This window comes from Arachis hypogaea, chromosome 1 (genome assembly GCF_003086295.3).
Source record: "Arachis hypogaea cultivar Tifrunner chromosome 1, arahy.Tifrunner.gnm2.J5K5, whole genome shotgun sequence".
Lineage (NCBI taxonomy): Eukaryota > Viridiplantae > Streptophyta > Magnoliopsida > Fabales > Fabaceae > Arachis > Arachis hypogaea.
Genome location: NC_092036.1, coordinates 9,279,082 through 9,346,192, shown reverse-complemented (window position 1 = coordinate 9,346,192; position 67,111 = coordinate 9,279,082). Strand labels below are relative to the sequence as shown.

Here is a 67,111-nt window from a genome sequence, read left to right as displayed (position 1 = left end):
TTTGCAATTTAACTGTCACGTGTAAAAGTTTGCAGCTCAGCATTCTTTGTTAGTGAGTCACGCTATGCTAAAAAATAAACGAAAGACTGTTATGTCTAATAAAAAAAATATTAGTGATTGATTTATATTTTGATTTTTTTTAAAACTAAAATGTTCGTATTTAAAATTTTTGGAAACTAATTTAAGTAATTACTCTGTCAGAAAATAAATTAGAGACTAATTTATTTAATGGAATAAAATTAAATCTTAAAAATATTTGTATGTATTATTTAAAAAAACTAATTAAAATGTATCTCCGATTTTAAAACTTTTAAAAATTAATTTAAATAATTACTCTAAATTTTATCATATATATAATAATATTTTTATCAAATTTTTAAATAAAACTCAAATATACAATAAATTCATCTATATATGGTCTATCGATTGAAGAATATCTTATAAAAAAAACTGTTGTTATGTGTTGAATTGGGCGTGTAGTGATGTATTATTTCTCTCACATACATAAATATTATGTAATATCATGACTAATTTTTAGACAAATTTTAACCTCAGATTATTGCAATAGATAACACAAATGTAAAATATTATTTTATCTTTTTTAAACTTCTAACTTAACATTAAACTAAGAAAAAATTAAATATAATTACCATGGTTTCTGAAAATTGAACCGGACCGACCGGTTTAACTAGAAAAAATTGGGAATCGGTCACTTAACCGATCCCAATAAAGTCAGAAATTGTTTAACAAAAAATCGATAAAAAAATCGGTCGAATCGGCGGTTAATCGGTGAATTGGGAGACCCGTTCGATTTTTTAGCGATTTTTGGTTTGGATATTGAACTACTAAACGGCATCGTTTTGAAGGTAAAAAAAAAGAGAAGCTAAACGCAACGAACCCTAATCCTAATCTCAGTCTCACACTCTCACAAGAGAAAGCACAGCATAGCCACCACCGGCAGAAGAGAAAGCACCCACGGGCCACGATCAAGCAGCCCCTCTTCGCCATCACATATCCACCACCATCGCCACCGCATCCCACCGCCATCGCCACCGCATCCCACATCCCACAGCCCCTCTTCGTCGTCGCTGAGCTCCCCTCCTCGTTGGTCGTCGCCAAGCTCGGCGATGACGATCTCCTCCTTCGTCGCCGTTACTCGTCGTCGGTAATACTCTGTTCTTATTCGTTTGCGCCTTTCACCTCGCCTCCTGTTTAATCGTCGCATCCTCCTTCCACCTCGCTGTCTTCTGATTTTCTGTGCTTGATTTTATGATTTATTAGCTTGCGATTTGTTCATGATTTGTTATCTGTGCTTGATTTTATAATTTTTCTGTTCATAATTTGTTATCTGTGTTCATATTTTGTTATCTGTGTTCATGATTTGATATCTGTTCATGATTTGTTATCTGGATTCATGATGAGATCATCAAAAAAATTCTGTTTGAGTTGCTGTTCATAATTTAGTATCTGTTCATGATTTGTTCATGATGAAATGAGTTGCTGCTTCATGATTTTGGTTGCTGAATTATTTATTTGTTCATGCTGGATTACATGATTTTGGTTGCTGCTTCATGTTTATCTGGATTACATGGTTTTCTGAAGTTATTTTCTGGTCTTTGATTTTCTGATTGTTACAGATGGAACAATCACAAAGTAACCCACAGCCACAAGATAATGTTGTTCAATATTCTCAAACTGGTTTCTTTTGAATGTAGAACATTATGTGTTTGTCATTATGCGCGTTTTTTTTTAGTTATAAACTTTGATATTTGAAGTTGTTTGTGAACCTCTAATATTAAGTTATGGATAATTTATTATGTGAAATTTTAAATTTTATTAAGTTCAAAATTATTGAATTTATATATTTAAAATTATTTTTAGATTTTTTAATAATTTTATTTAATATTTTATTAAACTGGTTGAACTCCGGTCAAACCAGTGAACTATTGAATCAATGACCTTATCGGTTTACTGATCGGTCCGGTTCTCACAACCTTGACAATTACATTCTTACATTATAAAAAATACTATTAAAATCCATGAAAAAATCGACAACTTTGTCGTCGATAATATTAAAAGTCGATGGTAAAATAGACAGCGTGACATGTCGCTTATAAACGTGTCGCATTTTCAAAAATCTAATAAAATTGACAACTTGTCAAACCGTCGATAAATTTTAAATAAAACCAACAACTTTTTTGTCGATAAAATGAGTTTAAAATTTTTACCTATTTATTAGTAAAAGCGACAAATTTATCATCGATAATATTATATAAAATTGACATAACGTCTGTCGATATTTGATTCATTAAAATTGATACTCGTTGGTTTAATTATTAAAATATGGACAAAAAAAATTCCTTTTTAACTAATAACATAAATAGAAATTCTTTTGGAAAAGAAAGAAAAAGATTAATTTGATAATATCATTTAAATTTGTTATACTTTTAGTAGCACCTAGAAGCTCAGCGAAAAATGGTAGACACTAGATAGAGTACCAATACCCTTTCACGCACTAAATATTAGGAATTCTGATGAATAATGATGAAAATAAATGAGACCATCACTCATTGTTGCAAACTTGCAAACATTACAATTACAATATTAATATTGTACCTAAATAATGAAACTCATTGCATTTGGTAGGGTAACCAACAAAGAATTAATAATGAGGAATTGAGAATAGAAGAGATAATTGGTCCACATATATAAATGACAATCTTTTATGCTCAATTGTACTACTATACTTTAGAAATTTTGATGAATCACTTGATGCAGTACTTACTCGAAATAATAATGTTTGGGAGATAATAAAAAATTAATTTAAATTATTTAAATTATTTTATTTAATATTTATCAATTATTATTATATTAATTATATAATTTAAATATAATAAATATATAATTATAAATATTATGTGTATAAAATTATAAATATTATATTATATAAAATAATTTTAGATATTATTTTTTTAGTATTATCGATATATATATATTATTATTAATTAATTATGTATTTAAATTATTTTTAATTAATAAAATAAAAAAGACACGTATTTAATTGTCAAGAAAATACAGTAGGGTTAAAGAAATTGGTTTTAAAAACTTTTTCAAAGAGTCAAATACCCTTTAACTCATGATGAAGAAAATTCAATGATAATATATTATATTAGGGAGCAATTCAAATAAAGACGTATAAAATGTCTTTTTTAAATATGTTTTTCAATAATTAAAATTTAACATATATAATCGATTAAATCATGTTATTTTTGTCAAAATTAAACTAAATAAATTGATTTAACCGAAAAAATAATGAATCAAATCTTAAACTGGTCTAAATTAATATTATTTTTTTTATAAAAAATAACTACAATATCCTTATTATAGAGAATAATTATAATACTCTTATATATATATGTATATATATATTAATTTTAAAAATTCTAAATTCCTACCCTACGATAGAAAAATAAAAGACTAAAATTTAACAATCAAAATTAATATGTATAATAGAAGTATTTGTCATTTTTATAGTAGGGTATTGTAATTATTTTTTATAAAAAATAATATTAATTTATATCAGTTTAAGATTTGATTCATTATTTTTTTAGTCAAATTAATGTGTTTAGTCTAATTTTGACAAAAATAATATAATTTAATCAATTATATGTATTAAATTTTAATTATTAAAAAATATCTTAAAAAAATATTTTAAACGTCTTTATTGAAGTGGTTCTATTATATTATTTGTGAAGCGTAATTAGATTTTGTTTAGCATCCGTAGTAGGAAACTTTGAAAGCTTTTGAGTTTTGCGTGCAAACTTTTATGTTCATGTCGTCTTCATGTTAAATGAATCAAACCCCACAAAAAGAATGTCGCTATCAAAAGGACACACTTTTGTTTTCTCCCTCTCCTTTTCCCCATACTTGAACCAAATGAACGGTTCTTAGGCTTCAGAAGTGAATCTTAATTAAATTCTCTCTCTCTCTCTCATTATAATTATAAAACTACACATTTTGTATTTAGTAAAAAAATTTATTACTCTATTATGATATGCATGGTTTTAAGAATTTCGAATTAATCGAAAATTAGTCCCCATATAAATTCAGTTTAAAGTAAAAGTTAGTTGTCGACGAATCGGTTAAAAAAAACACAAAAATGATTAAAAAAAATCGAACCGGTTTCTTTTTAAAAATTAACTGATTTAAAATAATAAAATATAAAATTAATCTTTCTTAAAAGTATATATTTTATATATAAATATATTAATTATTATATTCGATTCAACACAGTTAAACCTTAAAATTTTTGAACTTTTCGTTCTATTAATTCAATGATGAATTTAATTTTTAAAACCTTAATACGTTCCGGTTATGTTAATGGCTAATTATTTTTTTAAAATAAATATAACATAATCATATGTATAAATATATACAAATATATTATTGTAACTAATTTGATATTTTTAGTGTTCATAAGGATATTTGCATGACTATAAATTTTTAATTCTTATGTAATTGTTACAATTTAGTGGAATATTTATTAAATATTATTATGCAGATATTTGACAATCAAAATTTAAAGGACAAATTTGACAAATGCAAAACATCAATGATGGTTTAAGATTTAGATTATTCAGCAAAATCAAACTCCTCTTGCGAGTTATGATTTTACGTGTATCAAAATCTTTTATTTTGTCAATAAAATATAAATTTATAGAATCATACCGTATGTGTTAGGGGCTGATAATGAGTAGGGTAGGATAGAGTTTGGATTATACCCTAATCTTACTTGTATGTTAAAAATTTTATTAAAACTCTACCCTATTTTTTTCGCGGGTTGAGAATCTCTCAATTCTAACCCTACTCACACTCTAAAATTCTAAATCCTACTCTACCCTACTTTACCCACAAAAATATCAAATTTTTTTAAAATAAATATAAATTCAACTATTTCAAATTTTATACATATTAATAAAATAAAAAATAAAAAACTAATACCCTAAATTACCAAAATTAACTAATTAGTTTAGTAGTTGCTCATTTATTGTAAGTTAATTATATGAGGGAGGTTATGAGTTCAACTCTCACCTCTTTCACTATATACCTAATTTTTATAAAATATTTGTTATATATGAGATGCGAGTAGGATAGGGTAGGGTACACCCTAAACCCGTACTTTACCCTAGACATACATGGACCGATCTCTACCCTTCCAATAATAGTATCGATAGTAATCAGAAGATGTTGATAATCTTCATTCAACCCTTTCAATAAAGCTTCCACATGTTTTTGCGTTAGAGAGAGGTTTACTTAAAGCTGCAAGACAATCCGTAACATTCTTGATCTTGTACCTAGTTGATTGTGCAAAATAGTCTTCAATTGTCTACCACATTTCATAACTGAGTTTGTGACTTGATCTTGTACCTAGTTGATGGTGTAAAATAATCTTCAATTTTTTTGCCACATTTCATAACTGAGTTTATGACCCACCATTTTGTTCTTGAAAGTTTTATCCATTGATGCAAGCAGCCAAGAAATCAAATGACAATCATCTTGCTTTCATTGCTTGTAAAGAGATGACTCAATTTCTGTAACCTTGCCTTTAAATCGCATTGAAGGCTTGTTGCTGCCAGGTTTTGAAATTAATTTCACACAGCTTATCAGAAATGGGATTGAATAATCTTTATTGATAGATGATTATTGTAGCATTGTTATTAGTAACTTGATTGGTGACAGAAGAATGGATATTGGAAGATGTGGGAGGAGAATCGTTCGCAGGAGCCATGGATCTTTCGAACCTTCAAGTTCTTGATACTATAAAGGGCTTTTTACAAAAAAAGTTTTTCCCAGCAAGTAAAACAAAGGAAGAAAAAATGTAAATCTGTAAAATTGATTATTAGTTTAATGTTGATTGTAATTAATTATAGTAAAAATATATAAAGAGTACATAATGTTAACCACAAAATATTTTTTTTAGTAAACATGAAAAAATTTATGTAATAAAATATCTAAATTTTCAAATAATCAAACATTCAACATCCCAAACAATCGAACTTCAACTCACTGTAAAATCTCAAATTATATTTGGGCTTACTCACCCGGTTTCTATATCATATTGGCATCTCATCCAATAACAAAGGCAGCTATTCTCCGTGACCTCGCGTTTCTCTTCCTGACTGTTGTAGCAAAAATCAGGATTGCAGGGCACAACCGTTGGCATTATCCGTTGCCGCACTTCCGACCGGCTTTTAGGTAGGGACAATATTTTGTACACTGACAGCTTGACTTACACAGACACCATCCTTCTTTCCACCTTCACGCTTGCGTTTCGATGGTAGTTTCTTTATTGCGCCTTCGTTTGTTCCATCAAAAAAATTTTGGATAATAAATTTAAAATAAAAGATTTTGGTCATTTTAATCATTGTTGAAAATGGAAGTAGCACACTCTAACTCTGGAATTCACACTTATCAACAAAAGTACTCTATAGACCTTCAAGCTTCTCGGCCGACTTCTTTACTTTACAAACACTGACCCGATATCTCTTATACTATGGGATGTTTGATCTAGTTTTTAGAATGTGCAACCACTTTTCATCTTCAGGTTTTTTTTGCGTACTCCAATATTTAAAAAGACAAACTTGCAACTGGTCTATTCTTCTCCTTTACTCATTATCTGCATATGCTGATACTCGTCATTCTGTTTTCGGTTATTACTTCATGCCCACTTGTGAAGCAAGTTGGTTATCTTTCTTAATCAATTTCATTGGTTCATACAAAAAAATCAAACACATTGAAGTGCACTGTCACATTGTTCATGAAAAATATTTGTCTGGTTTCATTCATCTTATGCCAGTTTGTTCCAAAGACCAACTTGCTAATTTTCTTACTAAAGCTATGCCACTAGATCATTTTCTTACTAATGTTTTCAAACTAGGATGGTTAGATTTATACAAGTCTAGCTTGCGAGAGGGTGTTTACCTAAATTGTTTTTTAGTTTAATATTGGTTCTAATTAATTATAGTAAGAGTACATAAGGTTAACCACAAAATATTTTTTTTCTCAGTTTTCTGTTTTCATTTATTTGAAATTTTTAAAATGAAAAGAATCAATTTTTCTTTCTCTCTCCTTGTTCATCAACCTATTAACATCACAACTTGAATAATTTAGGACATACTATTTTTTTCACTTCTTTCTATTGATACTAATTTCGCCGACTAACAAGTATTTTTCACTTTAATCCTTTTCTCTCTTATTTAAAGAAATAAACATAATAAGCAATAAAATATAGCACTATAAGCTAATGAATTTTAAATAAAAGAATTTAATAAATAATTTATTTGATTTTAGATTTCCAGTGCAAATTATCAAAATAATTGTTATCATTAAATAAAAAATTATGATCAGTAAGATTTAGCTAAAGAGGACTCTAAGAGAAATATTATTAAATATTAATTAATAGTGACAATAAAAGTTATAGTGTTTCTAATTATAATGTATTTAATGTAATAAATTTTTAAAAAAATTACTTTTAATTTACAACTTTCAATAAAAATTTCATAATGTTTTTAATAAGTATTATTACTTATTAAGAAGTCTTTAATTATTATAACAAAGAATTAAAAAAAATGGTCATACTTTTTAAAACACATGTCAAATATTAATATGCTCCAAAAATATTTAGAACTTATAGATTACGCATTAAATTCCTTACATAAAAAAGAAATAATATCTGTATTATTTTTTTATATTTTTTGCACACTTTTTTTAATGGTATAAAAAAACAAATTGTTCATATTATTGGTTTTTATAAATTTTTTAATAAAAATAAAAATATATAAAAAAGAATAATACTAAAAAAATAATAATTCAAAAATATTTTATTTTATTTAATATTTATAATTTTATGTGTGTAACATCTATAATTACACACTTATTACATTTAATATTATATATTTATTTCAAAGAAAGCAACATCATTTAAAGATATATTTTTTTTACTGAAAATAAAGAGACTCGAACCCGCAACCTCTTATATGAATATGAAGAGACTATATCATTTAAACTATAACTTATTAACATTTAAAGATGTATTTATTTCGACAAACAAACAATGAATTTAATATTATGTATTTTTTTTTCAAATTATTACAATGTTAAATTTTTCTTTCATACATTATATATTGCCTTCATTATCACACTAAATTCTTCCTAAACCTTCAAAACAATATCATAGCAACTATTGACATTACAAATATAGTTAAAAGTAATAATTGAATGTATAATTTTTGAGTTTTCAATTCATTTCAGTTTGTCAATTCTCTAGATAAAATTAAGCTAGCTTAACTTGATCCACTTTTTTATAAATTTCATACTTTTACGTTCAATCATTTCTTTTTATCAATTGTCAACTAATAATGCAAATAATTTACACCACATCTTTTTAATAATAACAAAGCTGAAATAATTAAGCATGTTTTTTTACATTATAATTCAGACATCTAAAAAATAATTTGTTAGAATTAGAATTTATTATTGACCAACAGAGAACAGAATGGCACCCGCAGCTATATTACTCTAGTACTCTCAAAGCCCTGTTTTAAATTGGGATCCTGTCGTTGAGCACATAAAATTCTGGCTATCACTTGAAATCATGATCCTAAACCTGCAATGATACATAAAGAAAAGAACAATGAGAAAAAGTAGGAAAAAATGAGAAAGAAGAAGAAGAAAAAGAAGATTGGAAACATTTTGTGGTTTAGGTCATAAAAGAAAAAAAAGGCCAAATCAATATAATTATACTTTTAATCCAACTCAGCTAGCTGTTAATATGTCCAGCATGGCAGGGTGAAACCACATCACTAATGAGGTAGAATTTCGGTGATAAAAAATATATGAGAGACTATTATGGTACACTTTTTTAAATTTGAAAGACAAAATTATAGTAATTAAAATTTTTAAGACTAAATCAGTATAGTGTAATTCGTCAATATTAGAGATAAATTGACTAAAGCTTAACTCTTACAAACTACCTATGATTTTCAATTTATCGCTCCAAATATTTTTATAAAAAATTGTATAAACAAAAATAATGTATATGACTGTATTTATTTTTGAGAATAAGATAAAATAAGACGTTGAAAATAAGATACAAAAGACAAAAATATAAAATTTTGTATTCTTGTATTCTATTTAGTGATAAATTAGAACATATTATGAAAATTCAATTTTTTTTGTTATTTTTTCATCTAAAAAATTTGAAAAAAAATATAATAATAAAAAAATATAATTATAAAAATTAACAATAATAATGAAAGAAAAAATAAAAAATAAATTAGGTCCAAATATCTCTGTGCCCTTTGCACACAAAATAACACAATATTTCTCTTCACCGTGTGTCTTTATCTCAATATTTCATCCCTATAAACAAATATAAAGTAATTTTTTCTCTCTCTCTCTCTCCAAAGACGGGAAGTTAATTTTGAAGTGTAGCAGTTTTGGGTCCATAAATACCTGTGTGTAGGCAAGGGCTAAGAAACCAAAACCACTTCCATATTTTGCAAACCCTTTTCATCACCCGAGAGGAAGTTTCAGGATTTCGCTTAACTCCAAATACCTATATATCAGGTACAAACAAATTAATTAAAATTAGAATTATTTTTTGTGCTTTTATGTCTTGATTATTATTATTATTATAACATCTTAGCTTGAAGCATGGAGCTTCCACATCAAAGTGGTGGAGGTGGTGATGCTCATGAAGGATCTTCATCTCAGAAGAGAATGGGAAGAGGGAAGATCGAGATCAAGCGAATCGAGAACACGACGAATCGGCAGGTGACGTTCTGTAAGAGGCGGAACGGATTGCTGAAGAAAGCTTATGAACTGTCTGTCCTTTGTGATGCTGAAGTTGCTCTTGTTGTCTTCTCCAGCCGTGGCCGTTTGTATGAATATGCTAACAACAGGTTCAAATCTCTTAACTATTTCTATATTATTATACTTTAATTTTCCTTAAATACTTTTAAACTTGTTTATACACATAACCACATCTTCATGTTCATGATGCTGCCTTATTATCAGATTTTTTTTATGTAATCAACACAAAAAAGTTGGTAATTAAAAAAATAATGTTAAGTATATACTAAAATCAGCTACTAAAGTAAAATAGAGAAACTATATATACGTATATTCGTACACAAATATATATTAGCTAATTTCAATGGCTGATTTTGGTGTGTAAATAGTATTTTTTTAAAAAAAAAAATTATAAATAGATGAATTTGATTATTATTAATTAGTAAAATCTTTTAGACCTAATATGTAATTATTTAATTTTCTTTTATCCCACACAAAGTGAAACCTTTTTTAATAATAAAAAATTATTTAAGGTCCTAGGTGATTATTTTCTTCAATTCCACAACCTCTTTTGTTTTATTTTTTTTTAAATAAAAGTATTTTGGTTTATAATTCTAATTAATTTTTAATTTCTTTGTGGACTGTGTATGTGTATGTATATAGCATATTTTATTTTGTGTCTATTTTTTTTTCTTCTTTCTTGCTTTTTTTATGCTTCTGGATCAGTTTGTTCGGTCTGAACTTTGAAAAGGTTGCAGATCTGTGCCAACTAGGAGATAGTAATAATAAGCCATAATAAAGTACTATATATATAAATATAGCAGAAGAAGAAGAAGAAGAAGAAGATGAGTAACAACTTTAATTAGGGTTTCAAAGATTTGAAGGCAGAGATAGATCTTAGCTTCTTTGTGTAATTAATGTGTATATATTTTTCTCATATATGTTGTTATGTCCAGTCCTCTCTTTCTTTCCCTTCATATGAAAACCTCAAAACCTAGAAATTTCTGCCACAAATATAAAAGCTGTCTTGCACTCATTCATCCCTTTGCTTCTGATCTGATCTCTCTACTACTTCTAAACAATTTGTCAGATTAGGTCAATTTGATCATCCAAAATTTAAAATTAGGGTTAGATTTTGACTAGTTAGTCACCAAGAATATATATGAATTAAATTTTTATGTACCGTCAATATAAAAGAGTTTTATATAGACAATTAATCATATATCATTACATCATCAGCAAAAATAATTTTTAAATTTATTACTTCAAAAATTATTTAAATATATAATTGTGACTGAATGATTGTGGTGTAAAATTTTATTTGCATTAAAATTAATATAAAAAAATATAAAAAATTAATTTTTAGAAAATTTTTCAAATATATTAGTATATTGGTGTTTCAAGTGAATTTTAACCGTTGATCTTAATTATATATATTATATATTCTTTTTATAATTAAGATCAACCGTTAAAAATCATTAAAATACCAGTGTATTGGTACATTTTAAAATTTTTCTAAATTTTAATTAACTAATACCAGCTATCAATTTTTTTATTTTTAAAAAATATTATTTTTAAAATATTTAAAATTTATTATTTATGGTCTAAAATTTTAAATAAATAAAAAATTAAAAAAAATTGGTTGACGTTGGCTAAAAAAATTAATTCACCGATCAAATTAAAAATCTCCTTTTTGTTAAAAAATAAAAATAAAAAACATTAAAATGGATCCGTTGGACCTTCTCTATTTCGTACAATCTAAGGTAGTAATTATCGAAAACCAATTAGTTTGTAGGGTTTGTGGAGTCAAAGGGCTCAGATAGATTCCTTTAAAGTTGAAACCAATTTTTCTCATCACCATATCTATGGCAAATATGTTGTGTCTAAAGGTTCATAAAAGTCCAAATTTGTTCCCAGCTTTCATAAATTTTGTCCTTTCTAATACGGTGTGTTGTGAAGGAAATCATAAGATTATATTTTCAGTTAGGGTTTCTCACCTACACCATCCAATCCTATTAGTAAAAAATAACTACTCATTATTATTTGCACAAATTTGTGTTAGATATATAATTATTATTTATGTATCTCTAACTACTTATTAACTGAATTTTTTTTATGAAAATTTGTAGCAAAAGAAATTTGAAGTATTAAAATATTATTTACACACCAAAATTAACTACTATATATTTAGTCTATAAATATATGTATAATTTAACTAATTTTTAATGTGTATATATTTAATATTTTTTATATATATTTTATATTAGTGACCGATTTTAAGGTTTATTTTAGTGTAAACTTAATATAATTGTTAGGGTGTTAGGGTTGGGTGTTAATGAGTGTTTAAGAGCACTTAATGGTGATAATGATATCAAATTGTTCTATTTAACTCGTTACGTTATTAAATGGATGAAAAATGATAAATATTTATCAGAACTTTTTTTTTTTCCTTTTTATATGCATTAATATAAAATAATATACAAGTGTTACATAATTAATTAATAACATTATAGAAAGTGTCAAATGAATTTTTTTTTTTTTCATATGGATAGATAAACGAAAGTTGACCACCGAGCTTTTTTAAGCACTTATTTTCAAATAAAAAGGAGTTTTGATTTTTAAAATTAAATAAATGCAAACGAGGAATAAGGAAGTTACTAAATATATACATAGATTCTATGTGAGTGTATTTTAACCCAGATAATTCAAAAAGCGTATTAGTAACTGTTGCATTGTTATGCAATGCTGAATTTAAATTTATTATTGTATAGCAATATAGAAGTTACTAAATATGATTTTTGAATCACGTGAATATCTCCATATAAATTATTAATTATTTTTCACTAGAATAGATATTGAGATCTTCATTCATTTAAAGTCTTTCTTTTTCATTTGTGTGTAAGTTCCCCCCCCCCCCCTCCCTCTCAAACTCCTAGTTTTTTTAATATAAGAAATAAATAAAATAATATTTCACTCTTTTGCGAGATTTCTAAATAACATTTTTTTATTTATTTATAAAATATAAATTTTCTTCTCTTGCCTAATTTTTTTACATAAAGCAAAAAATTAAGTCCCTTTTATACTTTTAAATCAAATTTTTATTGACTTATGAATTTAATTTCATCAAATAATTAGTTTTCAAGTTATAAATTTTATCTTTTAATTTAATTAACTTACTAAAACATTTTAAATATTTAAAAAAAATGAGGGCGGGCCGACTGGCAAATTTATAAAAACATATTTTATAAATTATTTGAATCAACCAAATAATTCTTACTGGTTTATATATATATGATTATTGAAAGAGATCTTGATTTAACGGCCAAAGTGCATGTATCCTATTTCAATTTTATAGAAAAAAATATATATTTTATAAATAAAGAGAAAAAAATATTATTTAGAAATTTCTTAAAAAAATATTATTTTTTAATAAATAACAAAAATACTATTCGTAATCAGTCACTAATATATTTGTGTATAAATAATGCATATGTGGTTTAATTTATTTTTAATGTGTATTTATATTTCAATAAATATTTTATATTTATGCCTGATTTTAGTGATTAATTTTGATATACATGTAAAGTAAATCGATAAATAAATATTATCCAGAAAGAAGCTAACAGAGGATTTACAAGTTATTATAATTCTTTCTGAAATTTTCTAATTTTTTATTATATAAATTATAAAGCAACAGCATGATAATAGATTCTAAGAATAGATAAAAGCAAAGTCGTCTCTCTTTTCTTTTGTTTTCATGTTTGTGGAAATAAAGCTTCCACTATTGATGTCAATTTCCTATGAACACCAATTTACTATGCATGTCTTCTGATGAACATTTCAATGAAAAAGGAAGGTTACCCCTACATTCCTCACTACACTATTTACATATATATCTCACTTTTTATTATTTGCATTGTTATATAATTAAATATTGCTATACCAATATTTCTTTCAAGTTATTAGGGTCTGTTTGACTTTGACTATGTTTTCATTTCTCAGGTTTTTTTTCCTGATTTTGTGTGAAGATAAAGAAAGTAATAAAATTATGTTTTTCTATTTTTTATATCTTATTCTTTTATTTTTGCAAAACATTATTAAAAATAAATAAAAAATAAATAATCATAAAATCTTTTTAACTCTACCGCATGAAAGTAGCTAGAATTGTTTGATGATTCTAAGTTTCTAACTCAATTCTAAAAGTTATATAGATCTTATTATTTCCAAATTTGGGAGATTAAAAAAGTATTTTTGTAATTTTCTTTAACATACAAATCAAAGAAAAAATTTCAATAAAGCATATTATTAAAGAAGAAATCAATTCATATGTGTAGAGATTCAGCTTCAGCTAGTGTATGTTTTAAGAAAATAATTTGACAACTTTACCCTTTATTAAATGATCGAATAAGGAAATTAATTAATTAATTAGTTAAACAAACAGAAAGTACAAAGTTCTGAGCTGCATTGAGTTATTGACAACATGCATCAGTTTTCCACGGACATTTGCATTGAAAGTGAAGGTAGAAACAAGGAAGAAAATTCAAAGTTTTATGATATTTTTATGCAATAAAATAGAGACATATCTTATTTAATTCGTACGCTTTCTCTTTAAGGAAATATAGTAACGTTAGGCATATATATTAAGACAAAAGAAATTTCTTATAATTAGCAAGATTTTTGTTTTTCACATTTGTTTTTATTTGAAGTGTTAGGGCAACAATTGAAAGGTATAAAAAAGCATATTCTACTTCCACAAGCGCAGAATCTGTGTCTGAAGCTAACACGCAGGTAAATCTATTCAAATAATACTAATAATATAAATAAATAATATATTTATTACTATTTATAAATGCATTGTTGAATCATAATTGACATATTTTTCATAATTCACTTCTATAATAATAATAATAATAATAATAATAATAATAATAATAATAATAATAATAATAATAATAATAATAAGGGGAAAATGGTCTTGAAATAAAACTAATTAAACATTACATAAATTCTTTTATGGAAGAGTTCATTAAATTATGCGTAATTAATATAGTAATTTAATTTTAAATTACTAAAATCTCATAGCGATTGTTCTATTAGCTTATGGAAACTGGAAGATAAATTAATATTATCAAATGATAGGTCAAATTATACATAAATTTAACATGTAAAAATAAATCTTCTTATATATTTATTTGAATTAAAGACTAAATTGTTAATTTATTGCATCATTTCATACTTTTATAGGAGTATGAAACTTATGAAATATTTTTGCAATCTTAAACTGCATTTGATATAATATTTCTTGAAAAACTTATTTCTATACAAATTTTAACTATAGATTATAATAATTGAATACTTCTATATTTTATATGCTAATAAAAGTATACAGAAGAGACTTTTCATGCAATAATACATTATAGGAGATAATTTATTCTCCGATTTTCGAAATATAAAAAAAAATTTGCCAAATCTAATTTATATTAACCAAATTACCCGCACTAATAATGGTTTAATTAAGGTGGATTTTCCTTTTCAAATTATTGCCTTTCATCATATTTAAGGTTGCGTTTGATTATTAGAACAGCATAAAATATGATATTGAGAATAAAACATAAAAAATAAAGATACAATAATTAATATTTTAGTATATTATTTGATGATAAATTAAATATAAAAAGAATAAATTATGAAAATTAAATTTATTATTATTATTTACACACAAAATTTTTAAAAAAAAATAAAAAAATGAGTTGTGTCTTTTATTAGTATTATTGTGCCATTTCTATTAAGAAAGATACAAAATACATTAATTCAATATTTTTAAACACAATGTCTGTATTTATGTTTCATCTGCTAAATATAATTTTATATTTCTGTGTTTCTATCTCAATGTTATGCTTCAGTAAAATGGAACTTCATTAATACAGTATCAAAGGATAAAGAAAAAAAAATAACTAAAATTGAATTAAAAAATACAGAAAAAATAAAATAAAAGAACTAAATTAAAAAAAATATAAAGAGAATAATTTTATCTTTTATTTAATTTTTTAATGCAAAGACTCATTCAATCTTATTTATATACACTATAGTTTGAAATAAATTAAAATTAAATGGAAGAAAATTACTCTATTTTTTATTCAATTTTCTAATATAAAAAAAAGTCCACTCAATCTCACGTGTATATACTATGATTTTATTACGAAAATTAAAAAAGAATTATATTTTTATTCATTTCATTTATGTCCATCTATCTATAATAATTTAAGAAAATTTTATATATCTCATATTAAGTTAAAATAAAAAAATCTATTAACCCATTAATATAAAATCTAAATTGTTAACTAAATTAAATAAATAAAATTAAAATATATAAAATTAAATTAAGCATTTTAATACTTAAAAACATAAAATAATAACTGTTAAATAATATTTACACTTCTCATGTTAGGAACATCTAAAGTACGTATATTATTCATCTTGAATCTATATGTATATACCAAATTTTCAATACATATTGGTTTTACCATATTTTGATTCTCCTCCATATATAGTTCTCTAAACAATAATATGTACCAATATCAGTATTACCAGCAAGAATCAACCAAATTGAAAAGACAAATCCGAGAGATTCAAAATCTAAACAGGTACTTTTAATTAATTTCTTATATTGATGAATATATAATTAAGTGATTAAATAAAAAACCAATGCATTATTTTGTTTTTCAGGCACATCCTTGGTGAAGCACTCAGCACTCTAAGCCTTAAGGAACTAAAGAACCTTGAAAGCAGATTGGAGAAAGGCTTAAGCAGAGTCAGATCCAGAAAGGTATATAATTTTTTCCATTATGGAATATTTCAAGAGTATCAAATATTTTTGGACACAGTAAAGATGATAATGAGTCTCATGCTTTTTTGTTGAAATGAAAAATATTTAAAATTCTAACTTATTCTCACTTCTAAATGTTATTGCAGCATGAAACATTGTTAGCTGAAGTTGAATTCATGCAAAAACGGGTACTTATATATCATTACTTTAATTTGGTCATATTATTATTATTATTATTATTATTATTATTATTATTATTATTATTATTATTAATTTACTTTATTTATTTATTTTTGTATTATAACACTATTAGAAAATAATATTAAATTAAAATGTAAGTATTTAAAAAATGTGTATACTTACAATGTATGTGCAGGAAATTGAGCTGCAAAACCACAACAATTTTCTGAGAGCAAAGGTCTGTTCCTCAATCTCTACATAACCACACCTTTAATTTTATTTATTCATTGATAAGGTAAATTTCAATAGAAAACTTTACAAAAGAAAAGTTTAAAAGTATGCCTCAAATATTTTAATTGTTTCAATTTTATTTTAAACATTTGAAGATAATTTTAACAGAAGAAATTGACTGAAAATTCAAATTTTGTAACAACAATTTAGATGTAGTTAAAATTTTATCTTAATAATGTTTAATAGAGTTGCAAATAACAAATTTTACATCATGAATAAAAGAAAAAATCTCTGATTCAAAAAATAGAGACCGCATTTAAATTGGAATTCAAATGTACACTAAATTTATTAATTTTTTACGATCAACAAAACGCTTTAACAAAATAATCACTTTTAAATAACATTCTAAAGCAATTTTACATATATAACAATTTCTTTGAAATTCAATATTTCCGCTACGAAGGGGAGTCTCGGAGCAGCGGATGAGTTGTCTCCACGTGACCTCAAGGTCACGGGTTCAAGCCGTGGAAACAGCCACTGATATAATTATCAGGTTAGGCTGCGTACATTACAACCTTGGTTGCGGCCCTTTCCCGGACCCTGCGTTAAACGCGGGACGCTTGTGCACCGGGTTGCCCTTTCAATATTTCCGCTACATCATTACAAGGGATTTTTTTAATTACTTATGCTAAAATTAATTATTTTAATAGAATACTCGGTATTAATGGTCACTATTGTCCAAAAAAAAAAAAAAAGCATTTTAAAGTATTGTTGGCTATGGAAAGATTATAATAAAATAAAATAAAAAAATTATGCTGGGAAAGTATGCATGCCACATGATGGCATATGTGCTGTAAATTGTAAGATTATTATGTGCTGAAAAAGTGAATAATTTTGTTGAAAATATTTTTCAACAGTAAAATACTATAGAATTTAATTCATCTGAATCCAAAGTAAAATATACTGTTTCTTGAAATACATATATTATATCTATGAATCTATCATTAACTTTTAAATTTATTTTTATATTTTGTGGATATATATATATATATATATATATATATGTTGGTGCAGATAGGTGAATTTGAGAGAGCTCAACAACAACAACATCAACAGGAACAAAATTTTTTAATGGCACCTGGTGGAGGAACTATATGTGACACAATTGCATCTTCACAACAACCACCACCACCATTTGATCGCAACTTCTTTTAGGATCTGCTCACCAATATTGTTGTGTAAGCATCCATTTATATACATCTACTTCTGTTCTTCCACTGCTTAATTACTATAACAAAATATAAGATATGATGATAATTAAATAATTAAAGAGAAAATAGGAGAACCGATAGTAGGAAACTTAATGGAGAGATTTATGGTAGGTACTCATACAAAAACATCATGAAAAAGGCATTGTAAATCGTTATATAATTTGACATGTTTAACCGAATTATTTAACTAACGATTTAGAATATTATTTTCATGTATCTACATAAATTCAAATATAATCCTAGTTTTGACTATCTCCAGATTTTTTTTTTTTAAAATACTATTGGTAATAAAGTTATTTTCTATATACATAGTAAAGAATTATATTTAATAGTAAAGAATAAGGGAAGATAAAGTCAAATTATATTTCATTTGCTTGAGTTCCCTTAGCAATGCAACATTGATCATTATTATTTTGGCATGTTTCTCACAACCTTATTTTACCTTTATTTGACTGCAGCTGATAGAGGGTGGTGGAAACCAATGGAAGTTCAAGAACAGCCTTCACATAATTTAATCTATCTGAAATATATATAGTTCCAATAGTAGTGTGATCCTTAATTATAATGCTTTTGGAATTTACTTTAGTTACAAAATTTCTTCCAACTAGGAAGGAAAGAACCAACTTTTGCAACCATATACCGAACATAATATTAATATTATTGATGCTGATGTATCTCTAAATAAGAACCACTTTCTTTCTCACTTTTTTTTCTCCGTGTATGTTTCTGTTTGCTACCTTGCTCCTATGAGTTAAATGAAGGAAAATATTTTAAAAAATTTAATTTTTATACACTCTGATTGAATACATAAAACTAAAACTATCAGTGCCTCAATAACTGGGTAGTGATAATATTCGGAATATTGAGATTGCTTCATCACACCCATCTATATTAAGTACTAATTAACTGGGTAGTGATAATTAAATTAAATTTTGATTAATCTATATATCACGTACTCAAAAGAATATTTATAATATAATCACAAAAACCATTGGATTGCATGCTAAAACAAACTGCATACAGATTAAAGAACTATCCAACTGAAATTTCAAATCGAGCAAAGCATTTCTCCATTATTATAAAAACTGTTTTTGTGATGCTTGAATCTTTCTAAATATAGCTTCATCTATTTATTTACTATTTACATTGACATGGCTTAATTAACTGATACAATACTATGCAGAACGTGTTGGTTATTAGAGACTGAAGGCAAAACCTTCTTCCCTCTAACACCACACGTTATCTTTGGTTCAATCTATATAAATATTTTGAAGAACTTTGTTCATTTTTCACCCTGTAATTATTCCACATCTCCTGGTAAATTTATTAGAGAAATTTACATATCGACTCCATAAACTTCGAACCTCTGGGAAACTAATTTCAAGCCATGGTTTTGCAGGGCCGGCGAAATGAATAACTGCGGCGGCTTCCACTCTTTCTCTGCTGATTTCGGCAGAGCGACGGCGATGGCCTAAATCAGTCACAAGCATTGATGAGTTTATAGAATGTACTTGACCCTCAAATGCAATCAATGCAGGAGGAAGCAATCCTGGATTCCACACTTCCAATCCAGACTTCAGGTTCTGAAGAATCAGATATGAAGAGAAGAAAACTGCTCAAGTAAACAATACTATACCATAATTACTAAATAAATAAACCATGAAAATTCTGAAGATTTTTTGCAAATTGCATCACATATTATAATATAAGTGAAACATTTTATGAAAATTTCAAATATCTAAGTTCTGCATCAAGAATGAGACACCATTTTAAAGGAAAAATTGAAGGTGCTAGACATTCATCATCAAGTGTATTATTGTATACTTACAAGTTTCAACCAATGATGGTAAATCTCAGTGATATTTGTGTTCCTCCAAGCTTCAAGATCAAATATATTCATGCCATACAGCCATGTACAACGGTCGCCGTTGAAGCTTGATGAAATGAGAGGATGTGAGAAGTTTAAGTAGTCCATGTATTTAGTCCCAGCAGAGCAGCAACCATTTCCACACCATGACCTGAATACTGAACCGCTGACTTTACCATTAAGATTTAGTTCCCACAAAGAAGAGATGTCTTGTTGCACTACAACATCATCATCCAGAAATACTATCTTCTTGAGATCTGGAAACAGCTGTTGTGGTCGAAAATCAGACGATGAAACAATCATCATGAAGAATTGAGGCTTTGTTATTAATAGTTGCTTAGTGATGGTTGTTCAACTGTTTAGACTTTGTTATTTATGAATGTATCAAAAGATTAAAATGACCATCATTAACAAATTACCTTAGGGAGGTAAATGATGAGATGATTCATCAATGAACGGCTGCTAGGCCTTAAAGTGTCCAAATATCTGTTATGATCTTGACTATGGTTGAGGTCTTTCTCTTTACTATGATAATGCTTCCAAATTAAGTGATTAATATCCAGCATATCTTTAATACCAGCATTTACTTCTGCAGACCAATCATATTGGTGCAATCCCCTTACTTCCACAACTGCTGATTCAATTGAATTGGTGGAAAACCAAGCATGCATTGGAGTATAAGTTTCCTTGTTAGTAACAATGTGAAAGACTAGTTTTTCTGGGTTGGCTGAATTTCGAACTGCAGAGGCCACAACAACAGAGGCAGCAAGGACATTGTCAGTTAGGAGAACCAGGTGGCGAAAATTAGGATCGATGAGGCGAGTCGCGTATTCGGGAGAAGGTAGACGAGAGCGAGCAATGGCATTTACAGCATACTCTTCAACTAAATTCAAACTAAGACAATGGAGACTTTTGGGAATACCCTGTGAAGCAAGATGCCAGTAAACTGACTCCTGCTGTTTTGCTAACTGCGCTTTGCGTTCCATCTGTAACAACTGAGTGTAAACCAGAAAAAAAAATGCATATTTTGATTATGATAGTTTACTTAAATGGACTGTAATGCAAGAACTTATTTAAAGGGAGGGACACTTTGATTATGATGTATCATCACCCAAATTCTCATAATGCTAATTTTAGAATTAATAAAATCATAGCTGCTTTAAAAATTAAAACATTGATACTTAATTGTGTGCTACGATTGATCAATTCATTAAGTTTCAATTCAACTCATTATTTTCTTGTTATGCTAGCTTCCCTCACTCCTCACATTCCTGATTTATAACATGAACTCTCTGTGGAGACATAATGTACACCATAACGAAATTCAGCTGTTCTTGTTAAGTAATCATATGTAGATTCAAATCAGTTTCCTCTCTTGTGGTGCTTCTCATGATTTTCAGTCTGAAATCACCACACTGAACCAAGCAATTTATTTCACATTAAAGGGTAACTATCAAAAGCAAACACAGTAAATGTACCATGGCTTTGGTCTTGAAAGCAAAAGTCTTAAGGTCTTGTTTTGAGGTAAACTCTTTCACAAGTTCATTGAATGACTCAGCTCCTATATCATCATTACCCTCATTTGCCTCCATTAGTGCTCTGGTAAGCTCATCTCTTAGTTTCTTCGTGCACATGCATAACAAATGTTAAGTGATTGATAATCATAACAAAGATAATTAAGTTTCATTAACGAGTACACACAATAAAATTTTGATGTGTAGCTGTATTTCTTTTTCTTTATCTAATATGATATAATATCTGTAGTCCTTTACCATTGGATGAAATTAAATGTGGAGAACATCTTGTCTCATATATATTAATTTATAAAGAGATTTTTTTTTTCTTTATCAAAGGAGTGGAAGGACACTGCAGCAGAAAGCATGATAACTTAAATTAAAAAAGCTAAAACATGATGGATTAAAGGATTGTTTTTTTCTTCTGTACCAATTTGTAAGTTTTCTTTTGTGCAGTTTCATTTGATTGCATTAGTAATTCATACACTAGAATCTTCAGAGACTTTAACCACATGAAGCAAAGATTTTACAAGCAGAACATATGGATGAAGGACACTGGCAAGTCAAGGAACAGCTAAGAACAGAACTATCACAGTTCACAGAGTGGATGATGGACATTATCCACTCAAAAGTGATGATGGAGAGGACTGTGCCTAAGTTGGTGACAGATAGACAGACACTACCCTTCTTTGGTGGATAACTCTTTATCAAAAACTAAAAAGAAAGAGATATTGACATAATTAGTGACATGAATAGTCAAGGTAGCATTTTTATTTAGGGTGATCGCCGAATCGAATCGGATCGGATATGACCAAAATTTCGATTCGATCCGTCGGATCGGATTCAATATTGCAATTTTAAAACTTGGATCCAATCTGATCGGATCGGATCGTTTATCCGATATATCCATAAAACACGAAAATATTTTTAAGAGCATATTTTTATTAAAAAAATATCAATAAAATTCATTTTTTCTATTCTTTTAAATATGTTTACTCTTAAAATAATATTAAACATATTTTTTAAATAATAAATTAAAATAATACAATATGTATGTGTTACGGCCCAGCCCAAGGTCCACACGGGTCAACCCGACCCAAGCTCTACCCGACCCGGACGCCTGCATTCCAGTCGACCCGGACACGCGTCCTGTACGACCCACACACGGCTGCAGGGCAGCGCCCTTGGGATCATGGGCCTAACCTCACACGGGGCCCACCACTGACATGTATATAAGGGGAAGAATGGCTCTTCCCCCGAGGTACGTCACATCTTTCAGCCTTATTCTTTGCTCGCCTGCACATTACTAACTTAAGCGTTGGAGTGTCCTTGCAGGTGGCACCCCCCTTTTCATCACGACAAGTGCCCGGCTACTCGACTACCCGCAAGCAGCGTGACTCAAGCCAAGGTATCCCCCCTCTACATCTATCCACCCGACCTGTTCGGAACCCGACAAACGAACATTGGCGCCGTCTGTGGGGAACTTTGCCTGAATGGAAGTCGCGCCAGGTCCCGGCGACCGAGCTCGAGCAGCCGGAGCGGAGGGGGCAGCCTCCGTCGCCTCGCAAAGGGGAGGCCGGAGATCCCCCCAACAACACGCGAGAGCCCGACCATTCGGGGGAACGGGCGGCGATAGCGCCATAATAATGCAGGAGCTACGCCACAGAGTCCAGAACCTAGAACGACAACTAGCCGACCGGGAGAGGGACGCATGGTCTACCGACCCAAGCTACACCCCGTCTCCCGGGGGCGAGGAGGAAGAGAGCTCTCACCGAAGCCGCTCACGACGTATATCTGCATCCCGGATGGAAGCAAAGGGCACGCAAGAGGAATCACCCATTCCGAGAAGACGGAATGACACGGTCATCTACTCCCGCGGCAGACAATCTCGCCGAACGGCAAGAGGTCGTGAAGACGGAGAAGGGAAATCCGAGAGAACACGACAACCTGTGATAATGGGTGTCACGCCGTTCCACCGATCTATCCTCGAGGTCCGGTTGCCGAAGCACTTCGACAAACCAACGGACATGAGGTATGACGGAACTCAAGATCCTCTAGAACATCTCACGGCCTTTGAGGCTAGGATGAACCTAGAGGGAGTAGGCGACGAAGTGAGGTGCCGCGCCTTCCCGGTAACCTTAGCAGGACCAGCGATCAGATGGTTTAATGGCCTCCCTCAAAGCTCCATCTACAGTTTCACAGACATCAGCCGCGCGTTTCTGGCCCAATTTACAACGCGAATAGCGAAGGCCAAGCATCCTATCAACCTCCTCGGGGTAACCCAGAGACAGGGAGAGCCGACCCGGAGATACTTAGATCGGTTCAACGACGAATGCTTGGAAATCGACGGCTTGACCGACTCGGTGGCCAGTCTCTGCCTGACGAACGGCCTCCTCAACGAGAACTTCCGAAAACACCTTACCACGAAGCCGGTTTGGACGATGCATGAAATCCAAACGGTGGCCAAAGAGTACATAAATGACGAGGAAGTCAGCCGAATCGTGGCTGCCAACAAGCGGCAGTCCGGTTACGGCCAAGCTCGGCAGTCCGGTGGCGACGGGGAGAGAGCGAAAGAAAAGGTTAGGGAGGAGGCATCAAACAAAGTTCCTAGGCCGTTCCCTCGAGTCGGGAAGTTTACTAACTACACTCCACTCACCCTCCCCATTGTGGAAGTCTATCAACAAATAGCTGAGAAGGGAATCCTTCCGAAGCCCCGACCACTCAAGGACCGTACGGGTGGAAACAAGAACCTTTATTGTGAATATCATAAGGGATATGGCCATCAAACACAGGATTGCTTCGACCTGAAGGATGCGTTAGAACAGGCGATAAGGGAAGGAAAGCTAGCAGCGTTCTCCCATCTCATCAGGGAGCCGAGAAGACGTTATCGCGACCAGGATGAGGAAGGCAAGACGCGCTCGGCCAAGCGACGACAAGAGCCCGAAGACGGAGACCATGGCCTCACTGTGATAAACGTGGTAACAGCAAAAAATACCGCGCCAAAGTCCCGGTCGGCACACAAGAAAGACGCCAAGGTTCTGGCGATCTCGTCTACACCAATGCAGAGCACCAAAAAACCCCCATCCATTTCCTTCGGCCCAGAAGACCAATGGTTCAACGACGCCCCGGAAAACCCTCCCATGGTCATCACGGCCAGAGTGGGAACCGGCCTCGTCAAGCGGATCCTTGTCGACACAGGAGCCGATTCAAACATCATGTTTCGCAACGTGTTTGACGCACTGGGGCTAAAGGATGCCGACCTGACTACCCACCAGCACGAGGTTATCGGTTTAGGCGACCACTTCATCAAACCGGACGGAGTTATTTCCCTACCAATCTCGGTAGGACAGATGCAAGGCCGAAGATCGGCGATGGCCGAATTCGTAATCCTTCGAGACTCCACAGCCTACAACATCATCTTGGGGCGCAAAACAATCAATGATTTTGAAGCCATAATCAACACCAAGTTGCTAGTTATGAAGTTTGTCACCGATGATGGATCCATAGGGACCATGAGAGGAGACCTCGAGACGGCGGTCGCTTGTGACAACGCCAGCCTTTCCCTCAGAAAGAAATCCAAAGAAGCATCTGGCGTATTCCTAGCCGACCTTGATGCAAGAGTAGAGGACAAGCCGAGGCCAGAACCAGAAGGAGACCTGGAGAAATTTAGCATCGGCGACGAAGGGGAAAAGTTCACATTCGTTAACAAGAACCTCCCACACGAGCTGAAAGAACCTTTGATTGAAATGATAAGGGCCAACAGGGACCTGTTCGCATGGACACCGGCCGACATGCCGGGCATAGATCCACAAATCATCTCACATCACCTAGCCGTCAAGCCGGAAGCACACCCAGTGGCCCAACGAAGGAGAAAGATGTCGGCGGAAAGGGCAGAGGAGGTAGCCAAACAAACGGCCGGCCTCCTAGAAGCAGGCTTCATACGAGAAGTGGACTACTCGACGTGGCTCTCAAATGTGGTATTGGTGAAGAAACACAATGGCAGATGGAGAATGTGCGTGGACTACTCTGACCTTAACAAAGCATGCCCCAAAGATTGCTTCCCCCTCCCCAACATAGATGCGCTCGTCGACGCCGCGGCGGGGTACCGGTATCTGAGTTTCATGGACGCCTACTCCGGTTACAATCAGATACCGATGCACCGACCAGACGAGGACAAAACGGCGTTCATAACGCCAGGAGGAACTTTCTGCTACAAGGTAATGCCGTTTGGATTGAAAAATGCAGGGGCGACATATCAAAGGCTGATGAACAGGATATTCCACGACCTCATAGGGAAAACGGTCGAAGTTTACGTGGACGACATCCTGGCAAAGACAACACGACCTGACGACCTCCTAAACGACCTGGCAAGTGTATTTGCATCCCTCCGTCAACACGGCATGAGGCTGAACCCCCTCAAGTGTGCCTTCGCCATGGAAGCCGGCAAGTTCCTGGGATTCATGATAACTCAGAGAGGGGTGGAAGCTAACCCGGAGAAGTGCCAAGCAATACTTCAGATGAAGAGCCCGGGATGTATCAAGGACGTCCAGAGGTTGGCAGGAAGATTGACATCACTTTCTCGATTTCTCGGAGCCTCGGCGACAAAGGCCCTGCCATTTTTCAACCTCATGAAGAAAGGAATGGCGTTTGAATGGACACCAGCATGCGAAGAAGCCTTTCGACACTTCAAGGAAATCCTGGCGGCACCCCCCGTTCTCGGGAAGCCAAGAGACGGAGAACCACTATACCTATATCTCGCTATAACAAGCGAAGCCCTGGCCGCAGTACTAGTACGGGAGGACGGGAAAACCCAACAGCCGGTCTACTTCATAAGCAGGGCCCTGCAAGGAGCAGAGTTAAGATATAGCAAGTTGGAAAAGCTAGCCTTAGCACTCCTAACTTCCTCTAGAAGGTTAAAGCAGTACTTCCAGAGTCACCAAGTGGTCGTCAGAACGGACCAAGGGATTCGGCAAGTTCTCCAAAAACCCGACCTGGCGGGAAGAATGATGACTTGGTCCATCGAACTCTCTCAATATGACATACAGTACGAGCCCCGGCAAGCCATCAAGGCGCAGGCCATGGCGGATTTTTTGGTTGAAGTAACAGGAGACCCAGGCGAAGACATGGGTACACGGTGGAAGCTCCATGTGGACGGAGCCTCCAACCAGACCTTCGGAGGAGCCGGGATCATCCTAGAAAGTCCAAACGGGGTCGTATACGAACAGTCGGTTAGATTCGAGTTCCCCATCTCGAATAACCAAGCCGAATACGAGGCCCTCATAGGAGGCTTGACCCTAGCAACAGAGGTCGGCGCAAGAAGGCTGGAAGTATGCAGCGACTCCCAAGTCGTTACTTCCCAAGTAAACGGCAGCTACCAAGCCAAGGACCCCTTGTTGCAGAAATACTTGGAAAAGGTCAAAAGTTTGAGCCAAAGGTTCGAAGAGATCACGGTCCAGCATGTACCCAGAGAAAGGAACACACGAGCAGACCTCCTATCAAAATTAGCTAGCACGAAGCCAGGGGAGGGAAACCGGTCTCTCATCCAAGGCATGACAAAGGAACCAGCAATTGCACTACACATGACAACCTTAAGTTCTTCGTGGCTAGACCCCATCACCAACTACCTAGAACATGGCCAAGTCCCTAGCGATGAAAAGGATGCGGTGAAATTAAGGAGAGAAGCAGCCAAATACGCCGTCATCCAAGGACAGCTGTTTAGAAAAGGGCTTAGCCAATCCCTACTGAAGTGCCTACACCCCGACCAGACGGACTATGTCCTCAGGGAAGTCCACGAGGGCTGCTGTGGGCACCACATCGGAGGCAGAGCCCTAGCAAGGAAGTTAATCCGAGCTGGGTACTACTGGCCGTCGATGATGGCAGATTCCAAAGAGTTCGTCAAAAAGTGCATAAAGTGCCAACAAAATGCCAATTTTGCCAAGGCACCGGCCTCAGAGTTAAGCTTGCTAACGACCTCCCGGCCATTCGCTCAGTGGGGAATCGACCTCTTAGGGCCCTTCCCGGTTGGCCCTGGGCAGGTCAAATATCTCATAGTGGCAATTGATTATTATACCAAATGGATAGAAGCTGAGCCACTAGCTAGCATATCCTCAGCCAATTGCAGAAAATTCATGTGGAGGCAGGTGATAACACGATTCGGGATACCGGAAGTCGTCATCTCGGACAACGGCACACAATTTACTGACAAGAAGTTCACAGAATTTCTCAACGGCCTTGGTATAAGGCAAAGGTTCTCTTCGGTAGAACACCCTCAGACGAACGGACAAGTGGAATCTGCCAACAAGGTCATCCTTTCAGGGCTAAAAAAGAGGTTGGACAATAAAAAGGGTGCTTGGGCCGACGAGCTGGCATCGGTCCTCTGGTCTTACCGGACAACCGAGCAGTCCTCCACTAAGGAAACTCCTTTCCGACTAACGTACGGGGTGGACGCAGTAATACCCGTAGAGATCGGCGAACCAAGTCCGCGATTGCTTTTGAAGGGAGTAGAAGAAACTATAGAAAAGGACCTGATAGATGAAGCCCGGGAAATGGCCCATTTAACGGAAACAGCGCTAAAACAAAGAATAGCCCTGCGCTACAACACCAAAGTGCTCAAGAGGGACTTTGAACCTGACGACCTCGTTCTGAGACGGAATGATATCGGCCCGCCGACCCCCGGAGAGGGCAAGCTAGCGGCAAACTGGGAAGGTCCCTTCAGAGTCAAAAAGGTGATGGGAAAAGGAGCCTTTAAGTTAGAAAGGCTCGATGGCAAGGAGGTCCCGAGGACATGGAACGCGGACAACCTTAGAAGATTCTACTCCTAAAAGACGGAACGACATGCCGGCCAATCTAGCTAAGTAGCCAATTTGTCATTTATAGTAACTTTCAAGTCCTTTATGTGGTTGCCGAATAAGATATACTTATGCAAATTCTCCACCATATGGTATCTAAGTTTTTCAGATAAACCGTCCCGACGTGACTAACAACGACACGCGACCCGGGACTGATCACCCCGGGAAGCCGTCAACCACCGTCGTAACAAACAACTACACGAAAGGCCACGAGCCGCCGGTCTAAATGACTTCAAACCAAGAACGGTTAATAGGAACAATAACACGAGCAGTCGAGCAAACGACAAATATAAACCAAAACGGTTAAAAATGATAACGCAGATAAATAAAAGGTTTATCGCGACAACACGAGCAAGCGACCAAAAAGGTCATTGTTCACAAGCCAAAAGTTAAACGGCTAACATCAAATAGTTCACAAAAGCCAAAAACGGCAAAGACTAAAATAAGTTTACAAGTCAGAAGAAAGCGGCTAAACAGGAACTGTAAACAAGGATCATTTCGTGGAAGCATCGACAACCTTGCCGTCATGGATGACCTTGCGAACACCAATCGCCGACGTGTCGAACTCAGGGGCAATAATTTTAACTTGCGCTTTAAGGGCTTCCTCGGTAGCCAGGATCGCGCCCCTGCCCTGTTTGACGACGTCCTTGTACTTAGCCTTCCATGTCGCCAGTTCGGCCTCCACGGCCCTCTTCTCCTCCTCAACTTCGGCCGCACGCTTTTGCGCCGCAGCGACCTGACCTTCCAGAGCCATCTCGCGCTCGACCAAACGTTCAATCGTCGCGTCCGACTCTTTCTGTTTCTTCTCGGCAGCTGTTAACTTTTGTTCGGCGGCAGTCGCTTTCTGCTCCGCAGTGGTCTTCTTCTCGGCAGCATCCAACTTCTCCGAAGCTTGAGTCAATTGCCCCCGGAGAGTTTCCACTTCATCTTTTAATTCATTGTTGGCCTTCCCACTAGCCTCCAGCCTCCTGCGGAGGGACTCCATCCCGGACAGCTCAAACTCGGCCTTCCGAGCTATCACAGCACCCCGCAGAAGTGTTCGATACATCCACCTCGCTTGCCCGGCAAGGGAAGACTCGTGGAAATACTCCTCGGTGCCAGGGATCAGTTGGGTGTCTATAAAGTTGGATGCATCGAAATTCCTCTCCATGACGGTGAGGACCCCTTCGGGACTTGAGGACGCTTTCCTTTTTCTTTTAGGGGTAGGGACGACCACCTCCACATCATCGTCAGGGGCAGACGTCGAACCCCCTTGACCCACCACTTCACGAGGAGGAGAGGAGTGAACCGGTTTCTCGACCTCGACCTGGGCGGCTTGGGTCGAGGCCCCGGTTCCCCCAACCACGGCCTCCTGCCTCGGAGCTGCATTGTCCTCGGTAGGAGCTGTAGACGTCCCAGCGGCGGACTGGTCATTATCTTCTTCATCACCACCGCCAAGAAAAGTCTGAAACAAGTCGGAAAGACCCGTCACCGACGCAGACATATCCACTGCGAGAAAAAAGAAAGGAGGTCGGTTAATCGTCACAAAATATCAACAAAAGGAAAAAAAAAAAAAAAGACAAAGGGAAAAGTAAAAAGCTTCTCACAAATATAGTTACGGCCGGACTCCCGGTCACCCATAAGGAGATGGGGATTTACCGGGTTCTTCCCAAAAACTGCGTTTAGCACCTCGGCAATTTGCTGATCTACTGCCGACATGTTTTTATAAACTACCTTAATAAAACTATTGGCTCCTGCCCCGAAGCTCCAATAAGTCGGGATGAGCCGAACCCCCTCCAGAGATAACCAAAAGGGGTGATGACCTTTGGCCGGGCGGACCTTAAAATACTTGTCCTTAAACCCATGGTAAGAATCTTCGAACAAGCTGAAAATCTTCCGACCCTGAGCAGCCCGGAAGGACATAAACCCTTTCCTATGTTTCCCCTCCTTGGAAGGGTTTGTGAGGGTGAAGAAAAAGAGGAAGACATCTACGGACACCGGCAGATCGAGATACTCACAAACCATCTCGAAACAGCGGATCGAAGCCCAGCTGTTCGGATGCAACTGCGACGGTGACACAGAAATTCGGTTTAAAAGCGCCATTTGAAAGGCTGAAAACGGAATGCGAACTCCGACTTGAGTGAACATGGCCTTGTAGAACCAAATCCAATCGGCGACCTGGCTGGGTCGGAAGTTGATTTCATACAAACGCTCGTGAGGAGCCGGGACGAAAACGTCGTAATTGGCCTCCTCGTCGGTCCCTCCACACAGATACCCGGCTTGTCGGAACTCGGTGAGCTCCTCTTCGCCCATTTGATTGGGTGACTCCCTTATATCAGAGACGACCCAAGCATATTGGTCATACACCGCGGGGTTAACGGATGCACGGGAGACCGTGCGAGCCATACCTACATGGGGGTACCATCCAGTTAGTCTAAGAGATCGGTTGCTCAAGCCGAACACACACACCACCCTCACGACTTCCCGACTAAGGCCAAACAAGACTAAATGGCTAAAAGCGAGAGAAAGCCTACCCTGGAATGGTACTTTTCCCCCTAACACGTCTACTCGTGACTAAAAAGCTACACAGTAACATCAAAAACAACCAAATAACAAGCATACAGAAATAATGCATAAAGGGAGATTGATTTGATAATTACCTAAATTGATGGAAAGGAGATGGAGTTGCAAGTCTGGGAAAGTGCAGGATAGATGAACGAAGGTACCACAACAATGCTCTGAAATATTGCAACAGGAAAGAAGAAGAAGAGAAATGGAAAGTGTGAAAAGAGAAAGGAGCACAAAACCGACTGTTTAAAAAACTGCCCCCCCAAAGCGCGAAAACACCTGGGGGCAGAATAGTCTTTTCAGACGGAGTTTTTCCACCCCATTATGAGCATTCAATACTCGGCACGAGAAACGGAGCGACGAAACGGTTGCCTATGCAGACCAAGGGACACGCGCGTTGGGGGCGCATCCTCCCCACGAGCGGCCGACCAGACGACATGAGAGACTGCACGCCATTGGTAGCTTCCACGACTACCATTGGCGCGTGGGGGCACTGTTACGGCCCAGCCCAAGGTCCACACGGGTCAACCCGACCCAAGCTCTACCCGACCCGGACGCCTGCATTCCAGTCGACCCGGACACGCGTCCTGTACGACCCACACACGGCTGCAGGGCAGCGCCCTTGGGATCATGGGCCTAACCTCACACGGGGCCTACCACTGACATGTATATAAGGGGAAGAATGGCTCTTCCCCCGAGGTACGTCACATCTTTCAGCCTTATTCTTTGCTCGCCTGCACATTACTGACTTAAGCGTTGGAGTGTCCTTGCAGGTGGCACCCCCCCTTTTCATCACGACAAGTGCCCGGCTACTCGACTACCCGCAAGCAGCGTGACTCAAGCCAAGGTATCCCCCCTCTACATCTATCCACCCGACCTGTTCGGAACCCGACAAACGAACAGTATGATAATTATTAGTTAAAATAAAATATAAAAAGAATATTTACTTATTTATTTTTTTATTTTTGCGGATACACGGATATGCGGATACCGCCACAAAATCCGCAATCCATCCTATTAGTGTGTGGATCGGATCTATATCCGTAATTTTCGGATCAGATTCAGATAAACATCGCGGATATGCGAATCGAATCCGATCCATGAACACTCCTATTTTTGTTCCTCTATTTTTTTTTATATTACAAAGTTGAAATTCTTTCGTTTTTGAGAATAATAATGATCAAAATTTAAATTTTTAGAACATAAAAATTCAGATATCATTTTATAAGATCACTTCAAGTTATATCTCTAATAAGAACAAAAGCAAATGTAAATGTTTACCAATAGATGGAATAAGCATAACGAAAATAAGGGTTATGTTAGCCTTGATATTAACTAATGAACGAAATTTATATAAATTATTGGTGCAAATTATTTTATTCTAAAATTCAGTAGTTTTGTCACGTAAATAAACGTTATTTGTTTCAGATAATAAATACAGAAGATAAATATAACTATTTTGATTTATAGCAACTAATTTAATTAGATTTTAGTTCTAAAAAATTTACAGGGTGTAAAACTATTTTATGATTTCTAAGTTATATCACATATTATGATTGATTGTAAATCAATCACATATAGGAAGAATGAAATTCACAATGATATTTCAACTATATATATTTATATTCAATTTATATAATTTTCTTTACATATAATAAGATAAAAAAAAAATGAACATCTTTTGTATTACAAATTCTTTAGGAATTTAAAGAGTTAATAATCAAATTAGTCCTTAAAAAGTAACACATTTTTTAAATTTGTCTTTAAAATTTTTTTTTAATCAAATTAGTCTATCAAAAATTAAAATTTAATCATATTTATCTTTTAGTTATTCCATTAATAATTTTCGTTAAAAATTAATGTTGTAAAACGTTAATTGACAGCATACATAATACCTAACATATCTAATTGAAGATTAACTAAATATGTTTATGAAAATTTATTAATTTAATCATTATTTTCAATTACACAAATTTTATTTCCAATATAATCTAGCAACTAAATAAATAGATTTTCATAAATATATTTGATTAATATCTAATTAAACATATTAAATATCATATATGCTATTAATTAATATTTTACATAAGTCGTTCACACGAAAATTGTTGCTGGAGTTACATAAAGACAAATATGACAAATATGATTAGTTTATAATTTTTCAAAAATTAATTTGATTTATAAAATTTTTTAAGAGATGAATTTAGAGAACGCCTACACCTTTAACGAGTAATTTGACTATGAACCTGGGTTTAATGTTGCCGTTTCTTCTAATCTTCTGAACTTAAAAACTTTTAAGCTAGTAACAAAAGAAGAAGAATATGGTAAACGAAGCGCTTACCAATGACCTGTCAGCTCCACTGAAGAACCTCCATCCTCCACAGTCTGCAAAAATCCATTTACGTCAAAAACTCTATTCAATCTTTTAAAATATAGAAAGTTTCTTTCACTTTTTTACAAAGGTTTAGCTAATATTAGTTTTCATTATACGTATTAAATTAATAGAAAATTTTTAAATTTTTTATTTTAATAAATTCACAATAAATATTAGTTAGACTCATTTGGTAATTTACTTTCTCCATACTTGAAAAGTGATTAATTTACTTCTTCTCCACGTAACTAAATTATTAAAAATTATTGAAAAACTACCATAATAACTATTAAATAAAAAATACATAAATAATAAAAAAAAATCTAAAATCCAAGAACCTGAAACTTATAAAAACAGAAAGTAAAAAAAAAATACAAAAATAGAAAGTGTGAAAAAAAAGATAAAAAAAAAAGGAAAAATTATTCACCGAAAGAAGAGCGAACCGAAGCTGATTCGAGAACAAAGATTGCGATTCTGACAAACAAAAACGGCAACAATGTTCCGAGCACCAGCGCCGCCGGAATCGCCGTCCGTGCAGTAATCCGGCGACCGGAGGCTGGCTTCGACGGAATCTTCAGCGATACATCTTCTGCCGCGCCGCCACCGGCACCGGCGCCGCTCGATATCGTGAGTCTCTTTATTCCCTTGGCAGATATAGAGAACTTCATCTATCTGTTTCTGGAATGTTCCATTGGAATCAATTTCAGCTCCTCATCGTTCGTTGCTTCGAGATCTAAAGCTACATTAGCTTCACTAACTCAGTGAGTCACTCACCGAGTCACTTTTACTTCTTCAGTGGTTCAGTTCAGTGTGTGTGAGAGAGAGATGCATTTGTAATAGAAGAAAAAGTGATCATAGATTCATAGTAGACTAGTCACGGGTTCTAATTTTTTCTTTCCATTTTTTATAAAATATAAAATAAAATGAAATTCAGTTTATTCTTTCTGTTTTTTAAAGTAAACCAGCCAAATGTTATTCCAAAAAGTGTGGCTCTTACAAAATAGACGGTAAAAGAAATTATTTGAAAATATTATAGTTTTATTTTTCAATAAATAATTGGTTAATATTTTTTAAGTTTTTTGCCTTTTACTTGTCTATTAATTTGTATTGATTATTAGTTTATTAAATTTATTTTTTAAACAACAATGAAAAATTAAATACTCTACGGTCTCAAAGTTACAAATAGTTGGCAAAATAATTGTGAGATAATATTAATATATGTTGTAGGTTATAAAAATCAGAAATATCTAATAAATTTTACTAGAATTGGGTCCCAAACTCCAAATGGTAAATTGGTAAATTTCACCTGTGTTATGAATTATGATTGGTCAAAACTTCAGAAATTATTTTTTTTATGGATGCAGGGATGGTGTATTGGCCGGATAGAGAAAGTCTAGGGAGGTCAGCAAATTTTGAGGTTTTTAACCATCAATTAGCCATCAATGATTTTTTAATGGTGTGAGATTGTATCTAATGGTGGAGAATTATTCAATTTTCCTTTGATAGTTAAGTGCTGACTAGAATTTAGCAAAAATGCTGGCTCCTTAGCACTCTTTGGCCAGATATTGGTCAATGAAAAATATTGCCGGAGTATGGAATTCACGGTCAACACGTCGGGGGCATGCTGACTGTGACGTGGCGACACTCCTCCACCACGCCAAGGGCGTGCTGACTCACCACGCAGGGGGCGTGGTGCCTGGAGAACCGTGAAGCGCATCAGAGATTCCCTCGAGTTCCAATGCTGCTGCTGCACCATGTGGAAGGCGTTCTGCAGGCTGCCTACATGCAGGGGACAACCCCCCTCTTCCGGAACCAGCGAGCTCTCTCCTTCTTCTATATATATGCATGAGTCTTCGTTTATTGTAAGGGAAATAACAAGAGAGAAATAGTAGTTAGTAGCATACTGAAGCAAAGAAATTAGAAAGAAAGAAAGAAGTGTGGGTTGTTATAGGTTCAGGGGGAGAAGAGTGTAGTGAGTAGTAGTTAGTAGTAGTGGATTTAAAGTTTATACCAATGAAAAAAAATTTTAGTTTTAGGAATTTAAAAAAATGGTACGTAATTATATGACACTCGAAGAACATATTATCAATTATTTGGATCATTCTATTTATGTAAGTTGGCAAATTTTAATTTTTTTCTGTATTTAAAATTTATTTTTTATGTATTTATATTTTTTAATGTATATGTATTTTGTAATGAGAATATTATTTTCTATATTTTATAAAGATTTTAATAATATAATAATAATTTTTATGAAATAAACGTTAATAATAATAATAATAATAATAATAATAATAATAATAATATGTAATTTTTTAATAATTTTTTTAATTTTTGTTGTTATGAATATATTCAAAAATAAAAAAATATTTTGAATTTTTTAACATAAATATGCGTATATTAATAAATAAATAATATTATAATAAATTAAATATGTAAAATGTATAAAATATATTTAATAAATAAATATTATAATAAATAAGGAATTTAAATTTTTAATAAATAAATAAATAGATAAGTTATGTTAAATATTTTAATAAATAAGATATTAAAATAAATATGTGAATGTTTATTAAAATATTTATAAGGATTATTATTTAATTAATGTAACGTATATCTTTGTTGATGCAGCCTAACAGGAATTTGTTGGTGCGTAAACTGGATCTACCACAGACGTGAAATTCGATGGTGGAGAACTACTTACGCACCACGGGATTCTACCACGTCTCTAGAATTGGAGTCATAAGAGGATTTCACCCATGTTAGCTGCCCTGGTTGAAAGGTGGAGGCCTGAAACCCACACCTTTGTATTGTCGATCGGTGAGGTTACAGTGACATTAGAGGATGTCGCTCATATATTCGGCCTACCCATTGATGGAGAGCCTGTCAGTGGATGGACAGATAGTAGTAGCGACTTCGTTCAAAGTCAGGGCATAGCGATATTCGGTCGTGAGCCATCAGTCAGTCATAATGCGAAGTCCTATATCACTACTAGAAATAAGGTTTTTTCGGACGAAAATTTCAAACGAATTTTAATCCGTCTGAATGACTTTTTCATTTCGGACAAATTTGAGACAAATGTTGAACAATTTTTAATGGAGACATTTGAATAATATATTCTATCCTAAATTTGTCTAAATTTTGTCCCAAATTTTGGCGCCAAATTTTTTTTAGATGGCGCCAAAATTTTCATACAGATTAGCAACAAATTTTGGACAAAAACTATAATTCGTCCGTATTCCATCTGAATATGCGCAATAACTTTAGACGGATTTGGGACGCATTTTGAAAAATATTAATTCTATCCCAAATTTGTCTATAATTAGTCTTAAATGCTTTTACTATAACTAACCCTTGGAAGTAGACAAAATTTTTCCCACAAATTTGGGACGAAAATAGCATCATTTGTAAATTTTGTTTGAAAGTTCATCAATTTTCAAACAGATTTCAAATATTTATTGAAAACTTTTAAAATTTAGTATAAAAATATTATTTATATTTTAAATTAGTCCATGATTTGTCCTAAATATTTTTACTATTCTAAAATAAAGTTTCTTTTCCTAAAATAACCTTAATTATATATAACTTATAAAAAGGTACAGTTTTTGTTTGCACCTTTCAATTCCAAAATCTCTTGATCAAAATATGAAATAATCATCATACCAATTAACATCTTATTTATTATTATACATATTTTTAAAAATTGGATTAATAGATAGTTAGCGCTTATTTATGCAGGCTTTTTTTATATAAATAAATAAATAAAATATATTAATTCCCATAATACGCATGCAGAAAGCTTTACAAAAATGCGCAAGGCCATTGTTCGCAAAGCACCCGCGAAATGAATTTAGTCGTCATCTCAGGAGGGGCGCACGCCAATTGAAACTTCTGGTGGGGAAGTCATTTTGTGCCTGACGCCAACAAAATGGGTACTTCTGGTGGGGCTACCATGAAATTTAGTTGGTTTATTTTTTAAATATATTTTTTAATATTTTAAAAAATAAAATTATATTTTCATTAAATGTATGTTTTTGATTATTTAATTGTTTATTAAGTTAATAATTTATTTTTATATAATATCAAATATGAAATAAATTACAATCTTAAAATAATTAATTGAATCATTATAGATCAACCATTAAAATAAAATACTAGTAAATTAATCTATTATTCATCATAACTCTTTTAATTCAGGTAGTACTACTCAGTACTAAATAAAAAAAATTTAACAAATATACTTATTCATTCCAAAATTTTAGAACTAAATTGACTATATTTTTATTAGTTTTTTTTCCTATCATTGTATATTATATTTGACTTTTTTTTAGTTAAACTTGAGAGACTCTATCTTCTTATTTTTTTTTATATACTCTATTTTCTTATTTTTTTATTCTTTTATTTTTATTATATTTAATATTAAATTTCTTATACAAATTGTTATATACCATCTTATATTTAATTTTGATTTTTTTTAGTTACCTCATATTATTTTTTAATTTATTCTTTTAATTATTTACGTTATAATCATTCAAAATTTAATTTTTTAACAAATTTAAGATAAAGTGTATCTAAAAGAATTACATATATAAAAATCTTAAAAATAAATTAGAGGAGTGCTAGGGGTCCAGCAAATTTTGTGATTTGTAGCCATCAGTAGTGTTTTTAATGGTGTGAGATTACATCTAATGGTGGAGAATTACTCATTTTTTATTATGGTTAAATTGCTGGCCAAATTTTAATAAAAGTGCTGGCCCCTAGACTTTCTCAATAAATTATATCCAATCTTCTAAAAAATAGTCAAAATAAAATACAATAAAAAAATCACGTAAAATAAAAAAGTCATATACTTTTTCATAACATTAAGGTATATTAAAAATTTAAAAAAAAATACAAATAAATACATTTCTTAGTGGACTTTTTCATACTATTCATTTTGATCTTCATCCTCATTGTTCTCGTCGTCGTCGTTCTCGTCCTCGTTCTCATCCTCATCCATGTCTTCGTCCTCATCCCCAAGTAGCTCATCATCATCATCATCATCATCATCATCATTATCTTCTTCTTCTTCTTCTTCTTCTTCTTCATATCTTGTACTATTAGTATCCAGTAAATCAACAATAATGTCAATATCATTTGAGATATGATTGTTAGATTGATTTGTGTCATCTTCTTGATATGCAAAATCCTCCGTTGTTTCAATCTCAATCTCACCTCTTGCTTTAGTCTTGAATATAAACCACCATTCTGCTTTTTCTCTGGTGTTGCTCATTGGATGAGGTGCAAAATATACTTGAATTGCTTTATGTGCAATGATAAACGGATCATATTTAACATATCGTCGATTCTTTCGAATCTGTATGATTCCATACTCTTTGTTTACTTTTGTTCCTTTGCCGATCGTGGGATCAAACCATTCACATTTAAATAGTACAACTCTTTTTAGTGGTAGCCCAGTATACTCAACTTGAATAATTTCATCAAGCTGGCCATAGAAGTCATTTTCATATTCACCATAACCTGTGCCTTTGACACATATTCCATAATTCTGAGTTGACTTTCCACTCGAGTGAGATCTTGTGTGAAACTTGAAGCCATTGACTTTGTAGATAGGCCAACATTTAACAATTCTCAAAGGACCCCATGCCAAAGAATGAATATTCGAATCTGTCACATTATTTAAAGGATCATGAACCTGTATTAAATAAGAACCAATAAGTTAGAATATAATATGTCATCTACCAAAAAATGTGTGTACAATAAGATTATCAAATCATGTTGACTTACATAATTTTTAAACCATTCTGCAAAATCCGCTTCAATAAATTGATCAACTTGTTCATCACTTAAAGTAATATGATCTTGGCGTATGAAGTCCACAAAGATCCTATAGTACATAAATTTCAAATAAATTAAAATTATTAATATCAGAAAATATTATTAATAGTAAGAATATATATAGGAAGATAAATACTCACTCAATATATGGCTTAATTTCATCACAGTTTATTAGTATATGATTCATGGCTGCACTGAATTCTTTGTCATCTAAATAACGAGTTTTGCATTCATCAGCCAAACAACCAGGCAAATTAAAAATAGACAAATTTTGCTCAATTGAATCATCACTTTCATCATTTTGCTTTGCGTTGATGCTAGTTTGGTTAAAATAGTACTCACAAAAGTGAGAAATCTCCTCAATTAGGTATGATTCAACGATAGATCCTTCAACATGTGCTTTGTTCTTGACCTTTTTCTTAAGATGATGGAGAAACCTATCATGAAAAAATTCATAACAAAAATCAAATAAAAAATAATTGGCTTCATAAAACAGTAAAAAGAAATTTGAGAATAAATATAGAGGTGTGACTAAGGTACCTCTCAAAAGGATACATCCATCTATATTGCACAGGACCACCGAGCAATGCTTCGAATGGCAAATGAATAGGTAGATGTTCCATTGAGTCAAAAAATCCAGGAGGAAAAATACGTTCTAATTTGCATAGCACAATTGGAATATTTTCTTCAAGCTTATTGAGAACATCTTCTCGTAACGATGTTGAGCATAAATCTCGAAAAAATTGACTTAACTCTGTTATTGGCTTCCATATCTGCTCTGGCAATGAACTAAAAGCGATTGGGAGTAAACGTTCCATAAATATATGACAATCATGACTTTTCATTCCATATAACTTGCCCTCTTTCATGTCAACACATCTCCCTAAATTTGAAACATATCCATCAGGCATCCTTAACTCTTTCACCCATTCACATATTGCCCTCTTTTGCTGGAGGGTAAATGTGTAGTTTGCTTTGGGTTTTATAATTTTACCTCCACTTTGTACTGGCAGTTCTAAACTTTTTCGCTTGCAGTATAATGACAGATCCATTCTAGCCTTTGCATTATCTTTAGTCTTCTCTTTAATGTCCATGACAGTATTGAATATATTATCAAATACATTCTTCTCAATATGCATTACATCAAGGTTATGACGGATTAAATTATGACGCCAATAAGGCAAATCCCAAAATATGCTTCTTTTGGTCCAATTATGCATACTTCCATATCCTTCTATCTCAAGTTGCTCAACATCACTTATCTTATCATAATTCTGAACTATATCCCATATTTGCTCTCCAGTCAATCTTGGCGGAGGTTCTGATCTTTCAATTCTATTCTTATAGAATGCATCCTTGTTTCTTCTAAACATGTGATTATCTGGCAAGAATTGTCTGTGGCAATCAAACCATGATGGCTTTCCCCCATTTTTTAATTGGAATGCCTTTGTTCGTTCCATACAGTATGGGCATGCTAGCCTGCCTGCTATCATCCATCCAGATAACATTCCATATGCAGGAAAATCATTAATAGTCCACAACAATGCAGCTCGCATTACAAAATTTGACTTGGAATGAATATCATAAGTTAAAACGCCATCTTCCCATAGTAGTTTTAGCTCATCAATCAAGGGCTGCAGGTATACATCAATCCTAGTTTTGGGATTACGAGGACCAGGGATAATCATGGATAAAAACATGTAAGGAGTTTTCATGCACATAGAAGGAGGCAGGTTATAAGGAGTGACAATTATTGGCCAACATGAATATTGTTTACCAGATTGACCAAAAGGGGTGAATCCATCAGCACATAATCCTAGTCTGACATTGCGTGGTTCTTGAGAAAATTGTGGATGTTTTCTATCAAAATACTTCCATGCTTTTGAATCCGATGGATGCTCAATAACTCCTTTAAACTCGTGATCAAAATGGCATCGCATGTGAGGTGCTGTGTTCATTGAAGCATAAAGTCTTCTTAAACGAGGTATAAGCGGTAAATAGTGCATTCGTTTCAAAGGCACTGATTTACCCTTTTTACCTATCTTGTACCTTGGAGAATGACAAAATTTACATTCCTTTCTTGGTATATCATCCTCCTTGTAATACAGCATACAACCATTAATGCAACAATCAATTTTATTGCTTTCCATGCCAAGTTTTGATACTAACTTCTTTGCTTCATAAAAACTGGAGACAAGTAAGTTATCCTTCGGCATCACTTCTTTCATAGCTTTCACGAAATCATCAAAGATCTGTTGAGATACATTCCCTTTAGCTTTTATACTCAACATTTTAACTGCCATTGATAATTCTGAATGATCCATACATCCCTCAAATAATGGGCGCTGAGCAGACTGTAATAAATCATAAAATTTTTTAGCTTCTGCATTCGGAGGCTCCTCCATGTGTTCTTCAAATTGACTCATCAATTCTGGTCCAGCAGCATCGACCACCATAGATTCATACGAATTTCTTATTGGCACATTAGCATGCGGAGAAGAACATGTACCTTCTTGATTATCATGATCTACATTCAAGTGCAAAGGACTCTCTCCATGTGAATCCCAACACCAGTATCTTGGCATGAAACCATATTTATATAAATCTAGTAAAACCTCATCCGGAGTTAAAAAAATCTTATTTTTATGTTTGTTGCAAGGACATCTAAGTACACCACCTTCGAGTACAAATTGAGGTTGTTTTTTAACTGTATCAATAAAATGTCGAACACCATTGACAAATTCCTGTCGTAATCCTCCTCGGTTTGGTAAATTTCTATTGTACATCCACTTTCGTTGTTCTGGAATTTCCATATCTACATATAAAGTATATTAAAAATTAGATTACTTAAATAATATTTTTATGAGATAATCAACTATGAGTATAATTAATTTCATGTTACAAAATTATAATATTATATTTTGATAAATATACATCAGTGAACATAAAAAAATTCTAAAAAAACTATCTATACTATGAATAAGAAAAATTAATTAAAAATTGATAAAAAAATCAAAACTTAACAAAGAATATTGACAATGATATTATCAAAACTAATTTATAATGTAGTGTTTCGATCCAGCAAATAAATTGATTTTTAACATATAAAAAAATTAATTTTAGCCTCTCTTCAGTCTTTTTCTTCTAACCGTAAAGTAGTGCATAAACCAAGTACTAAAAAAAAGTTGTATTTTTTTAAAACTTAATTATATTTATTTATTTTTCATAAATTTGATATAATTAAAAATGTGACAAAAAATTTATACTAAAATTAGAATAAAAATAAGCTTGCAAAATATATTATCTATTAAAAGACTAATATTTTTCAAATTAAACAGTAGAAATGATAAATTTTGGTATCCCAATAAAATAATTTATACATATAATCTCTCAATTACATTCTCTTTTTATAATCATTTACAAAATAAATATGAAAAATAGTTATTAAATATTTTCAATAAAATAATGACATATATAAAATATACGTATAGAATTATTGCTATTAACAATGTGCAAATGTTATTTTTTGGAAAAAAATCACATAGTAAAAAGAAAAAATATAAAGATATAAACAATGTTTTCTTTTTTTTTTTCTCAGTAAAATGTTATCTCAATAATATTCTTAATATTATATTAAATGAAATATAAATAGTTTTTTACGGTGACAAGAAGGCATAATATATACAATTATAGCCTTCACTAAATGAGCTTGAAAGAGCCGTTAAATGTTTAAGTGTGTGTTTGAATTGTAATTTGTCAAACTGGAATTTGAATAAAATCAATTTTGAATAAAAGTAAGTTTGTGTCAACATAATTTATAGTTGAAAACTTTCTAGTTTCTACACTTAGAGTGTGTTTGTGAAACACATTTAGGTTGTTGCTAGTTATTATTGATTTTTTCATAATTTTTTTTAAATAAATACTGAGAATATTAAAACAATTATTCTAATTTTTGTACATTGTTTACTATTTTAATTTTTTATAATATGTATTATTGTTCCTATTAAAAATGATAAATTAAAATTAAAATTAATTATAAATAATAATAAAAATATAACTTGTAAAAAATTAGAACCTAAAATAATAAAAAAAATATGATTATTAAGAGTACTAAAAAAGAATACTAAAATATGTTATTTTATATATTATTTTTAATTTAATAAATAAATATTAATTTTTACTATAAAAAAATACTAAAAAAGTTATCAATTTTTATATGTTATTTTTAATTTCATAAACAAATATTAATTTTTATTATAACAATAAAAAACTATAATATACCAAAATAGAGTACTATAAAAAAATACTATATAAAAAATATTAAAAAAGATTAAATATACTTAAAAAATAATACTATAATTTAATATTATATTTTTTTAGTAATTAATTAATTATTTATCTAGAAGTGATTTTAACTAATATTATCCAAACAATATTTATTTTATCAAAATCAATTTTAGTAAAAATTGCCACACATAAATTATGTTGGCACAAACTCACTTCTACCCAAAATCAATTCTACAAAATCAATTCCATTCAAACTCCAGTTTGCTCAACGTAAATCCAAACACACACTTAGGATATGTTTAGCAAGCACGTTGAAAGAGGAAAAGCACATTACAACTTCTTGAAAGAGGAAAAGCACATTACAACTTTTTAATAGTAAAAAATCATAGTAATGAACATTAAATCACATAATGATAGTTATTAAAAAAATTTACCTCTATATAATTTTTTTCAAGAGAACTCTTTAACACATTAATATAAAATTATATAAATAATGTAAAAAAATTGGAGAAAAAATTACTTATCTAAAAATCTTTGGTACGGATTGTGAAATGAATTGGAAATTTGTGAGCTAAAACAGTTGTTAGATTGGATATGTACCTAGCAAGGATATTCCAGTGCTCAAATTAAGATGGATTTATAAAGTATATGTGTGTGAAATAAAGAATGTAACTAAAGAATCTCTGACTTATATAATTCGAGGCAGTTATCTCATCTTATCTATCTTATCTTTTTTTTGGTGACTATCTATCTTATCTAGTAATATAAAAAAAAACAAAAATTTCAAATATTAATTTTATTAAATATTTATCTTTTCAGATTATTATATAACAAAAATTTAAGAACATAATTTAATTTAAATATTTTAAAATTATTATTAGATATATTTTTTTTAAAATATCTATCTTTTAGATATCAATATTCTATTCTATAACTTATTGAATATATTTTTGTTGTAATTTTATCTTTTTTAATTTGATATTAAAAATTAGATATAATTTTAATTTTAAAAAATTTGTTATACATAGTTATTTCAATGCCACTTATTAAATTTCACTTTGCGCCAAAATTTGTTTTTTTTTTTATCAAAACCGCCTTCTTTTAGTTTCAGGGGATTAGTTTTTGAGTGCCTTCTCCCAGTCCCTCGTATTATAGCTACTTAGGTTACCTTGTCAAAAACCAAACCTTGTTTCAGAACTTTCTTTTGGTTTCACTGTTTCCTGGTCAGTTCTTCATCTCCTTCTCCCTCCTCCTGCGTGCTCTGCCTCCGGACTGTGGTTGCCGCTCGTGCTTCGTGATTCTTCTGCGTGCTCTGCTTCTGTCTGTGCGTTGCCGCTCGTGCTTGGCCGCTCGTGCTCTGCCTCCTGTCTCAGGTCTCAGACATCCACCACTCCAACCTCCAATCTCGCACCTCAGACCACCTCCACCATCATCAATCGCACTCCCAGTTACCAGCCTTCACTTGCGAACAACCGCCCAGCCTCCTGCATGTGTTTGCCTCCGCCGGTCTCAGAACCTGCGCCCCTGCCAGCCTCAGACACCACCCCTTCGCTTGATTGTTCGTGCCTCCTCTTCTTTTTGTGCGTCTTCTGCAAGGTTCTAATTTTTGTGAGTAGTGTTTCTTTCTCAGCTTTGTTCATTGATAATTTTCTTTCTTCATTGTTAATTTGATTGTTAAGGGAAGCTTTATGTTAGATATAAAACATTAGGTATTTTGGTTGAACATATAAAATTGTATTGGTAGGGCTGTACTTTTGATATGTTTGCAGAACATGTTGCCTTAGAGATAAGAATTGCAATTGAAAACAGAACTGAGATAGATGACTCTATACAGTTCACTAAGTGGAAAGAAAAGAACATTTATAAAATTTATGAAGATGCACCCATCTTCATATATAGATGACTCAAATTTTGACTTAACTGATGGGATTTTAAAGTTCCTCCTATTACTACGCTTGCTAGCATTGCTCTTCTGCCTTGATACTTTGATTTTATCTATACCAAAATAAAGTCAAAGGTAAAAGTTAACTGCTTAAAGATACGAAAGTAATTGGTAGTTTATTGTTTTGGATTCTAATTTTAGTTTGTTATAATTTTTTATTTTATAATTTTTGTTTTGGATAATATACAAGGAAAGTAATTTCAAGTTAACTAGGCCTTATCACTTTGCTCACCTTGCATTCATTAGCCTTGAAAGTATTAATGGACATTATCTTAAGCTTTGGACAATATTCCAAATAAAACTTATGCAGAGATGGCCATGCTGCTCTGTAACACTGGGGAAAAATGCCAATCATGTTCCAATTATCAGTAAGTCGAAGCACCTGAAGCGCAGGAAACTCAATGTTGATTCCATTTTGATGACTTGTATCACCATCTGAGCTGCATTCTCCAATCACATATTTCAACTCACCACAATAATCTATATCCAAAGACTCCAATTGCACAAGGCCTTGAGAAAAAGTAACTGGGATTACATATTCTAGCATTTGGCACCCCATAATATGAAGTTTTTTCAATTTTGAGAAGATCACCCTATGATCCTGTCCACTTATCTCCTCATCTTCAAGTATATGCTTCAGTTCATCACATGAAAATATATCTAGCTTTTCCAACTGTTGCAGGCCTCGAGCAATCGCAGGTGTGAAGAGACGCGTTTTCAGTGGACATTTGCTTATATATCGATGCTCTAGCTTCTCAAAAAGGCCACTAGGAGGCACACCATGGTATAAAGCTCCACTTGATCTCATCGGAATCACATAACCAAAGCTGAATCCAGCCATAATCCATAAATCCTTCTCTTTCAATTTGGAATATATCAGGTGTGATATTTTGTGCACCTCCAACAATATTTGCTAGAAGCAGAACCTTTGCTTTCTCTGCCAACGCCACAGCTGATGCATATGATGTATCAAAACAGCTAAGAATTAAGGTTCTACGACAGCTAAGGATTTTATCTCCATGACCCTTAAATTTGTGTCCTAGTTGTATATGGTACCTTGCCAATGCTTGAGGGACTCTAAAATTTCTGAAGAATTCAGTTTGGCCTCCATTACCATTGTCCCAAAAAATCTATTTCATTTTAATAGAAATGATATTTTTGAAAATGATATAAAAAATTATTTTAAGCGCCCGTTCTTCTTCGACGTTCCACTTCCCCACTTCTTCCGCGTTCTGCTTCCATTTATTTTTCTTCTAACCGTTTGTTAAAATGGCTTTTATAATATATAACCTTTTGATTGTATCCTATGGCTTCTTTTTAGGAAAGCAGGAGTCAGTAACAAGCTACACGCACACATATTTTAGTGAAGACTACGGCATAATCATGCATTCTAATAAAGAAATGAGTAAAAAGGTATTTATGACTGGAATTTTATTGCAAAAACACCTAGCGTTTTATTATGTGATTATTTGATGTAATTGACTTTGGTTTGTGACTATGAATTATAATTGTCGTTGATAATATTGTGATTATAGTTTAATGGTTGAATTTACTTTGAGTATGTCTGTGTTGCGATTATTGTTTTGGTTGAATTGAGTGCTTGTAAATGAACCATGTTGTTGCCTTGTTAGAATTGGTAACGAAAAACTAGGAGAAAATTATCGAGTTAGAATGATATTACTAAGTGTGTGTTTGGATTAGAGTTGGTCAAACTGAAGTTTGAATGGAAGTGATTTTGTACAATTGATTTTAGATAGAAGTGAGTTTGTGCCAGTATGATTTATGTTTGGCAATTCTATACTAAAATTGATTTTGATAGAATGAAATTGTTTGGATCATATTAGTTAAAATCACTTTTAGATAGATAATTAGTTAATTACTAAAAAAATATAATATTAAATTATAATATTATTTTTTGGTATATTTAATTTGTTTTATACTTCTTTTAGTATATTTTTTATATAATATTGTTTATAAAATTCTATTTTAGTTTGTTATAATTTTTTTAATAAAAATTAATATTTATTTATTAAATTAAAAATAACATATAAAAAAATATATTTTAGTACCTTTTATGAGTACTCTCAATATATAATCTTATTTTGTTTATTATTTTGGATTCTAATTTTTTACTAATTATGTTTTTATTATTATTTGTGATTTATTTTTTATTTAATTTATTGAAAAAAACTAAAAATTGAAAATATTTGAAATGACTTGAAACAAATATGAAAATTCTTTTGGAAAAAATCAATAATGATCATCAAAGGTGAACTCACGTTGAAGTGAACGCAGAAGCAACAATTTTTTGCTTCTAGTAAACGTGCTTTTAAGCTGCAAAATCACTTCTGCGTTTAGAGGAGAAAGATTACCAAAGATAAAAAAGCAGCGTTCAAAGAACTTCAACGCACTTTTATCCTCTCAGACGGGTTTGCCAAACACACCCTAAGTAGTAACATGAATAGTGATCAATTAATTTATAGTATTTTCTGTTTCTACCTTTCACACAATCTGCTCCTTTCACAAATACAGTATTATCCTTGCTATGAACTTCTTAAATGCTCATGTGTACATATTTATTAGTACTCAGTACTAAAACATAGTAGCACTTTATTTTACATCCTCATTGATTATTTTGGCAGCTAAGTATTATTTTACATTGTTATTTTTTTAATTCTTTCGATGATGTACATGTTACTGAAATTTAGATGCAATGTCTTACTAATCTTATAAATCTTTTGTTGTTTTAGATGTCAGGTTCTAAAAAAAATAAAAAACACTTGTCAATTAAAGTACAAAAATCTGTTAATAAGGAGGTGATTAGTGCACACAAACCTAAGCTTTCACACCCTAAACCTACAAAATCACGAGTTTCAGTTCCTTCACATGTATCTAAAAAGCCTTCAGCATTGCCACCCTCTTCTTCGCAGCCACCACAAAAATTCAAGAGAAATTTATTATCTTCCCATGCCGATCATACACCATCACCATCACCATCACCAACTGAATCACCATACTGTTCACCTATCCAACCTCAATCATTTCATAATGCTCCTAATAATGAACAAAATTTACATCATGCTCACTCATCGGATGAAAATCATCACGATGGATCTCTTGCTCAAGAAGGTGAACTTGTCACTCAAGAAGGGCTCTTGAAAATAGAACCTTTTGGCAATGAGTAAGTACAACAATCAGTTTTCTGTTTTAGCGTTCTCTCTATATTGTTTTTATTGTGAATACATGTGTAATTACTCATTATTTGAACTTCTTATAGGTTTAATCCATGTACTGCTGTTCGTCATGTAACAAATGCCATTAAAAGCAAATTTTCAGAATTCTGCCCTTCCTGGAAACATGCTAGTGAGCAAATGCGAGATTTGTGGTTTACTGAATTTAAGGTAAGTATTTATTATCATTTTTTTTGTTATTTTGATATTATACATAGTGGGTAATTCAATGTATATGTTTGTTTTCTTTTATAGAAAAATTGTATGTGGGAACCTCAACACAATGCAAGAATTCGTCAAATTTTTGAGATTAAAGGGAGTGATCGATTAAGATCATTGATGAATCAGGAGAGACGCAATTATTCAAAAGACCCTAACCATGTACCAAAATATATTCCTGAACCCGTTTGGCGTCAACTATTACATTATTTTGCTACAGATTCGAAATTTAAGAACTGGTCAGCAGCAAATACTGTGAATCGAGCATCAAATGCTGGAAGTTCTATGCATACTGGTGGTTCCATATCTATGGGTGAACATGCACGCAGAATGGTAAGATAAAAATAGTTTATTTATAGTCTTGTTCTTATTATTTTTGCAATGTTTTCTTATTCTTTTTTCTTTCCTATCGATTAAAACTGTTATATTATAGGAGAAAGCTACGGGAGTAAAACCTTCTCTGGAGGAGGTTTATACTAAATGCCACACCAAAAAAGACAAAAGTTGGATTGATGAAAGATCTGAGAAAGTCATTGTATGTGATGCTAGTTTGTTCTTCTTTTTGTTTTTTTCAATTGCTAATTTTCACTATATGTTAGTATTTGTTCATGGCATATTTAGTTGCAATTAACATGAATTGATTTTGTAGGGTGAATTCAAAAAGCGAAAGACAGAACTTTCTCAAGTAGCTTTATCCTTGGATAATGAGGGAGATGTTGAGGCAACTAAGGAAGGCCTAGATATACCAGATGATTATACTGTTTGGAATGAAGTTGTGACAAAGGGAAAAAAGAAAGCTGCATTTGGTTTAGGTTCTTTTGGTTTAGATCTCTCTTCAAAGTTGGATTCCAGAAATTGTTCAGAGACATCCAAAGACAATCTAAATATTGAGCAAGAACTTCACATGTGGAAAGAAAAGGCAAAGGAGCAGGAAATTATCAATGAAGAGCAAAAGGTTAAGTTGAAAGATGCTGAGCACAAGTTAAAAGATCAAGGACGTCAACTAAAAGTTCAACAGAAAAGAATTGGTTCTACTGAAAAGACAATTCATGCTTTATATAAAAAGTTGAATCTGCCACTTCCTTCAACCTTGTCTGATCCTACGGAAGATGAGCTTGGGACAGGCTCTAGTGATGATAACATGAGTGATTGATATTTGGAGTATATATTTTTTCTGATTTAGATTAAGAAATTTTTAGGTGATTTAGTTAGTACATTTTATTTCACTCATGATATATGACCTTTTTAAAGGCTTTCTTTGTTTTAGTTTAAGTATTTTTTTTTCTTATTTTAGTTTTATTACATTTATGGACAAAAGTATTTTAATAATAAATATTTTTTTAACACTTTTATGGTAATTAATTTTTTATTATTTTATTATGTGTTTAGAATTTGGATGATGTAATATGAAAAAAATGATTATGATGGTCTTAATATAGAAAGAAGATCGAATACAATTTATTTTCTAAAATATTTATCTATTAAATAGCAAATTATTTTGTGTGAAAATTATTTGAAATATTATATTAAATTTGTAGAAAATTTGTGTGAAAATATTTTTTTGTTTTGTATGAAATTTGTTTCAAATACATAAGTTCTTTTAATTTAAATTTGTCTGAAATTTAATTGAAAAGAAATATTTGATTTGTCTAAAATTTGTTCGAAAAAAATTTGTTATATTTGACTAAATTCGTTCGAAATTTGTTTGAAATAAAGTATATTTTTTGTTTGAAATTTATCTAAAAATTAATATTTTTATGTTTGAAATTTGTCTGAAATACGTTGTCTTTATGTTGACTAATCTGTCTGAAATTCGTCTAAAATACATCATAATAGTTAGAAATCTAGTAGATAAATGCCTATTTGAAATCTGTCACAAAATTGTCTGAAAAAAATTTCGGACGAAATTTCAGACAAAATTTAAATTAGCAACAAGGCTTTTTGGGACAAAAAAAATTCGTCCCAAATTTGTTTGAAAAAAAAAATTTGTCTGTAATTTGTTCGAAATTTATTTCAATTTCGTCTCAAAATTCGTCCGAAAAAACCCTTTTTCTAGTAGTGTATAAAGCTGGGTTGGGTTCGACGTATTAGAGACGCAGAGCTGTTGGACACTGAGGAGTCCATCAGGCGATACGTCAGATGTCATATCTTCTGTTTGTTAGGGTCGACTCTATTCACGGACAAGTCGACCGCATATGCCCATGCGAAATATCTACCATTGCTTTGCGATTTCGAGCGGATCCGTACTTATAGTTAGGGGGTCAGCATGTCTGGCACATCTTTACAGAGCACTATGCCGTGCATCACAATATGATACAAAGGAGATGGATGGTCCTCTAAATTTGTTGTTTGTTTGTGTTGGGAATAAGACACCATTCCCCCTTGAGAAAAACACCTTTGACAGAGAAATAAAATAGACACGATCATAACACAAGAATTTAACGTGGAAACTCCAATTACCGGAGAAAAAACCACGGCCGTTGTCAAATGACAACCAGAGAATATCACTATGTGAAAATTGTTACAACACATAGACTTCTTTCTCTCTAACACCGGCACCCCAGCACACCCATACTCTCTCAAAGCAAATATCTAAATACACCTCACAACACTCTCTAATCAAAGAGTATAAAGAAAAAAAAAGTCAGATACAAGCTTAAAGTGTTTCTGACTGGTGCAAAAAATATGGAGAACTTAGCCTCATATTTATAACCTAGGCCACCCACTCCATTTGCTATTCTAAGCAATGTGGGACTAATTCAACCAAATCCTAACAATCTCCATCTTGATTGAAATAGTCACACATCTTCAGCTTCCATTGTCAACACCGACAATTCTTTGCTGTCATTGTCTATACCGACAATCATAGTTCAGAGAACTATCATACTCCACCATGAAAGTATACTCACTTGGAATTAGACCACTCCAAGCATTTTGACTTGGTACAGATCGAAACCTTGCTGAAAATTCATGGTGCAACTTCCAAATTGGCTTTTCTTGGAAGTTCTTCAGCCATCGACCTAACTCCGCCACACACCTTGCATCTCAATGCCAACCAATGCCCGTGTGCAATTGTGGACCCGATTGCCACAATTTATCCTTATCCATGGCAGTGCGGTAATACCATGAGGATACTTCTTGTCTTCTAGAGAATATCATCTTCTCTCATAGAGAGAGCAACCAAAGATCTTCTCCTTCAACGCCTTGTGCAAATCTGATTGTATCAACACATCCTTGACTTGTATTTGCCACAAGCCAAAATTGATTCTTCCATCAAATTTCTCTATTTCAAGCTTCACAGCACTTGAATATCCTGACATTGTTGTAACCGTATACTGGAATAGTATAACTTAACTGTAGACCGTGCACTAGGAAGGGTCCCCAAGAAAGAGAGGTGGGTCACAATGGACACACTTAAATACCAAGTCTTTCCTTAGCCAGAACCTTTCCAAACTGCACTCTCATAGTGTCACACTGCCTTCCAGCAACAACAACAGCAACCAAAGCTCAACCTCAAGCCACAGAACAAAATTCTTTTCTGATGTGGAAGGTCAGACTAGGCTGCAACCACAGAGCATACTAAGAATAAATCCCACCGAACCGAAGCTCTGATACCACTTGTTGGGAATAAGACACCATTCCCCCTTGAGAAAAACACCTTTGACAGAAAAATAAAATAGACACAATCACAACACAAGAATTTAACGTGGAAACTCCAATTACCGGAGAAAAAACCACGGCCGTTGTCAAATGACAACCAGAGAATATCACTATGTGAAAATTGTTACAACACATAGACTTCTTTCTCTCTAACACCGGCACCCCAGTACACCCACACTCTCTCAAAGCAAATATCTAACTACACCTCACAACACTCTCTAATCAAAGAGTATCGAGGAAAATAAAAGTCAGATACAAGCATAAAGTGTTTCTGACTGGTGCAAAAAATATGGAGAACTTAGCCTCATATTTATAGTCTAGGCCACCCACTCCATTTGCTGTCCTAAGCAATGTGGGACTAATTCAACCAAATCCTAACAGTTTGGGCATGGGAGCGAATGCCGTGTCTTGCTCCCGTACCGAGACAAACGCTTCCACCGGCCAAGATACCAGTTGCCAGGAGGTAATAAGTCTTATTTTAGTTATGTGTTATATTCATGATGCATGTTTGATATATGGCGAGTTATTTAAATTTTTTCAATTAACAATATTTCAGATGGAGTCATTCGGAACGGACCGCAGCGTGGTCATCGAAGACCGTAGAGACATTCAGGCATGATATAAACTACATGCAGGAGGTAAATAGTTATGGTTCTTCTGATCCGTTTTTTCAACCATTATTGTTAGGGTTCTAATATACCAATAATACTGTGGCAATTTAAGTGGCGGCCGTATGACGGATTGATCGTCCCCGACGACTTGCATCCCCATCTTGAGATGTGTGACATCGTTGCTACGTTGTTGTCATTCGAGTGTGTCGAGTGGCACCCTGTGGACCGAGTGATGCGTCAGTTTGGATATGTACAACCTCCTCCGCGGGTACCAAGGGATATTCCACTTGACCAGCATTGCATCATTCTACGTAGAGTGCAGCTTCATGACTGGACAGTTTTGCATGGGCCATGGATAGTGGAGTGGGCCAACAGGCAACACAGCCGAATGCGGGACCTGCACCCCCTTCCGACGTGGGATTTTTTACCGACGGCTGAGTACCGGAATTGGTACATGCGCTCATACTGACATCTGTTGAGATTGACGGGGTACGTTCCTCATCATCCACAGCCACCTGCCCCATAGCCACCTCCCCCTCAGCCACCTCAGCATGCAGTGTTTGAGCCCTTTCCTTATTATATACCACAGCCACTGGCCTACAGTCATGGTAGCCATCACACTCAAGGCAGCCACCACTCTCAGCAGTCTCAGCACAGCCACCACTATCAGTAGTCCCAGCACAGCCACGACTCTCCGTGCAGCCACCACTCTCAGCATCATGATCCCATACTTACCATTCTTTTCGGTCATGATTGGTTTGACTTCTCCAGCGACGGACACGGAGATCAGCAACTACAGCATTGGACCGACATTGGTTTAGGTGGCTGGTTAGATTTTAGTGGTATCCCTTCACCGTTAGTGCCGGCTGATCCACGTAGGGCATCAGTAGATATAGCCCATGGTTTGTGGTAGGGGTGTTCGCGGTGCGGTTTGGTTCGGTTATTCACGAAAAAGCCATCCGATCCGATCGTTTATTAAATCTGCGGTTCGGTTTGGTTCGGTTTTTTTGCTGAGACAATCCGAACCAAACCAAACCAATTAAAATCGGTTTGGTTTGGTTCGGTTTATTTGTTTTTTTTTTTTAATTATTCAAAAAGATTTTAAATAAACAAAAAAATAAAAAAATTACATTTAATAGAGACCAAACCCTAATTTCATTATTATGATACAAATGTCCCAATTTCACAAACCCTAGCCTCAATTTCACAAACCCTAGAATCTAACTCAATCCAAATTTATCAATTACAGAATTCAAACCCTAAATCTAATCCTAATTTTACATTAATAGAATTCAACCCATAGCAATTTCATCAATCAAAAATCAAAACATGTATTAAAATCATTGACAACCACAGAACAGAGGTAGACCAGAGGCAGAGGCAGTGGTGAAGCTGTAAGCACTGAGCAGGATGCAGTGAGCAACAAACTGCATATTACGCAATTCACAAAATCACAAAAAATAGAATTAAAGATCATTTGTAAAATCAACATCATAGAAAAACAAAAGAAGGAGCAATCAAAATAAAATCATAGAAAAATAGATGCAGAAGCACAAAAAGTAAAATCACTAACAGAATCATAAAACAGAATTAAAAATAAAAAAATGTAAACACAGAATTATAGAAAAACAGAGGTAGAAGTACAACAAAATAAAATCACCAACAGAATAATAAAAATCGAAATTGAATAATGAATACCTAACTTGGAGGCAGTGTCATGGACGACGACGGCGCCTGCTTGTGCATGGAGGAGACGGTGGCTCCAGTGCGTGGAGGAAGACAAAAGCTCCTGGTGCGAGGAGGCTAGAGAGACACGGCATAGAGGAGACAGCGGTTGCAGTGCATTGAGGACGACGAATGGAGGGAGAAAAAGAGCCGCGCCGAGGAAGGGACTAAGGAGGGACTGAGGGAGGATCGCGCCGAGAAGATGGAACCGCGACGAGGAAGGGCCGCCGCGAAGGTGCTGTCTGCGATGCCAGGGGCTGAGAGGACGGCGACTTTGTGGACGGTGGGAAGAGAGTGTGGAGAATGGGGAGTGGAGAGAGTTAGGGAATAGGGGCTTTACGGTGAATGGTGGCTAGGTCATCTAAGGGGAAGGGGATTTCGCTTATTTATATTAGGGTTTTTAAATAAACCGGTTCGGTTCGGTTTGGTTAGGGTTTTCACTAACAAAATTGAAAACCGAACCGAACCGTAAAAAAATAGCAAAAATTTATTTTTTCGGTTTTTTGGTTTTCGGTTTATTCGGTTTTTTTGGCTCGGTTGTTCGGTTTTGTTTGGTTTGGATCGGTTTTGAACACCCCTAGTTTGCGGGGTCGTACTTCCGACCAGACGTCAGAGAGTGCGTCATGTGAAAGTGGTTTTATCCAACGTCAGCGGGCATACGCAGTTGTTGACACGTTCAACCCCGGTCTATCCACTCCAGCAGAGGCAGACGGGTCGGCCGCTCCGACAGATGCAGGTGGATCAGCCGCTCCTACAAAGGCAGGCGGTTCGGGAGCTCCGGGGGTGGATGACTCAGTTCGAGGTCACCCATATGACCTACGGACGGAGCGAAATCCACCTGATAGGTATACTCCATCGCGATTAGGTCCGGGCATTATGCGTAAGGGACTGCACTGGTTCGTTGTAAAGAAGTGAGCTTCGGTTTAGGTTTTTTTTATCTTATTTTCAGAATTAACTTAATGCAAATCGTGTTTAATGTTTGTCTTGTTAACTTATGTAAATCGTGTTTAATGTTTGTTTTATTAACTTATGTAATCAGTTAATGACAATATTAAGCGATTATTAAAATATCAATGGATAGACTTCAATTGAAAAATACAAACACGTCTAATTTCAAAAGCATCAACTAACAAAATACAAATTAAAAAATACAAACATGACAATATTAAACTACGAACCAGCACCACTCGGTCTAGCACGCTGAGGACACCTACTCCGACTATGACCCTGAGCACCACAGAGACGTCATATCCGAGGACTACGCATGTCGCGTGAGTCCATTTCATTCAAGTATCGGGTTAGTTTGGGCTTGCCTTTAGACGTTCGCCTCAGCACGGGATTAGCGTACCAAAGTGGGTCCCTCATAAGCAGGCCATGTCTCGGGATCACCTAACGGTGTGAACTCAAATCTATATACCTTACGAACCTCCGTCATCTTGTATACATCATGCACATACAACTGCCAATCGAGACGCTGGTTAGCACAGCAAGCAATAACATGGCGACATGGTATTCATTCAACCGGAAAGTGCCCACAGTCACATGTCCGTCGTGCAAGATCAACAACTAACACCTTTCCAGTAGTCATTTCGCGCACCTGAAATACCTCATTTCGTCTATCAAAGCGGTACACAACTATATTCTCAGCCTATTGCATACTTGCTTCTATCCGCTGTTGCGCAAATGCGGAGTACGTATATACAGCACGCTTGCGTTCGTGAGTCTCAGCATTCTTCCGCGTAAAAAGTTCATTTAACCTATAATATGTTGCTCGGACTAGTGCCAACACAGGTAGATTACGGGCACCCTTCAACACTGAGTTAATGTACTTGACAAGGTTCGTTGTCATATGGCCCCATCGATGTCCCTCGTCGAATGCCAATACCCAATGTCTGAGTCCAATGGTATCGCACCACCTAGCATATGCCTCGCCTTGCTCTTCCAACCTCTTATAGTTGATATTGTACTCCTCCACCGTTCTTGAATACCCTATGTTGACAACAAGCTTTTGCAAGTGAGGGACTTTGAATGCCCTTAAGAAGTTACTGTCGATGTGTCTTATATAAAACATCCACCATGCTCTTGGAGGTTGCCAGTCACCACCAGAACGATTTACTGCTGCCTATATTGACTCATGTCAATCTAAGATCATACCCACACCATCTTTTCTAACAACATACATTCGCATATTCCTGAGAAAGAAGTGCCACGCATCAGCTGTCTCCCCTTCCACCAAGGCAAAGGCGATAGGTAGGGCTGGAAGTGAGCCGAGCTGAGCCGAGCTAGACCAAGCTCAAGCTCGGCTCACGAAAATTGAGCTTGGCTCACCGCTCGGCTCATTAACAATCGAGCATATTTCTTAAGCTCAAGCTCGGCTCACCAAAAGCTCACGAGCTGGCTCGAGCTCACGAGCTAGCTCAAATAAAAGAAACATAAATACATAATCTATAATTCTATATCAGTAAATTATAACTTATATATTTTAAAAAATATTTAAAAAGATCAATTTTTTATATTGTTTATGTATCAATAAAATATAAATTTTTTATTTATGTCCTATATTAAAATTATATGTAAAAAATAAATATAAATATTAAATGATTAAGATTGTTATAATATATATATATATATATATATATATATATATATATATATATATATATATATATATATAATCGAGCCAGCTCACGAACTAATGAGCTGAGCTTATCCAAGCTCAAGCTCGGCTCATTTAATTTATGAGCTCAATTCCAGGCTCAAGCTTAGCTCACCAGCTCACGAGCTTAGCTTATCGAGCTGTTAACGAGTCGAGCTCGAGCTGGCTCATGAGCTGGCTTGACTCACTTCCAGTCCTAGCGATAGGCACAATGTTCTGGTTCCCATCTTGTGCAACAGCGACTAGAAGTGTACCTTTGTATTTTCCGTATAGGTGTGTGCCGTCAACCTAAACCAGGGGCTTGTAATGCCTGAAAGCCCTAATACATGGATTGAAACTCCAGAATATACGATGAAGTATTTTTACACCTTGCGCCTCCTCATTTCTGTTGTACAGTGGTCGTATTTCTATTTGGACAACTGAGCCAGACATCTTCTGCACCATGACCGAGAGCCACCATGGCAAGGCTTTGTAAGAATCCTCCCAACCACCGAAAACTTTGGCTACGGACTTCTGTTTTGCCAACCAAGCCTTTTGGTAACTGATGGTATAGTTGAACCTTGACTGGACTTCCGCAATTATAGATTTCACCTTGATGGACGGGTCCGTCTCGACCAATGGCCTTATAGCCTCAGCAATTATATCCGAGTCCAACTTGAAATGATCTTGTGAGATCGTTCCGATCGTGCACGTGTGCCTACCGTTGTATCTGCGTATCTCCCAACAACCTTTTTTCCGTATCAAGCTAGCTCGGATAAGCCAGTCACATCCACACCCGTACATCTTGCATTTTGCATAGAATGTCTGTGGCTCAGACTCATACACATCATAGTCAACTCCTCTAGATATAGTGAAACTTCTAATCGCTGTGACGACCGACTTTCTAGAACTGTATTCCATTCCAATCCGGAACTCTCTGTCCTCAGGATAAGCAATTCCTACAGAAAGCTGAAATCATTGTTTATTGATCAATCCAAAGTATAAACTAACAAAAACTTATTATTTAGTCAACACGTACCTATGTTTGCATATTCCGGAAACTCGGGGGCATGCATGGCGTCGAGATCCAACTCACGCATAAAGGGTGGAACGCCCATCGGTTGACTGCTCGAGGGATGAACCACTACATTCTCTGCTGCTGCCTCAACTCCCACATCACCATCCTCATCTTTATTGCCGGTTTCATAAGTGGCTTCGAAGTCCTCTTCGCTGTCACTATCCATTCCTTCGTACACTGTAACTCTATCATAATTTACATCTATATCATTTTGGACCGCTACTGCCTCTACAGCTTCAAACTCAATGTACAACTCAATCTGTGGGTGTCGCATATGAGTCTACCGGTGAATTTGAAACATATTATGCATACTCGCTTCATCCGTGATCGGCATGGTATCAAACTGTATTAGACCACCAAAAACTACAACCGGATTTTGGTACAGAATTCTGCTCACTCTCATTAACGTACCATTCTCCATGCTTTGACAGAGGCCGCTCTGCAGCTCCATTAATTTCATCGTGCATGGAACCACAAACGAAAACGGATTCTGGGACACAAACCTCACTCCCTCATGAGTATTACGTATTATCTCACCGTTACGATACACCACCAAATTTGCGGTGCCCTCCATTACACTAACAACAGCCTGAAAGAATACTCACAACACACTCAAATCTTACTCTGTATGCAAAATACTATCGAGCTTTGCCTTATATAGAGGGGTGCACTTAACACGCCCCCCACGTGCTGCCTGCCTCACCCAATCACGTTTTAACACGTGGCAGAACGCCCCTGCGTGCTGACTTAGCACACCTCCCACGTGTTGCATACTTGGACCAATCAGCTTTCGCCACATCAGCACGCCCTCCGCGTGCTGACTCAGCACGCCCCCACGTGCTGACTCAGCACGTCCCCACGTGCTGCCCCTGCTAGCCAGTCAACTTCTGCCACGTCAGCACGCTCCCTGCGTGCTGCCTAATTGGCTCAACCACACCATGCCACCTAACTATCACACCCCCACGTGTTGTAGATACCACGCTCCTTGCATGCTGTACCTTCATTTGGCACGTCCACCTATGTGTAATACACATAAGTTCTCTATTTTCATACAATACACCACAATGTTTTCCATATTTAAATTAATGAGCCTCAAAACTTAATTGATACCGATACATAAAAAGTAACATCTAATTTATTAAAAAAATAAAAAAATATTTAATTAAAAATATAAAAATAAATAATTTTTAAAAATTTAAAATTTATTATAAAAAATAAATTAAACAAAAGTTAAATACTATAAAATTTGTGATATGTTATTCTATGAGATTATTGTTGATTCACAAAATAAATGTCCGTTTATTAAAAATGTTATTCGTATATTAAAATCAGTTACTAAAATCAATTATCAATATATTTATATATAAATATATATAAAATTTAATTTATTATTAATATATATTTATATTTTAATATATATCTTATACTAATAATTAATTTTAATAGTTATTTTTAATATAATCGTCCATTCCCACAGGATGAAAATCACTGCCTTATATCCGTGTCCGTGTGTTGCAATGGATAAGGATTATAGCTATAATCTACGTCTTAAACTTTTTCTATATTTTTCCTGATGAAGTTTATTCCTTTCTTCACTATATAAGTTGTCGCCGTTTTATTACCTTCGAGCTTTGGCTTCTAGTTTTTTGTAATGGAATACTTGCCACTTTTGCCTCAGTGAAGTGACCACTCACCACACCATCGCCAACCCAATAGACCTATATATATCTTATCGGATATCTTTATATTTTTATGAATAAATAATATCTTTTTCAATTTCTAATCATGTGTCGATAAAATGAATCGTCTTTTCATAATTCAAAAATTATTAATTGATTTCAAATCATCCAAACAATTTATCTAAACATTAAAAAAGTCTTGAGTTTAAGTCTGAGATATGTTAAACTATATTTTTTATAAATTATATATAATAAAAACAATAAAAAAAGTTGTCCATCAAAATATTATATATAATATTAGATATATCAAATGTACTCATATTTTACTATCCATGTGGCTGTAATTTAAGTAAAATGTATATCTTATTTAATAGCAAAATAAAACAAAAAATAGTCTAATATACAAAATAAAATATATCATTTAAATAAGAATAAATATCATTTTTGGTCTCTAACTATTTGTTCGATAGACTTTTCAAATTCAAATCGGTCTCTATCTACTTTGATATATGTACATTTCAGTCTCTATCTACTTTGAGTAAATGCCTTTTTCGATTCCTAACCAGGGACTGAAATGTACATATATCAAAATAGATAGGGACCAATTTGGATATTTAAATTTTTTAAGGAGTAAAAAGTCCATCGGACAAATGATTAGGAACCGAAAAGAACATTTACTCTTTAAATAATGAGAATGTTAAAAAAGTATTAAAATTTATTTTTTTTAGTTATTAATATTTAAAAATATAAATTAAAATATATTATTAAATTACTAAACTAAAAAAATTAGATTGATGACAAAAAATAATTGTAAAAAAATAATAAATTTTGATAATTTTTTAGTATTTTTTTAAATAATTTTAGGAGAAAGAAGATTAACAAATTAAGGCTATATATAAAGGTATGGGCAAAAAGAAAAACTCACACATAAATAGCGATAATAATTAACTAAACCTAGTTTGAACTTTGAAGCAATAGGGTCGACTAAAATCGGAAGCACCTAGTTATAATGAGTCAGCACTGAATCTTTTTCCCTATGGAATTCGAATCTTTTGTTTGGCAGTTAGTTGAGTTTGTGGCCTAGTTGAGGAGCGTCGCTAATTATTTTTGGCATGCATGTAGAAATGGTGTCAATTTTAATGCAATTAACTGGGGTGTTTGGTGTGAATTGCATTCATATGGTATATAATCACAAGTTGCACACTTTGTGAAACCCCAAAAATCAACCTTACTTTTTAAAATTGTCACAATCTAAAGGTGTTGTGAAATAATTATTAGGGTTAAGTACGATTTTGTTTCTGTTATTTGATGTACTAGTTTAGCAATTAGTTAATTAATTTATTAGTTGTAGCAACAACTTAGTTAGACAAGTAGTTTATAACAGAATTTTAGTTGGCTCCTAATTATTCTAATTCAATTGGTTAGATGAACAATATATATCTATCTGATTGTTGTAACAGTGTAAAGTGTGATTCATCATTCAGTACACTGAAAAAATAAGAACTCTCATTTCTTCTCTCTGTTTTCACTTCTGCTCTATTCTCACACTTCCTTTGCGCACCTTCAACATGTTACGGTGGTACCCAAAAGGGTGAGAATAGAAGGAACAGCGATTGAGAAAAGAGAAGCTCATAATTCAAATCGATGCACACATCAAGTGCAAGATCTAAAACCTAGTGATGGATCCAACTCAAAATTCAGAGAAATTTCGAATGAACCAAGGCAATTCCTTCCAAGGCCTCGATCCTCAAGGTATCGCGGCGTTCTTGAACCAGATCTCATCGATTTAGGCTCACCTCAACATGAATGGCAGCAACCCTAGCCAAGATTCATCGAGCCACTTCTACCTTCCTCCTTTCGAAAATACTGGTATTCCCCTCATCCCTACCATTCTTGATGGCGAGAATTACAGTAGTTGGAGCAATGCGATGTTGTTAGTCCTAAAATCGAAAAACAAGCTAAAAAATTGTTGATGGAAGTTTAAAGAAACCTGATAAAAATGATCCATTGTTTGAACTGTGGGATAGATGTAATATATATGTCTTAGCCTGGATTAAAATCTCGCTGAACCCTGAAATCACCCGAAGCATGATGTGAAACAAGGTTGCATATGAGCTTTGGGATGACCTGAAACACTGGTATCATACGGGTGATAGATTTTGAATTACAGAACTGCAGGAGGAGCTATATGGAACAAGACAAGGAGAAATGAGCGTGACACAATACTTCACAAAGCTGAAGTCACTATGGGAAGAATTTGATGATTTCAGGCCAAATCCACCCTGCAATTGTAAATCTGTGTGTACTTGTGGATTAAGAGAAATGCGAAAGTATAGAATGGAAAATCATGTAACTAGATTCCTAAGAGGACTTAATGAACAGTTTGCGAATGTTAGAACTCAGGTCATGCTAATGGAGCCACTGCCAGATTTAAAGGCTGTGTTTTCCATGATGACTAGACAAGAAAGACAAAACCAGACAATGGATGATACCATAAATCCCAAGATCTTGTTACACTCTACCAATTTCTTCAACACTGCTGTGACCTCACAAGGCAGAGGGAGAGGAAAAGGTAGAGGAGGTAGATTCCAAGGCTCTGGAAGAGGACAAACGAAAAGAGATAGAATGCAGAGTTCATACTGTGGTAAAGGAGGCTACACAGTGGATGTATGTTACAAGAAACATGGTTCCCCCATCTTAGACAGAAATCTGAACTTGAACGGAGGTTTGGGAGCAGTGAATTTCAGTGCTAAAATAAATGGCGATGGCATTGACGATTCTGGCTGTGTGGAAGAAAATGGAACTTCCAATGTTGACTTTACTCCAGAGCAAAAATCACCCCTACTAGCTTTACTCAACAAAGGAGAGGCAAAGCAGATCCACAGTGCTAACCAAATCACAACCCTAGAATAAGTACCTCATCAAGGTAAGTTAGTGTATATGATGCATTTTAAGTCAAGCATGTTGGCTTTAAACATTTCTGCACCAAAACATGGTTGTTGGATAATAGATACAGGAACTACTGTTCACGTATCCTATTGCCTAGAAGATTTTCAAACTCATTTCAAGATAGCTCCTATAATTATTCGGTTGCCTAATGGTGCACAAACCATTAGCAATATTGTTGGAACTATCAAATTTTTAAACAAACTGTACCTCATAAATGTATTATACGTCCCATCTTTCAATTTCAAGTTGATATTAGTATCAAAAGCTACAAAATATTTGTATTGTAAAATAAGTTTTACTGATGACGATTGTGAGATACAGGATTTATTCTCGAAGAAGACGATTGGAGCAGCTAGAGTGTGTGGTGGCCTTTATACCTTGAACTGTGATGCTACGCGATCAGAAATTACACAGGTATCAAATAAAACTCATGTAAACATGTCAATACTGAATATTTCAAACACAAAGTTATGACATTTTAGGTTAGGTCATGCACCATTTCATAGAATGAAAGAAATGAAGAAAATTTTCAGATTCATTCATTGTGACACTGATGTACAGCCTTGTGACTCATGTCATCTAGTAAGGCAAAAGAGATTATCATTCAATAATAGTAGCACAGTTTTATTAACTTCGTTTGATTTAATTCATGTGGATGTTTGGGGCCCACTAGCCATTCCTTCTATGGGAGGACATAGATATTTCTTAACCATAGTGGACGATAAAACAAGGTTCACTTGGGTATTTTTCATGAAAAACAAAACTGAAGTTACTGATCTCATTAAATTCTTTGTAAATTTTGTTAAAACACAGTACGACAGCAAATCAGATGTATAAAGTTCGATAATAGAACTGGATTTATGATGCATTCTTTCTTCAATGAAACTGGTATATTACACCAAAGATCATGTATTGAAACTCCTCAACATTATGGTATTGTTGAACGAAAACATCAATACATTCTTGAAATAACTAGAGCAATTTTCTTTCACTCAAATGTCCCCAAGTATTTTTGACAATATGCAGTTTTATATTTAGTTCACATCATGAATAGATTACTATCAAATTTTTGGAATAATTTATCACCTTATCAAGCTTTGCATAACTCTTTACCTGACATATCTCATTTAAGGGTGTTTGGGTATCTGGCATATGCCACTACACTCCAAGCAAATCGAAAGAAACTGGATCCAAGATCCAAAAGGTGTGCATTTTTGGGTTTCAGGGAGGGTATCATGGGATATCTCTTAATTGATCTAAAGACTAGAGAGATATTTACTTCAAGAAATGTGTCCTTCTATGAACATCATTTTCCATACTTAAGCACACACCCTGACCAAAGCACACATACTGCATCTTCTATTCAGTTCAAAATTGACCCCTTTGCATATGCCATCATTCTTCAACCTCACACAGCACACACTAATCATCAAGCATCACATGCATCCAACTCACACACTGAGACTTCCAACAATAATAATGATGCCCCACAAAATTTCAATTCATCACATACACCATCAATTCAATCTCCATCACCTAATCAAACAAATATGCCACAAAATCACACACTTGCACCTCAACATCCATCACCACTGCCCCTGTTAAGAAAATCAACAAGAATTCGCAGAGCACCATCACATTTGCAAGACTATCATTGTCTAAATGCTACCACTTCTCAGCTTCCACTCCAAAAATCTGAAAGGTACCCTTTATCGAATTATTTGTCATATAAAAAATTTTCTGCATCACATACTGTATATTCTCTAGCCATATCTTCTAACATTAAACCCAAGCACTAAAGTGAAGTAATTACTCAATCTTGTTGGGTTGATACTATTAAGAATGAACTCCAAGCTCTTGAGCAAAGTCAAACTTGGAAGCTCACTTCACTTCCACCCGACAAGAAGGCAATTGGCAACAAGTGGATTTTCAAAGTGAAATACAACCCTGATGGTAGCATTGAATGGTACAAGGCATGATTAGTAGCGAAGGGATTCACCCAAGTCCCTGGGATTGATTATCGGGACACATTTAGCCCTGTGATGAAGCTGGGCAGCTTGAGAGTTGTCTTGGCTGTGGTTGCGGCAAAGGGATGGTTCCTCAAGCAAATTGATGTCAATACAGCATTCTTGCATGGCGATTTGGATGAGGAGGTGTACATGAAACCACATCAAGGGTTGAACGTCAAAGCTAGCCAAGTGTGCAAACTTGAAAAGTCGCTTTATGGTCTAAAACAAGCGAGTCGACAGCGGAATACAAAGTTAAAATGTATTCTGGTTGAGTTGGGTTTTGTTCAATCAAAGGCTTATTATAGTTTGTTTACTAAGCAATCTGAATTTGGATTCACTGCATTGTTAGTTTACGTTGACAATTTGATATTGGCTGTAAATGATTTGGGAGAAATTAATGCTGTCAAAATAGTCTTCGATGATAGGTTCAAAATCAAGGACATTGGAGATTTGAAATTCTTTATTGGGATGGAGGTTGCATGATCGAAAGAGGGCATTCTTCTTAATCAAAGAAAGTATGCTATGGATATCTTGAAAGATGCTGGTTTTAAGAACTGCAAGCCTGCTTCTACCCCTATCGACTACAGTACCAAACTCAACAAAAATGAAGGCGTTCCTCTCTCAGATTCCACAGAATATTGAAAGTTAGTTGAAAAATTGCTCTATTTGACTAACACCCGACCTGACATTAGCTTTGCCATTGGAAAGTTCAGTCAATACCTTGACCACCCCACTACTTCTAACCTCAGTGCTGTCCATCGAATCCTTAAATACATCAAAGCTTCACCTGCCACTGGCATTGCCACCTCTGATCTCTGTATCACTGGATTTGCTGATTCTGATTGGACGGCATGTCCTGGTTCAAGAAGATCTGTGACAGCCTACTGCTTCTACATCGACACTGCCCTGGTTTTATGAAAGAGCTAAAAGCAAGTGACAGTTGCTTGTAGTTCAGGCGAAGCTGAATATCGGGAGCTCGCCGCTGCTACTAAGGAGGCTATTTGGCTCAGTTTCATTTCGAAGGACATAGAAATGCCTCTCACCAAGCCCATCAGCACCTACTGTGACAGCCAATCTGCCATTCACATCGCCTCCAACTCAGTGTTCTACGAGCGCACGAAGCACATAGAGGCCGATTGCCACATTGTATGCGACAAGTTCCAAGAAGGTCTTATTCATCTTCTTCCCATCTCTATCACTGAACAGGTTGTGGATATCCTGACCAAACCGCTGCCTTCGTCCATGTTCTTTACATTCTTTGGCAAGTTAGAACTGGTCAACTTACACACTCCTAACTTGAAGAAGGGTGTTACTTGATGTACTAGCTTAGCAATTAGTTAATTGATTTATTAGTTGTAGCAACAAGTTAGTTAGATAAGTAGTATATAATAGAATTTTGGTTAGCGCCTAATTATTCTAACTCAGTTGGTTAGATGAACAATATATATATCTGATTATTGTAACAGTGTAAAGTGCAGTTCATCATTCAGTATACTGAGAAACCAAGAACTCTCATTTCTTCTCTCTGTTTCCACTTTTACTCTGTTCTCACACTCCCCTTGCGCACCTTCAACAGGTCCTAAAGTATAGGGCGAAAATTTTTTTCGTTTCGAATATTTTTTTGCATGCAAAATCGTTCCTAAGGTTTAACTTGGTTTTAAAATAGTCCGTATCTTAGGGACCAAAATTGTATGGAGATGGCAGCGGAAGTGAAAACAGAGATGGATCGTAGACAGCTTCTT

At 33.9% G+C, this 67,111-nt stretch overlaps 4 protein-coding genes and 1 long non-coding RNA gene across 11 annotated transcripts; 2 read left to right on the top strand and 3 right to left on the bottom strand.

Moving 5' to 3' along the window:
• The first annotated feature begins 9,488 nt into the window (after positions 1-9,488).
• On the top strand, positions 9,489-19,063 carry LOC112795288 (agamous-like MADS-box protein MADS1). 2 transcript variants are annotated; one of them, XM_025837229.3, is made up of 9 exons: positions 9,489-9,627; positions 9,707-9,962; positions 14,559-14,640; positions 16,435-16,496; positions 16,579-16,678; positions 16,825-16,866; positions 17,055-17,096; positions 18,164-18,327; positions 18,819-19,063. In XM_025837229.3, exons 2-8 carry the CDS (start codon positions 9,715-9,717, stop codon positions 18,302-18,304), a joined length of 717 nt encoding a protein of 238 aa, XP_025693014.1. In that variant the 5' UTR covers positions 9,489-9,627; positions 9,707-9,714; the 3' UTR covers positions 18,305-18,327; positions 18,819-19,063. The 2 variants fall into 2 exon arrangements, with proteins under 2 accessions (XP_025693014.1, XP_025693020.1); XM_025837235.3 differs by having other exon boundaries at positions 9,492-9,627; positions 9,714-9,962.
• A 70-nt stretch (positions 19,064-19,133) lies between these two features.
• On the bottom strand, positions 19,134-34,432 carry LOC112795262 (probable galacturonosyltransferase 15). 4 transcript variants are annotated; one of them, XR_011882030.1, is made up of 7 exons: positions 33,935-34,412; positions 33,478-33,521; positions 21,706-21,849; positions 20,647-21,222; positions 20,189-20,494; positions 19,547-19,943; positions 19,134-19,197 (listed from the first exon to the last, which is right to left on the bottom strand). XR_011882030.1 is itself a non-coding variant. In XM_072237133.1 (7 exons), the coding sequence occupies exons 4-7, from the start codon at positions 21,817-21,819 to the stop codon at positions 19,650-19,652; spliced, it is 1,290 nt and encodes a 429-aa protein (XP_072093234.1). In that variant the 5' UTR covers positions 21,820-21,849; positions 31,229-32,013; positions 33,478-33,521; positions 33,935-34,381; the 3' UTR covers positions 19,402-19,649. The 4 variants fall into 4 exon arrangements, 3 of the variants coding, with proteins under 3 accessions (XP_072093234.1, XP_025692990.1, XP_072093232.1); XM_072237133.1 differs by lacking the exon at positions 19,134-19,197 and adding an exon at positions 31,229-32,013 and having other exon boundaries at positions 19,402-19,943; positions 33,935-34,381; XM_025837205.3 differs by lacking the exon at positions 19,134-19,197 and having other exon boundaries at positions 19,402-19,943; positions 33,935-34,432.
• LOC140184687 (uncharacterized) lies at positions 19,844-20,783 on the top strand. Its single transcript, XR_011882071.1, has 2 exons — positions 19,844-19,980; positions 20,218-20,783. It is a non-coding gene; the product is annotated as an uncharacterized lncRNA (long non-coding RNA).
• Positions 34,433-38,336: 3,904 nt separating the features above from the next.
• Positions 38,337-44,938, bottom strand: LOC112795246 (uncharacterized). Of its 3 annotated transcripts, XM_025837195.3 has the most exons (6): positions 44,801-44,938; positions 39,886-42,160; positions 39,688-39,782; positions 39,486-39,555; positions 39,295-39,394; positions 38,337-39,202 (listed from the first exon to the last, which is right to left on the bottom strand). In XM_025837195.3, the coding sequence occupies exons 2-6, from the start codon at positions 42,156-42,158 to the stop codon at positions 38,435-38,437; spliced, it is 3,306 nt and encodes a 1,101-aa protein (XP_025692980.2). In that variant the 5' UTR covers positions 42,159-42,160; positions 44,801-44,938; the 3' UTR covers positions 38,337-38,434. The 3 variants fall into 3 exon arrangements, with proteins under 3 accessions (XP_025692980.2, XP_025692973.2, XP_072093139.1); XM_025837188.3 differs by having other exon boundaries at positions 39,486-39,782; XM_072237038.1 differs by lacking the exon at positions 44,801-44,938 and having other exon boundaries at positions 39,486-39,782; positions 39,886-42,298.
• An 841-nt stretch (positions 44,939-45,779) lies between these two features.
• Positions 45,780-46,415, bottom strand: LOC140179024 (uncharacterized). The gene has a single exon (XM_072217265.1). It carries the CDS (start codon positions 46,413-46,415, stop codon positions 45,780-45,782), a length of 636 nt encoding a protein of 211 aa, XP_072073366.1.
• Positions 46,416-67,111: the final 20,696 nt, after the last annotated feature.

What these genes read in the sequence shown, in the direction of transcription:
- LOC112795288 (XM_025837229.3), top strand. Translation starts at nt 9,715, where the DNA reads ATGGAGCTTCCACATCAAAGTGGTGGAGGTGGTGATGCTCATGAAGGA. An exon ending in TATGAATATGCTAACAACAG is followed by an intron (nt 9,963 to 14,558) that starts GTTCAAATCTCT and finishes TTTTATTTGAAG; the next exon opens with TGTTAGGGCAACAATTGAAA. An exon ending in TTGAATTCATGCAAAAACGG is followed by an intron (nt 16,867 to 17,054) that starts GTACTTATATAT and finishes ATGTATGTGCAG; the next exon opens with GAAATTGAGCTGCAAAACCA.
- LOC112795262 (XM_025837205.3), bottom strand. Translation starts at nt 34,175, where the DNA reads ATGAAGTTCTCTATATCTGCCAAGGGAATAAAGAGACTCACGATATCG. An exon ending in GTGGAGCTGACAGGTCATTG is followed by an intron (nt 21,850 to 33,477) that starts GTAAGCGCTTCG and finishes ATGTGCACGAAG; the next exon opens with AAACTAAGAGATGAGCTTAC. An exon ending in ACCATCATTGGTTGAAACTT is followed by an intron (nt 19,944 to 20,188) that starts GTAAGTATACAA and finishes CTGATTCTTCAG; the next exon opens with AACCTGAAGTCTGGATTGGA.
- LOC112795246 (XM_025837188.3), bottom strand. Translation starts at nt 42,158, where the DNA reads ATGGAAATTCCAGAACAACGAAAGTGGATGTACAATAGAAATTTACCA. An exon ending in GAAATTAAGCCATATATTGA is followed by an intron (nt 39,395 to 39,485) that starts GTGAGTATTTAT and finishes TATGTACTATAG; the next exon opens with GATCTTTGTGGACTTCATAC. An exon ending in CAGAATGGTTTAAAAATTAT is followed by an intron (nt 39,203 to 39,294) that starts GTAAGTCAACAT and finishes TATTTAATACAG; the next exon opens with GTTCATGATCCTTTAAATAA.
- LOC140179024 (XM_072217265.1), bottom strand. Translation starts at nt 46,415, where the DNA reads ATGGCTGGATTCAGCTTTGGTTATGTGATTCCGATGAGATCAAGTGGA.